Raw genomic sequence first — 69,764 nt, 5'->3', positions numbered from 1 at the left:
GGTGGGTTTCCATTGGTCATTTGCTCAGCCACTGAGAACAGGAACCGGTCTAGATGGCCTGTGGGGCTCAACCCGCTGCAGAGCTCTAGGCTGGGCTTCCATTTAGCAAACCCGGGTGCTGGGGAGAGAGATATTAAGGAATTCCCTGCCTTTCCCCTTTAAAGCCACCTTTAAAAACCACCTTCTCCAGTGGTGGTGAATGAAACAACTAGCTTCTGTTCCACTCTGAATCTTCTTCTCGGACAGCTTTCCAGAAATCACACACCCAGACCTGCACATACAAACACACAGACCTCAAGGAACTCCCATGCATCCTGGGGGCCCACCGCAATCTCGGCTGTTTATTTGCACAGCAAGAAGATAGACTCATGTCAAGGAATGCTAGGTTTGGCTCCGGCATTCACTTGCAGGCACACGCACTCTTGCCAGGAGAAACCAAGAGAGGCTCGTATAACCGTTTCTGTATTTATTTTTGGGACATAAACGAAGAAAAGCGGGGATGAGACGCAGCGTTTGCACATCTGGCCTGGAGACTTTGCTCTGATCAAAAGTGGCAATGAAGCGGAGGGCCTTTTCCCTTTTTTTCGAGCGTGTTGAGGGCCTGCCAAGGGTGAACCTGCCTTGTTCTCCATAAAACAGGTGCAGGGCTGGGGGGGGCACTCTCCCGCAGCTGCAGCCCCCTGGCAGGACCGCTTTCGGTCCAAGGCCAGAGAGGAAGCATTTTTGGATCAATTCAGGCCAGCCGTAATCTTAATCCTGCTGTTAAACGAGCCTGCCAAATAGACTGGGGGGCTGCTGTTGGGGGGGGGGTATTTGGGTGACAAAGAAGGGGCTGCCTCTGTCGTCCTGATCTGCAGACATAACTGTCCGGCTGCCCTGAGACCGTGCAGTGGGCAGGGACACCAGGAAGGTCATCCTGCAGGCAGGTTTTGCACCAAAGAGCCTGGGAGTCGAAGAACCGCCGTCCCCCGATAGCCAGGATGAGTGAGACAAAGCACTCTGCACCTGCTCATAGGAACTGCATTGTCCTCTTGGCTCTCTGTTCCAGAATTGAGGGGTTCAGGCCTCAAAGCCAGATGTTCCGGGGTGTCTAAGACTTCAAGGAGGAACAGTTTAGAGACACTGACAGACCCTGGTGTGCCAGCTGTGTTAAAAAGAGAGGCGGGGGGGTCTCCCCAGACCAGGGGCCCTGAGAAGAGTCGTGGGCTTTCTCCCTTGGCCTCCGTACCAGCCCATTCAGCTCCTTTGGGGGCAGGTGGGCAAGGGAAGGAAACGATTCAGATCAGCGCTGGGGGTCGCGGTTGGAGCCTCCCCAAGCCAAGGGTCCAGCCGGAACCAGGCTGCCCACCCGGCTCGGCACATCCTCCAAGCTGTCCAGACGGAGGCCGGTCCCCCCCGCCCAAGGGCTTTGCCACCTCTTGTCGGGCCAAAGCACGATGGCAGCTGCGCTTGAAAATGCCAGGGTGGGGCACCTCGCCTCCAGCTGGCTCGGCACAGCAGGATTCTGGCATCCGCTTCTTCAGCCAGCAGGCCGGCCCACCCAGCTCTGCCCTAGACCTCTGGCCCAAGGTCTTCGCGCCCCGTTGCCTGAGACTCAGCCTACAACCTGGGACGGCCCAAGGTTCCCAGGTGAGAACGAGGGCCGGGTTTTCTCTGCCCTTTAAAGGGGGTTGGCTCTTCCAGGCAAGCACATTCTCAGAGACTCACACATAACTCTCAGCATACCCACCATTTCCACCAGCCGCCTTTCCGGGTGGCAGAAGAGCTGAAGGTGCTAAAAACGGGGGCTTTGCCAAAAAAACAAGCAAACAAGGGAAGGGTCTCCCCTTCCCTCTAAAAGAGTCTTTCTCAACCTTGGCCACGTGAAGATGGGTGGACTTCAACTCCCAGAGTTCCCCAGCCAGCATACTAGCTGGGGAACTCTGGGAGTTGAAGTTCACCCATCTTCAAGTGGCCAAGGTTGAGAAAGACTGCGGTATTCCCCAATGAACTTCATTGTATCACTAGCCCATTCCCCATTGGCTAAGCAGGAAACAGGAGGCGTGGCTCAGCCGCAGCCAATCAGTGCTTGGGAGGTGTGCTCCGCATTGCCAGCGAGTTCTCTACAGGGGAGGCTTGCTTCGTTAGCCGCTCTTTCTCTCCAGCTCTTTCATGGGGAGGGCTAAGTAGGCGACATAGGGCCAGGCTTGGTCTGGGTGATGCAATGGACCAGAAGAAGCCAGTTTAAATGTCTGTAAGCCTGTCTGAGTGTAATTCCAGCCGGCTGCGAGTTCCTCAACTGAGTTAATTCACTTTTTTTAGCAAGCCACAGAGATGAGCTTGGGGAAGTGAGGCAAATGGTTACATACAAAAAAGCTTATTTGAAGCCGGGAGCATGGGAAAGAAGCTCAGATTGCCCAGTCCCTCATTGAGAGTATCAGGGGGTTGCCTCTATCAAAAGATTTGTGGAATCTCTTTCCTGACCTGGCCTACCTCGCAGGGCTGGTGGTTCCCACAATACACGACCCTGCCTCCCCAATAACCCAGTTAAATGCTTCACAAGAACATCGGGTGCCCGGGGAGCTTTCCTCCTAGTGCAAATATTCATTTATCGTGTATCTATCCGGAGCACGAGTGACATGCATTTGAACCCACAAGGTGCTAGAGCTGTTTTCCAAGCCAGCATTAGAAAAAGGCAGAGCCGAGAAGCTTCATTCTTCAGCTGACCCGGCGATCTCACCCACAGCCACCTGCTGTTAGGGGCACAGGTGCCATCCAACAGCATCAATCACTTCCGCATCACTTGCGTGACCCACTACTCAAAAGCAATCCAGTCTCTGCACTCCTGCACGCCCGTTCCCTCCTTTGCACGCTTCCTTTTCATCCTCACGATTCTCACTGGAATGAGCCAGCCGGCTTCCCCGCTCGGTAGGGTTGGAGCCAGGGGGTCTCCAGCCTGGCTGAGGCTCTGGACCCTCCCATCAGTCCGGGCCATGGCAGGGAGGAACAGAACAGGGTGGACTCTCCCCGCTTGCTCTCTGCAACCCCGAGAAACACCCCATCTTGCCCCTCCCGCAGGGTGCCCTGGGCGTGGGATCCGATCAATGAGTTTTGCTTCTGAAGGAGCCCAGATTAGAGGCCGGATCTCTGCCCTTTGTTTATGCTGGGTGGTGGCTTGCTGGGGGCTCAAATAATTTGGCACGGAAGCGCCTGTCCCGCTGCCAAGCTGGCGTCTCTTCTCAGAGACCGTTTGTGGAGGGTCTCTGAACTGCAGGGCCCAGGGCCATTCTCTTTCCCGGGTATATTTTTAGCCTGAGGAATAAACACGGGGAATGAGCTTTTAATGGCTACAAGGTCACCGAGTAAATCCACAGCGCAGGCCAGCGCAAGAGCAGCCAGCCTCGGAATGGCCACGGTGGCTGGCAACGATGGGACTTGTAGTCCAACAGATCAAGAAGAAATGATGCAACGCAGAGGCGGCCGTGGACAGCATCCAGCTTCGGTGCGACATGAGATGCACTCTCCTCTGCTGGAAGTGCGTGCACAGGCATGTACTTGACACATTTCCACAATGCTGCTTCTTTTTCGAAATCCAACTGGGTTCACGGGGTTTGAAGGAGAAAGGGCCCGGCCCTCTGTCCAGGATGCTGCAGCAATGCCCTGCCTTGTGGAACCGACGCTGAGCCAGGGGGTGGACTGCCGGACCTCAAGAGTGCCTCCGAACTCTACATCTAGAGAGGAGCACGCGGGGTACAGTCTGCGTGTCCATTCTTGGCCACTCCCCTTCCGCAGCCACCCAGTACACTGCTCCTTCTTTCCCTTTTTTGCGTAAATGTCCATTTCCTTTCGAGAAACCTGCACTTCCAAGCTACGCAGATTCAACAGATTCCCTCTTCCCACATTCCTCTTTAAAGTTAGTTGCAGGATGGAGTCGTTTGCTGTCCTTTTCCAAAATGCTGAGCTCATCTGTGGCTTTTTGCTCCCTTCTGTGGACTCGCTTGCACAAATAGCACACTACACCCCCGCCAGGCCCAGGCAGTCGTGAATCCAACCAGGTTCACAACCGCAGTCCCACATCTACGTCTCCAAGCAGCACATTTTATTAAGAGGCAGAAGCTTTTGTGAGTCTTCCGAATGTCAGGCATGGCTCTGCTCCCTGGGTTTGGTTCCTTTAAAGCAGGTGACTGGAGATTTGCAGTTGGCCGTGGTGCGAAATATTTGGCTTGCAGGCATGGAGGTTGACCATAAATGGAGAGTCGCAGTTTAGCGGCCCAGACCTTCGGATCCAGGGGGAGGGAATCCGTGGCCAGCTTTCCAGAGAGCTGTGCCAATCACCCTCTGTTTCCCAGCCCGGAGGGGAGAGCGCAAAGCTCCTCTTTACTTGCACACTGATCGAATGAGTGCATTCCACAGCAGAAAGATAAGACCCCTTGCTGGACAGTCCAAGGCCAGGGGCTGCCCGCTGCCCAGGCTGGGGGCAAAGGGGGTGATGGACCGCCAGTGGGCTCACAGCCCAACCAAAAAGGGATCTGCTCGGCCGAACTGGTCGGACTGGCTGGGGCCTTTTAAATGACCCTCTGCATGCACTTACACATAAGCTTGCTTTCTCTCTCCCTCTCTCTCTCTCTCACACACACACACCACACACAAGGGGTCTGGTAGCAGCTGTTCCGACACACACGTTTTATCAAAAGGCAGAAACTTTCATCAGTCCTTGGAATTATTACACGCACATCCAATACCTCCTAAACTTCTGCACTCAGTCCCTGGTCAAGCTTCATCTCAATAAAAAGAAATTGTGCCTAGATTTAGGATGTCTGTGTGTGTGTGTGTGTGTGTGTGTGATTTTCTTTACTAATGCACACATCCTCTGCTCACCTGACAACCTAACACACACAATGACTCTTTGATCCAAGTATACACACACACACGCCCCCCCCCTTTTCCTGCACGGCTTTCACCCAACACGCACCTGGGCTGTGGAACCGGAACGAGGCGGAAAGGGTGCACAGAATCTCCTGTCACTGGATCGGGACACCCCAGCCGCCCAGATACCACCACGCAGGTGGCAGCACCCAGAAGTTGGACGTATGGAAGGCCCCTGCCCCGTGTGAAGTGGTGGGCACACAATTAAAATAAAACCAAGCATATTTATTTGTGAGAACTTATGCCTACAGTACTTACAAGGAACATAAAATAGTAAGCTACCAACTCTGTGAATGAGGCTTACAGATTTTCTTCAAGCCAAGTTTGTGGATAAGGAAAGAGACGGTCCAATAAGCAAGAGGTCTCCCCAAAACAGAGAAAGCTCCCCTAAAGCCCCTGAATCAAAGCACTGGGCTGAAGAACTTTCCCCTTCAAATTGGGCTCATCCCCTTTTCTCTTTGCAGGAGAGGCACCAAGTATACCTGCGCATCTGTGTGCAAATACAAAGATATAATATTGATGTATTAAATGCCGAAAGACAAAGGAACTGACCCTCACAAAACACAAAGCAGAAATGGAGCCAAATCTTAGAATAAAATAAAATGCCATCGATACAGGCTTACGAACTTTCCATTTTCAAAGAAGGCCAAGATCTCACATAAAAATATAGTCAGTGTATTTACTACTGTAACCCAAATCACAATCACGAAAGTCAAGTAACGTCTCCCTGGAGTTCAGCTCAGCTGCTACACGGACACATCCTGTGAGTTCCTTGGCAACAGAGTCTTCTTCCTAGACATTTGGATAGCTTCCCTAAGGGATTTCTGGGTGGCGTTCCATCCAAGGGCAACCCAGCCTAACCCTGCCTGGCTTTGGGGGTTCGGCCAAGATTAGCCAGGTGCTGCCAGCTGCTCTGGATTAAAATGGCAATCAGAGGAAAGGAACCCATTGAAACAGCTGCCCCAGCAACGTTGGGGACTTTCAGCAGATATGCAGGCTGGAATCGTAGCAGGGAGATCTCGAATGGACTTGGAAGGCCCCACTCATGTCCCCTGAATGAACACCAGAGAGGTGGTGGGCCAAACCTCTCCCACGGCCCGCAGCCCTCTCAGAAGGCATGTGCCAATGAGGGGGCATTCAGAGCCGGTGCCTGTGATGCTTGGTCCGGGACGTGACTTCTCCAGAGAAACCCCTGAACCGTTCCGCCACTCTTTAGACTGCACAGATGATGGCCGTCTGTGAGCGGGGCGGGGTGGGTGTGGAGGGAGCTACCAGGAGTGTTTATTTTCTTGCAGTCGGGCAAATTTGGGCTGCAGAAACAGAAGCCAGACCCGGATGATGAAAGGGGTGGGAGAAGACAAGGGCAGAAGCCAGCTAATTGGCGGGTCTGGCCCTTCCACCCAGGCAGCTGGGCAGGGCGAGTAGAACATCAGGAACTGCCTCCACGGGAGGTCCTTGAGACACACCAGGGAAACCGAGGAAAAGCTTTCAGGGGGGATCAGCCCATTTGGGAGCTGATGGGGAGCCACAGTGCAGTGAGACTCACCCTCCTGCAAGGAGATCCAGCCTGACCCCCAGCCATGCCTGGCACGGGATGCTTCCTGCTGGTCTCCTGCATGGAGCACGGGGTGCCAGGCAGCCCCTCAAAGTTGCCTTGGCAGTGGCAGTCGGGGTCTCCGAGAGTCCCACACCGCACCTCTTCTTCTCTCATCTCCGAAGGGAGGGAAGAAGCATGCAAAGCAAAAGGAGCGTTTGGTTTCTTTGCTCTAAACTGCCCCAAACTCAGTCATTTTCCTTCAAGGGGACCCACCGGCGAGAAAGCCATTTGCTCAAATGCACGTTGAGGGCTCTTGACGGTCGGTGGCTACGAGAGAGCGCAGAAAGCGGCATTAGTCCTATCAGCACCGGAGAAAGGAAATTGCCCAGCCACAGAAATAAGAATGAAGAGTTTGTTTCGGCCCAGCCGTTAGCAGCTGCATTTCCCACGGAGCAGGCAATTGGCGGATTCTCTGCGGCTGCTTCTGCGGCTGCTCAGTGCCCTGGTGCGCCAGGAGCTGCACAAAGTCCTGTGAGCCTCTGTGCTGCAGAGGCTGGACTTCTCCAAGGGCAGGAGCGCCTTGGCCTGTTGCCACATCAGTTCGGCTTCTTTCGAGCAACATAAAGCACTTACAAAGCCACGTGCCGGATCAAAAGACACGGCCACACCTCGCTCGGCGTCCTGTTCCCCCACTCGGGTGCTTCTGAGAAGCCCACAAGCAAGACTGCGGGGCAAAGGAGCCTCTCAGGAGAGGTATTAAAGGTAGACTGCTCTGGAACATGAAGGTTCCAACTACATTCCATGCCCAGAACAACTCCAGCCTGCTGACTCAGTTCTTTCCCAACCCAGCAATTACAGCTGCCCCAGGCACAGAAATTATCCTGCACTTGCAGTTCTCAATCTGATGTGTGAAAATGTGATTCTAATCCTCCTTTCTCAAGAGGAAAGAATGTCAGACACGTCCTTCTCAATAAGTGTGGTCTTCCGGCCATTGCTTCATGATGAGCTGGCTGAGGAGGTGTGACACGGTCCCGCCTTGCCTCCTCTTTCTTCCCCTGCCCTTCTTCCTCCCTTTACCAACGTTCCTTTTCCTTTCAGAAACGAACAAGAAAGAAAGAGAAATGTTGATTGATTGATTGATTGATTGATTAGGTGCCATCAAGTTGCTTTTGACTCCTAGTGACCACACAGATAGATTTTCTTCAAGACGATCTCTCCCTAAGTGGGTCTTCCGTGTCTCCCAATGGCGCATCCTCACCTCGGTATGGCAGGTCCCCAGCTTAAGAGTAAGTTCCATCCCTAAGTCTGTCCTTAAGTCAAATCTGTATGTAAGTCGGAACAGTTATTTAGCATCAATCAGTCAAAAGTTTGTCTTAGGATATAGTATATATTTTACCTTTCTATGCATACAAAACACTTAAGAAACACTTCCAAATACAGTAAAACATCTCAAACATAATAATAGACAAAGTAATATTATACCCGAAACATTGTACTTAACTTTTTAATATAGTAGTGTTTATGGCAGTCTGTGCTTAAGTAGGAGTTGTCCGTAAACCAGGACATTCTTGACACAAGGACCTGCTGTTGCTGAGTCCATCCACCTTGCTGCTGGTTGTCCACTTCTTCTCTTTCCTAACAGAGATTTTTTTTTAATCCGTTCAACCTGGTCTGATTCTCGGAGACGGCCTGATTAAGTCCCTGCAGTTTTCTTGGCAAGGTTTTTTGGAAGTGGTTTGCCATTGCCTCCTTCCTGGGGCTGAGAGAAAGTGACTGGCCCAAGGTCTCCCAGCTGGCTTTGTGCCTAAGGCAGGACTTGAACTCATGGTCTCCTGGTTTCCAGCTGGTGCCTTCACCACAACTCCAGACTGGCTCTCAGTAGAGATTTACAAAGTATATAACACTGAACAAAATCTTTAAAGTAACATTAGGTTGGTGGTGGTGGTGAGAGGTCCCCTGTGCCAGCACCGAGTCATGTCTGACCCTTTTGGGGGGACGCCGCTTTTGCGACGTTTTCTTGGCAGACTGTAGAGCGGGGTGGTTTGCCACTGCCTTCCCCAGTCATCACCTTCCCCAACAAGCTGGGTGCTCATTTAACGTCCTCGGAAGGAGGGAAGGCCGAGTCGACCTGAGCTGGCTACCCGAGAGAGAATCCAGCTTCCGCTGGGACCGAACTCGGGTCGTGGGGAGAGTTTCGGTTGCAGTAATGCCGCCTACCACTCCACGCTACATGAGGCTCAACATTAGATTAGAATGGTATATAAATAGGCTGACCATACGTCCCATTTTGAACAGGACAATCCCGTTTTTTTTAACATTTCCAGACCGTCCCATCATTTTAACATAAATGTCCATTTTGTCCTGTTTTCTTAAAAACTTTACTTAAAAATTTGAAAGTTCCCACGAACCTGTCAGAAGGCAGTCTGACTTTGAGTGGAAGGAGGGGGAGCTCAACAGAAACAGCGGGAAAAAAGCCGCAGAGCTCAACCCAGTGGGAAACCTAAAAAGGAAAAAACAGGATCAGCTGATAGGCGGTGATCAAAGGGTGAGCCAATTGGCTCCTGCCTTGAAAGGGCGGGAAGAAAAGAACGTAAAAGCACGGCCAGAGGAGGAATGGCTTGTCGGGGACAACCGTTCACTAGACTCTCCAGCCCAGCCTTGCCTCTCGCAAACAGAGGAATCCAAAGATTCCCAGCCCAAGAAAACCGGAGAAGTTCCTGCCTGCCGATCCAGCCCATCGCCCAGCCATGCCCTGTTCTGCCATCCCTGTGTCCCGTTTTTGTCTCAAGGAAATATGGTCAGCCTATATATAAAGTTAATCTTATATTAAATTAGCACCTTAAAATCATTATTGAAATCAAATCAATAATCAATAATTAGCAAAGTTAGCCAGTAGGGTAAGAATAATCAATAAAAAATTAATTAGGCATTTCTGTCCAGTCTGAAAGAGTCTGTCCTTATTATAACAAGTCAAGCAAAATGTAATTTTTTAAAGCCCAGTGTTGAAAGAAACCTAAACTTTAGATGTGATCACTTCAGTCCATGTGCAAAATTATAGCCCATACATGGTTTTTAGGTTAAATTAAATTTAGTATCAGAGTTGTTTGTTAAAGTTATTTTTGACATTCGTGCATACTCTCACAGCCTAGACTGCCAATCTCCTAAAGAAGGAATTAGGTGTAATTTCCACTAAAAAGCATAAAGTATCTTAGCAGCTGTTTTTCTATACGGAGCCAAGTTCATATACTTCGTAGAAATATAAGGCATAGTAATGCTTAACAGAAAGGCAGCTGGCAAGAAAGAAAAGTCAATATGTAAAATGTGTTTCATTCTCTGATAAATCATCTTCCAGAATTGTTGAGCTTTAAGACATTGCCACCAGATATGACCAAATGACCAAATCCAGTCTGATTGTTCCATTTCCAACAGTTTTCTGGATATGAATTACCTTTCTTGACAATCGATGCAGATGGAATACATCAACAGACAAAATATCTTGTATAATCCTGCCTTCCGTTGCATCAGTCCATCGTTTCTCCAAGCCTTCAGGCCAGGAAATTGTGGATGTGATTTATGACTGGAAAGTGTTGTTTATCTTGGGCATCATGGGTTCTTGTTTTTAATTGCTGGGTTTTATTCTCTGTATGCCATCCAGAGTCACTGCTGTGAGAGGTGTGGCTATATATTTTAATATAAATAGATAGATAGATAGATAGATAGATAGATAGATAGATAGATAGATAGATAGATAAATTCTCTTGCTATTAGCCTCCCTTTCTTCCCACGCTTTCACGCCATCCCAAGAGGTGGGATGCAGATGGGATGCTCTGAGAGGGGTATTTAATAAATAATAAAAGAAAACTTTCAGGGGGACACTACTAAAAGACCGTTTCCACTCAGGGAATACCTGGAGAGTTATTGTCCCCAAACAACTACAACTGCCACCTGAGTCCTTAGCCAACCTTGGCTAATCTCAAAAAAGGTAAATAGAGTCAGGCTTGGTTAATCCTTGGATGGGACGCCACCAGGAAACCCCAAAAGCTGCAGGCTACACCGGGAAGCTGAAAAAACACCCTGGAAAAGGCAGTGGTCAACCGCATCTGTGTCACTGCTCAGAAACCTGTCTGGAGGCGTCCACAAAGTCAATCCCCACCAAGGGAGCTTATTCCCTAGCCCAACTGCAGCCACCCAGTTTTGAAGCACGCTCAGAGAAGAGCCCCTGAGAAGAAGCTGCTGCTGCTGCTGGAACGACCCACAGCTGCACCTTCAGTTTAGGCAGAGTGGTAATCAAGTCCCGCCCCCTTATACAAAATGCCCAGCTTCCCTTCAGAACAGATGCCCCAAGTACTTGAGGGTCAAGAAAGGAGACCAGCTTTCTAAGCTGCCAAGCTGCCAGCGCATTTTCCAGGCAAGGGGAGCAGCAGGTAGATGTTCTCTTCCAGTCCTAAAAGGAAGTGTTGGGAGGGACTCCTCTCTCCAACAACCCCTGCCCAGCACATGAGTGCACCATTGCCGCATCCCCAACAGGTGGCCCTCTGGCTTGTGTTTAAACACCTGCAGGGAAGGGGAGTCCCACAGCCCAAGAACAGCTGGTTCCCCTGAGGAACAGCTGTTACTCTTGGACATCTTTGCCTGAGCACGTCATCCTAGAGTGGAAGAGTTGGAGGGGACCTGGAGGTCATCTAGTCCAACCCCCAGCACCATGCAGGAATCCACTACTACAGAACCCAGGATCCTCAGATCCACTTGGATAAAAGGACTCTATTGACAGCCCCACCCTATAACCCGCCCTTTTTTCCCTGGCTTTCTCCCACGCTCTTTGGACTAGAAGTAGCCAGAATGTCTTAGCAGCTCACCAGCATTTCCTGCAGAAGCTTAGGGATACCAGCAACGCTTGGCATCATATGTGCAGTGCTGGGTGGGGGATTCTGGGGGTTGAAGGCCACGCATCTTAAAGCGGCTGAGTTTGAGAAACATTGGTTCACAGTAGTGCATTGTGCAACCCAGAAAACGGTCTAATTCAGGAACCTGGTTATCTGTGTTGTACAAACAGGCCCTTCGTGGTTAAGTCTGCTTCTTGACAATTTCCAGCCATCAGTTTTAGTCTTTCCTGCAGGGACAACAGAGAAAAACATTCTTCCTTCTTCCGCATGGCAGCCTTTTAAATATTTGCAGAACACACCATCTGTTAATGATCTTTCTGCCAGGCTAAATGGATCCAACTCACTCAACCTTTCCACAGGTCCAGATGGGAGGATTTCACTGCAATTTACTGGCCAGCTGAACACTAGTCTTCCTGAAGATGCTAATCTCCCAGGGCGTTCAATTTCACCAGATCTGGGGGAAAACATCTGCAGGCCAATGCATCTTTTGCCTTTCTGCCTGCAGGAACTTTGGAATGCAAAGAGCTGAGCCAGAGAAGTGGTTGTGGAGGTCCTGGGTTCCTAAAATATTGCTTGTTTCTCAGATTTATATACCACTTTTTCTCCGAGAGCCAAGGTGGTATGTCTATTCCCCCACCCCCCAAGCCTGTATGTATGGTAGCTGAGTGAGAGAGAGGGACCAGCCACGGGGCCACACAAGGAGTTTCTGTGTGGGGGGTGGACCTGAACCCAGGGTTTCCCCACAGTGCCAGGTCAGCCACTACCTCCATTCACAAACCCCTTGGTGACTGAATTAAACTCTCTTCTGGGTTTGCTGACCCAGACCCACTTGGCCCAACAGACCCTAGCCAAGGTCACCTTTAACCAAGCTCAAGCGTGTGGTATGAACACGGCCATGCTCTCTCAGTCCACCCTACCTCACAGGGTTGTTGTGGGGAAAATATGTATACATGTATACATCTGACAAAGGAAGAGGGATAAATAGAGAAGAAATGCAAGGAAAGAAGGGTCTGGAGAGCTAGTCAGACTCTCATCTCACAGAGACCTGAAGCCTTTTGGTACCTTTCAGCCTGGCCTACCTGACAAGGCTGTTGCACACGTCGAGCAGCAGCAGAGCAGGCTTCTATTTCTGCACATCCTTTGGTAAATGGAGTTTCTCCCTGTGCATTTCTCGCAGAAGGAAAAGCTACAGGGATTCTGGTCTGGTTCTGTCAGTAGCTTCCCCCCCCCCCCCGCCAAACCCCTTCTCAACTGCCCCTTCCACCACAGGCATCTGGTCCAAGCCTTAAGGACATCGCAGGCATGCTGAGGACATCCCGCGAATGGCACAGACGGCCACACGTGCGCCGCCCCGCCCAGCCTTCAACCCCTCCCCGGTGGCGGGTTCGGCCGGTCCCCTTCCTTTGGCTGAGGGGTCCCTGGTTGCGGGGTGGGGGCGGCGGTCGGGGCCGGGAAGGCCACCCACCCAGGGCGCTGGCTTGATGGGCCGCCCCCCCGCCGGCCGCCCCTCGCCCGGGGAGCCTCGAGGCCACGCGAGGGCAAGCCCAGCCGGGCCGAGGCAGCCCCCCCGCAGCTGCTCCCGGAAAGCGAGCCGGGCGCAGAGCTGCTGCGCGGGGGCCGTCAGCCGGAGCGGCTTTTGCCCGGCTGCCCAGAGGGGCTCGCTCGGCCGGGCGAGGCGCCGCGCCCAGAAGGCAGCCCGGCGCAGAATCCCCCCGGGGTGGCCCGGAGGGACTCCCAGGCGCTCTTCCGGGGGTCCGGCGTGGGGCAGGCGGAGGAAAGAGAGAAGGGGCGGAAAGACCCCGGAGCCGCCGCACTCAGGGCACGCCCTCGGCTTGTCATCCGATTGAAGGAAGCGTTTACGTCCCTTAATTTCCCCCGGCCCCCCGCTGGTCCGGAGCTTGTCACTTTTGGGGTGGGGGGTCTGGCTCTTGTGCCCGGGGCTGATTCTAAGGACCCCGGACCAGCTTCCAAGGAAGGGAGCCCCGCCTGCGGCTCCTGCCTTGCAACCGTCCTGGGTGCAACTGGTGAAAGGCTGGGCAGCTGGGAGGGGGCGATACGATACCACCCCACCCCACCTCCCCCTTCCGCCCAGCCGCAGCTTTGGGGTTTCCTTTGTGGGTCGATCTGCGTCCCCCAGCCTGCGCCCCATCAACACTCCATCCTCTCCTTAGGCCAGGGTTCCTCCACCCGGGCAACTTTGAGATGGGTGGACTTCGACTCCCAGAATTCCCGGCCAGCAGAGCTTCAAGTGGCCCAGGCTGAGCAAGATGCCTTAGGCGATGCCCTGAGTCCTTCCCAGCCTGATGCGCCACCTCTGGGGGCTCACAGATTTTGTAGGAGGGGACCTAGTCCACGGGGCCAAACTTCAAGAGCAGCTTTAATAAAAGTTCCAACTCGGAGGTTTTATTAAAAGGCAGAAGTTGCAGCACGTAAATTGGTGCTACCCGACGCCTCCTGATTTTTACCCCCGCCCCCACCGGCCCGTCTGGGCAGGCTAGTGATTGTGAGCGTTGAAGTCCACCATTTACCCGGCTCCAGAAAGCGTCTGCAGGCTTTAAAAGCCAGCGTGCAACGGGAAGCATGGATTCCCCTCCCTCGGGCTCCTTCTCCACCCGCCCCCCAAGCAACGGCTCCTTCCCAGGAGCCTCCCCACCCCAGGCAACAGCGCACTCGCGCTGCTGAGGGTTTGGCATCCTCTGCTTTCTTCTGCCCCCAGAGCCACACGTCCCCTTTAATAGATGGATTCCCCCCATCAAGAGCTTCCAATTTTCCCCTTCCCCAGTTGTGACACCTGCTGGGAGTTGGGGGGACCCCAGCTCTGTCCCCCACTCCTCCCCTGGCCAGAAGGGAGCCCGTGCAACCACCCTGGCCTTGGAGCTGGCGTTCTGCACCCCAAGAGAGCGCCCTCCCTGCTTTCTCCTGCTTCTCCATCAGGGCCCCACTGAGTTTCCTTTCACCCCTCCCAGCGCAGGCCAACCGGGCCCATCAGCATTTCCAGCCTTGGAGCCGCAAGGCCTATTTTGGGAACGCCAGCCGCACACCGCGCAGGCCAAGCACAAGGGGAGGACGGGCAAGGGTGCCCGTGACATACACAAGGTGGCGGCCTGATGGGTCCTGTCCGGAGAGCAGCGGAAAGAGGCGGGCCGCGGTTTCACCCAGGGTTACGTGGCTATCTCCCAAAGGCTGGCAGGAGGCGAGGCGGGGTGCTGCACATGGGCTCTGGAAGCTCACACCCTTCTATTAGTGCCACCCCAGCGATAACCCTGCACAGGCGGCAGCCTGGTTTATCTCACACCCCTGTACAAAAAGGAAGCCACACAAAAGCATTCATACCCACTCCAGGTGTCGGCTGGCCCATCTGCAGGGAAGAAGTTGAGACAGGTGGGTAGATGATGGGAACTGTAGTCCATCCCACCCACCAGGGGTGGCAGCGGCTGCATTCTAGCCCACCAGAGGTGCTAAATGGCTAACGGATGCTTTGTCTTCTCCAGGCTGGGAAACTAAGCAGGACTAGGTCTGGTTAAGGCTTGGAGAGGAGACCACCAGGAAATGTCAGGGTTGTTGGCTCCAGGAAGCAGGCAAGCAGAAGGCACTTCTGTTCTGCTGCCAAGAAAACTGCACAAAGTCACCAGCAGAGACAAGACTAACAGGAAGGTTGTCTTCTGATCGACCCCGCAGTTGCAACATTTTCGGCACATTCGCCTGGCCATGTGTTGTGCCTGGGGCTGCCTTTGAAGACAGTCCAGAAGCTTCAGTTCGTTCAGAACAGAGGCCGGTGCAACCACGCCGTGCCAGTCCTTCGCCACCGACACCGGCCGCCATGCCATTTCCGGACCCAACCCAGGTGGTGGCTTGTACGGCTTTGTCCTGCATGTACCTCCCCAGGCCTTGTGAGGCCCTCCCCCAGTTGGGCCTCTGCGAGGGGAGAATTTTTCCTGTGGGGGTGCCCCATTTATGGAAGTCCCTCCCCAGCGAGACTTGACTGGCAGCCGCACTAGCATCATTTTAGTGCCAGGCAAAGACTTTTCTATTTTTCCAGGCTTTTCAACTGGCTCTTAATTGCCTTTTAATTTATACTGTTTTACTCTTTGCAACTGCCCAGTTTATATGGTGTTTTTATTTTGCATTTTATTGTATATGTTTTTATTCAGACTGTCTTTTTTTTTAAAGGGCCTTTTATTGTAAATTGCCCAGAGAGCTTCGGCTACTGGGCAGTTTTAAACATATAATAAATAAAATAAAGCGAGGGAGGAATGCTGCCTTCTGGCGGTCTGTTCTGGTATGACCCTGCTGGAGATAATTCAGTTACCCAAGCCTTTTGGCTTCTCTTCCGCCTACCCTCCCCCCAAAAAATTGCTTTGGGTGCCTATCTGCTCCACTTGCCTTAGGTGGCCTGGCCCCTTCACAGGCACCCATGGCTCCTTCCTGGACCATTTTGAAAGCTTTCCTGTCGCTAAAAGTAAAATTGCCGACACAGTGCTGTTTGCCATAGGATCCGTTGCTCTGCAGCTGCATTTTTCTGAGCAACAAGGATAGCAGGGAGGGACAGTTGTCCCCAGTCCACACACAAAAGCACAGGGCCACCGACACTGACTCACACCAGGGCTTCAGGCAAAAATCTTTCCTGTCTCGACCTGGAGAGATTGCAGGGAGAACAATGCGCCCTCCAACATCTCCAGGCTGAGATGGGAAAGATTCTTGCCTGAAGCCCTGGTGTGAGTCAGTGTCAGCAGCCCCATGCTTGGTGACTTGGGGATCAGTGTCATAAAAGCCTTGCTAGGTTCCTGTATTAAATCAAGCTTTCCTGCAGATCCAGGGGGGACCAAAAACATCTCTGCTTTTGTATGCAAAAGGTGCAATCCACAGCAGTTCAGATGCAAGAAGGGAAGAATCCAACTCAGAGTTTTTCAGCCTTGGCAACTTTAAGATATATGGACTTTAGCTCTCAGAATTCCCCAGCCAGCCATGCTGGCTGGCGAATTCTGGAAGTTGAAGTCTGCACATCTTAAACTTGCCAAGGTTGGAAAACGTTGATCTAACTGAAAATCCACTCTTCTTTTTCTAACCATGAAGATTAGGATCTTACTTTTTAGAAGAAAGATCCTGACTCTAGAACAGGAAATCAGAAGGCATCCGGTAGCACCTTTTCTGACTCACGAATTTTATTTAAGGGCAGAAACTTTCATGAGAGGTAGCCCACAATTCTGGGTTCCTGTACACTAACCCAGTTCTCTTCTTCCAATGACTGGTCCACAGCATGCCTGCCCTGCATGTGAAGATCCAGGATTCCATGTCCGATGCAGCGTCCTTTGACTTTTCTGCTGCTGATCGTAGGACTCGTCCTTCATCCGGCCACTGGACAAAGAACACAAGTTGGGCCGGTCCAAAAGGGCAACATCCAACTATGCGGTGGGCAGTGGGGGAGGATGCCATGGCTGAACCAGCAGGGGTTCTCCCCAGACACAGTTTGTGTCAAGTGGTCAGAAGAGCAAAAAGATGGAGAGAAGATAATTTGCAGAGGCAGAAAAGCCACGAGCAGAAATGGGCCTTCAAGAATGTAAACTCCTAACAGTGAAGTGGGGAAAAAACCCGTTTGAAAGGGGTGGAAATGATGGCAGACCTTGAGGCCGATTGGAGGGGGGAGGAGCCCAGAGCAGCTCTAGGAAAGAGGGTAAAGGAAAGGGGCTCCTGGCTTGGGGGCCACGGTGGGCACAGGCAGCCCAAAGACTCAGCCACCGCCTCCGCTGGCCGGGCAGCAAGAGCAACAAAGGGTTACCTTTGTCCCGACTTGCCAGCATTAAGCCAGGGCTGCAGCGACAATGGGTCCTTTGTTGGCCATGACAAATGTGAATCCATTGATTTCAAAAGGAGTGGATCTGGATCCAGTCCTAAAAATATATTGTATGAGGCAAAGAGGGGTGGGGGGCAAAACATGAACAAAACGTTGAAGTATAACATAACCTCTTCCTCGCCTGCCAGGCAGCCGTGCCCATGTCAAGGGCACTGTGCCATTTCCCATCATTCCAGGAGCCTTTCACCATCCTGGAGCCACCGAGTGCGCCCAGGATGGATATTGTTTGAGGGGAGGCATTTCCCTTTTTCTACTGAAAGGGCTCGGAAAGCTAGACCATGAGTTTGAATTTTAGCCTTTTGAAAATTTAAAACGTTGATCCTTCCTTCCTTCCTTCCTTCCTTCCATTTTCTAGGCTGCCCAACTCCATCACAACTCTGGGCAGCATCGCCACCCCTTTCAAACTGGCCATTGTGTCCGTGGTTCTTTCCTCGTAATGTGCATCCCTATGCAACACTTTCTCTTTTTTTTTATCATTATCCTGACTAGGGTTAATATAGACCTTACCCAGATGCTTTGCATTTGAATGAACTGGTGACTGTACAATCAACAAACTGACCTCTGCTCCTCCCATTGTTGCCAAACCTGCTGCTCTCCTGGCCTGCCGGCCCTTCCCTCTCATTTCTGATTGCTGGCACAGATCTTATGGGCAACCCCGTTCCCCACTTCAGGGCATAAAGACATCCACCCCACTAGCAAAATGCAAGAGGGCAGGAGAGAACCTAGATCTTATGAGCTTTTTTGCGGCAGTCATTAAGCGAATCACCATGGGTGTTAAGCAAACCATGTAGTGGTTAAGCGAATCACCTGGTCCCCCATTGATTTTGCTTGCCAGAAGCCAGCCAGGAAGATCGAAAATGGCGATCACGGGATGTTGTGACAGTCATAAATGCGAACCGGTTGCCAAGCATCCAAATCGTGATCATGTGACCATGGGGGTGCTGTGGCGGTCGTAAGTGTGAGGACCGGTTGTAAGTCGGTTTCTTCAGCACCATCATAAGTCCAAACCATCACTAAATGAATGGTTGTTAAGCGAGGACTACCTGTACTTCTAACAAAGACCTGTACATCATACCAGAATATGTACTCAGTTTACTTTGTTTCTCCTCTCCTAACTTGGGCTCAAGCCATTTCAATTTACTTCTCAGCAAACCTGCAGGGGCCTGTGCTGTCAATCAGCTGAAGGAGACATCACCCAGCACTTGCTGGAGGACACCCGCATTGGCAGGGACAGCCAGCCAGCTGCTATTAAGAAACCCCTTGTTGCTTGACAAGACCCATGAATGTCTCTTTGTCTGAGCTCTGCAGGACCTGCCCTCTGGGCACCTAATCTAGCTGCTTAATGAATCTGCTGAAAATAGACGCTGCAGAAATAAAATCTCCTTCAAGCCGAGCTCGAATCCAGGTGACTTTGTGTCCTGTCCTTGCCGAAAGAGTCCAGAAGTGCTTTGCTTTTGCTTGGTTCCACGATGCGGTTTCCCAAATTCCTGTTGAGGCTACAGGCCTGGGACTTCCAAACCCAGCCGGGCTTTGTTTCCGAGTCCACACAAGGTCAGACAGCGACGGCCATTTCCTGAGCGAAAGCTCAGCTCTTGGCAGAGCTCTGGCCCGCAACTTGCTAATTGCACCGTTTTTCAAATTCAGCACAATAATTACTTTTGAACTCCTTGCTGAATGAGGTTTCTGGGACACTCAGGAACAAGATGTTTTTAAAATAAATTAGAGGAGTACACCGAGTAAAGGCGTCAGACTATTTTTCAACAGCAAAGCAAAAAGTAAATGAGGTAATTTTTACATGAACCAAACTGTGGAACCAGCATCTGTTCCATTCCATTTATCCTTTAAAGCAGAATTACCATGGCATTTGAAATCTAAACAGCAAATCAACTCCAGAAGACGCTGAGAGGGAGAGCCACATTTTAAATGCTTGCAGGTGTTCGGTAAGGCGATGGCTGTTGCGTGCAGCAGACAAGGGCGCTGAACACTGTGTCACCGAGGAAAGTCTGCAGCAGGACCCGGGGCAAGGACAAGAGGGGGAGCAGGTGGAGTCGCTCAGGGTAAACGTACCTGCACCCAGTGCAATTTAGGTTTGAACCCGAACACTCAAATGGCTGCAGTGTTGGGCAAAGTTTGGAAAGGTTTGCATTCCACTCCCTCCCCAGCCTTCGACAACATTACATGGGAAAAATAACTGCTGTTGCCATTGGGGGATTTCTTTAGCTAATTTGGCCGCGTTCTAAAGGTTGATTCAGGGCAACTAGCCCCAATTTTAAATTATTCATCCATGCTGACAGCAGTAAATGTGTGATAGCATAAAATAAAGAAGTTACAGAACAAGGCTTAAGGTCATCCCAGCGTTGACTCAATTAAAGGAAATATTTCAGGGACTAAACCCCAGTATGATGCCTCCTTTTCCCCAGAAGACTTCCAGCAGGATCCAGCCCCTCACCAGCCAATGTTGCTGAAGGTCGGAAGAATGGAGCACCCAAACTTGGGGGCGGTTTTTGCAATCTGTGCACCCCTGGTGCCTGGGAAATGGGAGAAGAGCCGTGTTAGTCTAGGCTGGCACAAAATCAGCAGGAGGCTGGTAGTGCCTTTTCCAACCCACAAATTTTATGAACAGGCAAAGCTGCCGCTCGCAAAAGCTTCTTCCTTTTAACGAAATGTTAATGAAATTTGTGAGTCGGAAAAGGAGCTACCAGATTCCTGGTGCCCTGGAAATGTTTTTCTCAGGGTTCTCAGCCAGTGGGGTTTGAAGCTTACGCTGGCTGGGCTCCTAGAAGTTGTCATCCCAACAGAGCTGCGGGGCTTTAAAGGTTAAAACCGGAACTTTAAATGATGCTGGAAACAAATAAATAGTTGAGGGAGCTGATTCTGGAGGAGGTGCAGATGACTGGAACCTTCCTCAGCCCGCACAAATCTGCTGACCCTCAGACATCTGAGACACAAAATTAGTTCGGGCACAGCGCACGGTAACATTGAGAGTTCAGGCCTATTGTACTGTTTAGCCATGAACTTACCTTCATTAATTAAGGGTTTTTAGGGGGGAGAGGAACTGGTTGTGGCAGGATTGGGTCCTCCCTTGACCCTCTCTCTCCACCCTGAGCTCTTCCAACATCACCTTTTTGCTTGCCATTAGAATCTCTGTCTACAGGAGGCTTAGAGGACGCTGCTCCAGCAAGCAGTGGGAATCACAGTGCTGCATCGAGCTAAGCAGCCAGATAGCCCTGTGTTTGCATTGGGGATAATCACGCTTTCTAGCCAGATGCCTCTTGAAGGTTGCCTCCTGTCTTATTGGTTCTTTTCCTAGCAGGGGAGCATCCTAGACATGGGGAGGGTTAAGTTCTGTTTTCATTCATTCATTCATTCATTCATTAAATTTATATCATTTTATTTCATTTATTCAGAGGACCAGTTGGCTATGAACCATTACAACTTTATTTAACAATAGCACTGTATGAACAGATCATAAAAGCGGTCTCTCTTTACAAACACCTTGGCTTAATTGAAGAATAATTATTTCAAAGGCTACCAGCTTCCTTTTTCTTTTTTCTACATCCAAAGCCTTTTTTTCTCTTTGTACAACTGTCCAGTGTCTCTCTCTCTCAACTCTCCACCTGTTCCCTTAGTTTTCTGCATGCATTCCTCAGAAGGAAGAGCCCTGTTAACTTCCACTAAACATAAGTAAAGGGTTCTACAGCATCTGATAAACTAGTATCTGACAGCCTCCTACAGTATCTGATAAACTGACATCCCAACCCAAAATGCACCTACCAGAGCCAGAAGTGACCCACTGTCATTTTCTGGTATGGCACAACAGCGCCTCCTACAGGACCTGATAAACTGAGTCCTTCTTGAGAGGCCTGACAAATGGAATTCAGCTTTTGTTTCCCCAAAACCTTTTTCCGTGCAATCCTATTGCACAAAGGTGCAAGTGATGAAACATTAAGGCTCCACCTTTACCATCAGTCCCACCAGGGTGATTAGGAAGACGGGTTTAGCTTCTAAAGGCTTTCTGACTTGTTGGCTAGACCCAAGACATCCTTTACCGGGTAAAGAAGTGGTCAGTTCCCTCCACATTCTTTCACTGATCCTCCGCATTCTATAAGGCTGAGGAAAATATTCCAGAAAAAGGGAAAAAGAACAAGGAGACCCTGCCTAACAATTTCCAAACTGCAGGCCCGGATGATCTTCTTCAGACTGTTGACTCCTGGATGGGGGGTGAAAATCATCCCAAAAGACGGCAAAGGCAAGACACATTCAGGGAACGATAGTAAGAAGAAGGAACAAGAGCAGAAAAGTGGCCCTGCCTAACCACATCCAAGCAGGAGGCCCAGGTGATCTTCAACCACAAAGAAACCTGAATCCGTGCTGACATCCAAGCTTTCATTCACGGAGGTAACTAGGAATGACTTTAGCCAGGCTGTCAGTGCTGATTGTATTTGAAGCCCTTTGTGTTTCCCTCTGTTTCCCTGCACCCATTACCCCCTTCCTCCAGAGTCTGGCTCAGGAAGAGCCATGGAGTCCTTGGTGCTCTCTGAGCCTTGTTGCTTTCTTGCAGACGTTTCATTGCCCCACCACCCAGCCCACCACAACCCAACCAATGGAAGCTATGAAAAGGATAACACGGCCGTACATCAGAAACATCTCAGAAACCACCAACAGACCGTTACAACCACATGGCATCACCGTAGCACATAAACCAGCTAAAACTCTGCAAAACATCCTTTAAGCAACCCAAACGACCCAGCAGCCCAAGAGGAAAAAACAGGAGTTATTTACAGTGCAAAGACCGTAACAGCCGCTATGTAGGACAGACAGGCAGAAGACCAGCAGAGGCATCCACGAACACCAATTAGCAATCAGAAGACACGATGAGAACTCCCTAATCTCACAGCACATGGACAGACCACACTTTCAACTGGGAAACGGCGGGCGTCCTAAACTAAGCCAAATCCAAAAACGCCAGAGAATTCCTGGAAGCCTGGCACTCAGACCAAGCAGCCATCAGCAGACACATAGAGGTAAACAACATTTACATACCATTCAAAAGCGACAGTAGAAAAGCCAAAAGACCAGGACACCGCCTTGCCAGCAATCAACACCCAGTTATGCAAAAATCAACACTAGGATTAACACCAGATGAACCATCAAACAGCACAAGACACCCTCATCAAGGAACTATCAACTCAGGCAATCAACCAAGCAGCAAACAGCCCAATCAAGGAACTCCCAGGGAGAGAACAACACCCCCACCAACACAAGCAGGGCAAGCCACGGTGTATAAACCGAGAGCAAGGCCCCCTCCCTCCTCGCACTGAAGACGTTGCCTAGCCTGGCAATGAAACGTCTGCAAGGAAACAACCAGGCTCAGAGAGCACCGAGGACTCCGCAGTTCATCCCTGAGCTGCAAATATTTGCTTCCATTGGTATCAGGAAGAGCCCTTCTCTTGCAACCTGAAGGGAGCAAGGAAGGCGACAGGCCAGGTCCGTTATCAAAGAGGCAAGGGGGAAACTGTGGCTGCGTCCAAAACCAGCAGAAGGGTTCCCAAAGCAGCTCAGGCAGACACCTCCCTAATTCACAGGAGTATGCGGGGGGGGGGGGAGTGGAGCACAGCCAGGCTTGCCGGAGCCAGCGACTGCAGCCCACCTTGATAAAGGAAGTTTCAGCGGATTTCGTGCTCCGCTCTCCCCGGAGGGAGGGGCTGACGCGACCCCTCCCGGGCTGCAGGAGCAGCCTCGCTAAGCCCCCCCATCTGGCGGGAAGACCCCCCCCAGCGCTCCCCCGAGACATCCAGGGAGGAGGGGGCGGGAACCCCCCGGCCAAGCGACCCTGGCCCCTTGGAAAGGGAGGGCTCCAACTCCCAGAATTCCCCAGCCAGCCACGGAGTTCTGGGAGCCGGACACCGCCCACCCTGAGGGGCCGCGGTTGAACGCCGCTGCTCCAGCGGGTCTGTCTTGGGAGCCCCCGCCGGTTCCGCTGATTCCCCTGCTCGCTCGGTTCCCGCTCTGCGAAAGCGACGACGCGGCTGACAGGACCCGGGCTGCCCTGCGGAGGGTCCCCCCGGCTCAGGCTCCGCCGCAGCACTGAAACGTGAGCCAAGGCTCTAGTCCTCATGCGCCCGAATACACGGCCGGCCGACCCGCCGCGCTGGGGCAGCGGAGTCTCTCGAGGTGGCCGATCCGGTTCCACGGCAGGCATCCCGGCCGAGCGGCCCGGCTGGCGGCAGCCCACCCTCGAGCGCCGCTGCCGGGCGGAGTCCCGCCCTCGTCGCTACGGAGCTCACTTCCGGCAGGCGCGGGCCGTCACTGGCTGAGGAGGACGTCAATCGCGCAGGGAGGGCGGGCGGCGGGGCTGAGGGGGCCGGGCGAAGAGCGGGATTTCTTTGCACGGGGAAATCCTGGCCTCTTCTTCTGTTGCTGATTACCTACGCTGTTAATTAAAAGGGTTCCTGGTAATAACGTAAGACGCCGGACTACAGTGATTCCCCGCGCGGGGGGAGGGGAGGCTCGGCTCGGAGGCGCCTTCCTTCCCGCCCTTGCCCCGCCCCCGGCCGCTGCTGCCCGTGGAGCACAGTGCCTAGAGCGGCAGTCCGACGTGTCTGTGAACATCCGGGCCGCCCTAGGCTCCTCTCTGTTTCTGTCAGGAGCAACAGAGCTTCCGGGCAGGCCGCTCTAGGAGGTTGGAGGGGAGGCCAACCATGGAGGCGGCCGGAGTGGCCCCCATCCGAGCCCAGTGAGTACGGGAGCCCCGGGGCTTGGGCCTACCGCTCCGGCCGGGCCGAGGCCCTTCCGGGCTCAGCCCTCCCCCTGCCCAGGCCCGTTCCCCCCTTCAGCCCCGGGACCCTCCAGCCCCCCCTTCCCCGCCCCACGCGAGTTCCCGGGGGTCGAGACCTGCAGGAGCAGGGCAGCTGCCGCCGGCCAGACCTCGGCGGGCCCTTCCCGGCGGTGGGCCTCCCGGCTGCGAATCCGTGCGGGAGGGGTGCCGCCGTGTGTGTCCCCCCCGCCACGGACCGCACGAATGAGCCGGGGAGGCCCGCCGGGGCTGACGGACCCCCGGAACCGCCTGAAACGCCGGACGGGGCGACGTGATAAACCAGACACCCCGGGAGCCGCTGGGTCCTCTTCCGGGGATCTTTCCTTGCCGGATTCCTCCCAATCTCCAAATGAAGTAGATCTCTTGAGGAAGAAACCTTGCTGGAAGTTTTGTTTGCCCCGTCACAGGAGACGCAGATACAAAATAAACGAGACTAGTTTTATCAAGCAGGGTAAAATGAAACACGCGAGCGACAAGCGAAAGACAGTAGTTCACACAATTATCTCAGCTGTGTGCTGGGCTTAATCTCACTTTAGGGCCCAGAGTCACAATCTGCCAGTGGAGGCCGTACAATATAAATTACTGTGACTAAATGTTTGTTTATTTAACACAGTTCAGAGGCTGCCTGACTTCAGACCACTGTGTAGCTTACACTCTAGAAAGCACAGTCGTGTAAAGGAAAGCCGATGACTCTACACTGTTTTGTTCCAAGTAACTGCCAACAGAAATGACTGACTTGCATGGTTTAGGTCACATGCAAACCTTAAAAAAAACCTTGAGAAATCCCTGCTCAGTTAATAGATTTGGGGGGGAAATGGGATATAATTCTAGAAAATATACTCACATTGTTTGGCAAAAGACGTTTCTGAAAATCCCAAGTTAACAAATGCAGCCTGACAATCGTAGTTGCCTCTAGACTGAAATGCCCTTCCTGTTTTGACCCCCTGAAGCAGCACCTGCAGGTGAGTTGGGATGAAATTTAACTTGAAGTCTTTCTCCTTTGAGATACCGCTCTACGAAAGAGGAATTTCACACCTATCTTGACAAGGAAGAAAAGCCGAGAAGTGACCCAGATGGGGCCGAGAACCATCTCAGCGCAGAGCTGGATGAGCCCCCTGCCAAGCTACAGAAGTTGGAAATTGAGGGGTGTGAAGAAGAGAAGCCCCCAGAAGCTGCCCGTGGAAGCACAAAAGAGCCTCAAGGACGGAAGAGGCTTCGAGGGCAGAACAAGAACCGTCCCTGCATGAAGCCAACTCACTACGATAAGGACCGCTTGTGTCCCTCGGTGGTTCAGGTAAACTGTGTGTGATAAAGGCATGGAGATGAATCCACTTGCCCAGGCTTGAAAGTGCATTTCTGCTACCAGGTTGGCCCTTGTGTTCCTTGGATGGCTTTAAGACAGACAAAGCAACTCTTCGTTTTAATAGCTGTGTACCACATTCTGTATCGTCACGGCATGTCTCTTGGTACTAGTTTCTGGGAGCAAAAATGGCAGAGGAACACTCTCATTGATGGCACCCCTTTGGGCAATAATGACAGCGGGCCAGATAAGACCGATCTAGACGGGCAACTCTGTTCCTAGCTCTCTGTTGCTGCCTCCCTCAGACACTTCCTGGAGAGGAGATGGCACAGAGAATGCGACGCAGGTGCTCTCCTGTTCCCTGCATGGCGTGAAGAAGCATCCGCAGATGGCTTGAGCCTTACCATTGCTCAGGAAGGCAGGGGTTAGTTGAATGCTAAGGAATGTGAGACGGCCATTTCTCTCTACGCAAGAGTTCCATCCAACACAACCAAGCTGAGGCTTTTCCCACCTCTGTTGTTACACCAGCTGCATTTGCTGGCACGGCTTTCTGAGGCTGGCAGTGCCCTCCTCACTTCTCCTTTCCCCCTAGCCCATGCTGGCTGGGGAATTCTGGGAGTTGAAGCCCACCCATCTTAAAGTGGCCAAGTTTGAAAAACCCTGCCCCAATCTATTTGAATTTCTCCATCTTTAGCTTGAGCCTAAATCGCAGGCAATGCCAGGAGGCAGGTGCACTTCAGTAAAAATATGGGAGGCAGAAATGGGAGCTGGCCCACTCCTGAGTGTCTGCTGTACTACGGTGGAGTGAAGGGTCACTGTGCACAACCAGCCTCCCTGTTGTCAAGCTGAAGTGGCACCGGGCTAGCGTAAGCAAAACCATCACGACTGAAGGCTCACTGAAACCTGCTTCACAATGATTTTGGTTTCCCCCGTCTTGGGCAACCAGGGGAGGAAATATCTGATTGTTCCAAAGGCTGGATGGTTGTAGCAAAATCTTGAAACAGAAGGCCCGATGTTAGAGAGATGGCTTGGTACTTTGGCGGGGGGAGGGGGCGTTGAGGAGGCCATTCCAGGCACGAGAGGTAGCAAAGAGAAGGGAGCTAAGTCACAAAGCTATCAGGGAACGAAGAGTGGAGGGAGGACAGGTGGACAGTCAGTGGGGCTGTAAAGGTGAGAAGGAGGTCGGGCGGTGGACGGGAAGCAGCACTTGCCGTGGAATCAAATTGAAGGTCATCCGTACGAAGAAAAAAAAATTTGGTTAGAAAACTAGTTTCTGCCCGTTTCCCCCGTCACAGCACTATCTTTCTCTTGCTAAAGGAACGTACGGAAAAATGCTTCTATGGCTCCAAGTGCCGTTTCCTGCACGACCTGAAGGAATACATGGCCACGAAGCCCCCCGACCTTGGGGAGCACTGCCTGCTCTTCGAGACATTTGGCAGGTGCACTTACGGGGCTACCTGCAGATTCGCTGGAGCTCACTTGGGAGAGGACTACAAGAATGTGGTGAATGCCGGCCTGCTGAAGCAGTGGGAAGGGAAGCTGGTGGTGAGGAACAGCCTCAGCAAAGACATCCAGCAGCAGCTGCGCAAGAAGAAAATGTCCTTCGCCAAATCCAGCGAGTACCTCCGTTCCCTGGGCAAGCCCCCCCATGCAAGAGGGCCTGGGAGCCAAGCTGCCGTGGCAGCTGCGGGGGTCTCGGGCTGTTCTGCCTCTGAAGAAACAGAGGATCCCGGAACTGCCAGGCTGGAGGCACCGCACAATTCCAGTGCATCCGAAAGAGACGATTCTGCTTTGGAAACCTTGGAGAGGCCAAGTCCCCCAGCAGGAGCCACTCTGAAGACAGCAGGTGCCGTGACGGATGAAGACACCGTGAGACTGAGGCCGTCTGAGAAACCAAAGGTAAGCTGTGAGTTAAGCTGAAAGCAGGAGAGTTGTCTCAGGTGTTCCTGAATTAAGCTTGAATTTGCACTGAGAGATGAAAGAAATGGACCAGCACGGAGCCAGACTCTCTCCAACTGTTACCCCTTCCTCTGGCTGGCATCTCCTTTCAGGCAGAGGAGAGACCTTCCTGAGGTATGCTGTCCAGGGGCTGCTGTCAGGAACCAGGCCAAGAACCACGCTGAGCCGCTGTTCCAACTCTAGTCCTTTATTGTTCTCGCCCTACAGACAGAATCTTGCCAGACTAAGGCTTTTCAACTAACCCGAGGGAAGTAACCCAGAAGGGCTTTAGGGCGGAGCTCCCTCAGACCTCTTAACCTTCCCAGCAACAGACTCCAGGCTGCGAAACCTCTTACCAGTCTGGGATGCGTTCTCCCCCTGGGAACCAGCGGCAGCACCAGAACCCTCCACGGTTGCTGACTTTTGTAGGGTCGAAAACACACACACCCCCGCCCAGTAACAAATGGCACAGTTCTTGCCTGCTAGGCTTTGTTGAGCAGGAACCAAACTCCCCATAAGGTGCCTGATCCTCACGTTCCTCTCTTCCCTTCCTGTGTTTCTCTTCCAGCTAGATCTCTGCGGCAAGCTCTATCTGGCCCCTCTGACAACGGTATGGAGACTTATTTATTTTATTTATTAAGCAAATCTGTATAGCTGCCCATCTCAACAAAAGCGACTCTGGGTGGCACGCAACAAAGAGATGTACTTCTAGTCAAAGCGTGCAGTTTACTAATGCAGCCAGGAAGCTCAGGATGTGAACTCAGGTTGACAAAGGGGTGTGGAAGCCAGATGAAAGGACTGAGGAGGAGAGAGAACAGCCAGGCCAGTGTTTCTCAGCCTTGGCAACTTTAAGACGTGTGGACTTCAACTCCCAAGAGTTCCCCAGCCAGCCAGCGTGTTCCTGTTCCTAAATTTTAGGACTTTTCCTTGGGCTTCTCGGGGGCAAGAGACCAGGTGTCTCCACTGTTGTGCAAATTCTTAGCATCATCAGGTATTCTTATTAATTCAAGAGTATGCTAAGAAGGTATCTAATAATTTAATCCTCCCTCCCTTCTAAGAACACCCAAACCCTGAAAGAGAAACAAACCACGTCTTAAAAGGGATAGTTCCTCCCCCCCACCATTTTTTTAAACTTTACACTTATTTCTGTTGTGTTTTAAAATTATGTCACCTTAGCAACAAGAGAGTCATTTCTTTGCTGGTCAAATAGACAGGCCAAACTACTGAGCAACTTGAATGAATTCATACTTAGATGTTTTGTCCCAACGAGCACAATGACCCTTTGAGTCTTTTAGAGCAAGGGCCCCCAACTCAAATTGTCTTGAGGGCTACATGAGGACTAGTGCCTTAGCTGCCCAGCCAAGACTTCATGCACCAATACAAAGTTCTGAAGTGAGTAAAATATGAAGCAAATGAGGAATAACGTAGTATGTCATTCAACACAAAGGTATTAAATAGAAAATTTTCCTGCAAAACAGCTACCATTTCCCTTTGGCCACTTGGGCTGGGTTGATGGCTGTGCAGGAACAGTCAGGGTTATTGATGGTGAAGCTGGGCATGTGGGGGATGGCAGTGCATGGACCATGAGGCTGCTGGCTCCGCGGAAGCATCCCTGGGAGCCGTGTGATAATGCAGAATTAGCACTGTGGCATTTCCTGATATGCCCTTCTCAGGTAGGGCAGACCAGGGCCTGCTTCTGCTGTCCCAGCTCCAGGCTCAGAAGTGCAATGGTCAAGCAGCCACTGGTGCCACCCTTCTCTCCCTAAAGCTATGGCAAGGTGCAGCTGCGGTGGTGTTGGGGTGCCAGCCCCAGCCATTACCTTAACTGCGATGGCTCCGAGCTATACCAAGCAAGGGGAGGGCTGCCTGCCGCCCCCAGGAAGTGGCATCAGAACATCTGCTGGTAGACAAGGAAGACCAAAATGGGACATGAGAAAGTTGCCAAAAGTGAAAGAAAAATGTCAGGGGTGGGGGCCGGACCGCTGCTCGCTCAGGAGCGGTCGCTCCTGCAAGCATCGTTTCTAAACGCGAGCCCAGCCTGGCTTGCTGAGAAGCGTGTGCCAGAAACTGCACAGGCAGTCTTAACCTCCTTCCTCCCTCTCGTGGGGATTTCAGTGTGGCAACCTTCCATTCCGGAGAATATGCAAAGGCTACGGGGCAGACGTCACCTGTGGAGAGATGGCAGTGTGCACCAACCTCCTTCAGGGACAGTCCTCGGAATGGGCCTTGCTGAAGCGGCACAACACTGAGGATCTCTTTGGTGTCCAGGTAGCTTCCTGGGCAGAATGGGAACAGGGCCTGGGGGCCTGAGAGCGCGTTGGGTCAGGTTGAGCTTGAACTGTGAAGCTCAACCTCCTTCCTGCAGCAAACATCTTATCCTGAAACCATACAAAGGGGGAGCAGCAAAAATGGTGGCCTCCCCTGGAGTGGGGCTCACTGGTGCCTTTCTGACTTTTGGCATCTCCTCCTCTTGCAGCTGGAAGGAGCATTTCCAGACACCATGACCAAATGTGCTGAGCTTCTGAACCGAACCATTGAGGTGGATTTTGTCGATATCAACGTAGGCTGCCCAATTGACCTCGTCTATAACAAGGTAACCAGCAGCTCCTGGCCGATGCGCAGCTTAATTGTATTGGGTAGATGGACAGGGAGAAAGGTTAGCCCCTGCTCCAGCTCAGAAAGAAGTCCAGGGAAAGAAGGCCCAGGGATACACATCAAAGAATATTAGTCTGTTTTCAAACATGTTTCTCCATCTCTGACCTGCTCAGAAAATAGGTAGAATGAAATCAATAAAGAGGAGCCACACAAAAATGAAGCATCTGTGGTCCCACGTACTGTATGTTGGGGTTGCCACAGTGGATAATCCTTTTAAGCCACAGGCACACTCTGTAGCTTGAAACCAGGCTCTGAGAAGTCTTATAAAATGGCTGCCATGGGAAAGGGCGCACCCATTTTCAAAATGGCTGCCCCACAGACATAGCCAGTCTGTGCAAACTGGTAGAGAAACTGGTAGGTTTTTCTCTACACCTCTTCCAGTCCCCCAGGACGCTCTCTGCCAGCCCAGCCTTCCCTTCTTGAGACGTGCCTCCGGTGCCTGACGTGGCTGGAGAGGTGTTCCTGGAGGCCAGTGTGATGCTGGGGGCTGGTGCTTTGCTTGGGATCCCGTGGGCTCTGGGCCCTTGGGAGCGAATTTCGTGCGGCAGGGTCTTTTATCCTGAGAGTCCAAGGCGCCATCTGCCATTTGTTGGTCACCGGAGACATTGGTTAAAAAGCTGCTAGAGCCACAGAGCGAGTGGCAGGATCAAGGCCGGATGGACTTGGCAATTTCAGGTTTGCAAATCCTTCTGCTCTGGGAAGGTCTCGGATGGATGTAAGCTGTTGGCAAACAACAAAGGGAGGCACCTGTTTCTCCAGGTAACAGTTAGAAGAATGAGCTGAGTTTTCAACTCCCAAGGTGCCAGTTTGTTGCTGACCCGCAACTTCCCTCTCGATGCCATGCTTGGCATGAGTTTTCCCAAGTCCTACTCGGAGCCTTCTCTTCACCAGCCTTACTCCTGGCTCCGCACAGGAACAGATGCAGCGATGCACCCCTAGAAGCCTCGTTGGCTCTCCTGGGGAGGGGGGCCCGCGGTGCTCTAAAGGTGCAAACTGCCTGCACCCTGTTTTTAAGCCCAAGGGGAAGCGCAATACGAGGACCAGTTTCGCGAGCTGAAATCAGAACCCTGGCTGCGTTTCCTGCTCCTGATGCGTATAATCCCTTTGCACATACTTCACCCTCTTCTCCTTTCCCTTGCCAGGGTGGTGGATGTGCTCTGATGACCCGCACCAATAAGTTTGAGCAGATAGTCCGAGGCATGAATTCCGTGAGTGAGTGGCCGCCTCCCAGCTGATTCCTACCCGTGTTGGATTTCACATTCTCTTCGCTTCCCAAGGCGTCTTTTTCCCTTTTGCTGGGCCACATTTTAGTGAATACGTACAGAACTTGTGAGAGAGTCAGTGGCGTGGCAGACCTAGCCGTCTCCCGTCTAGCCTCTGAGCTTCCCCAGAAGGCTTGACTAGCCGGGCTCTTTGGCTTGAACCAGCGCAACTCCTCCACATCTCCTCGTGATCCTGCTGTCTGTTTCGAGCGCAGGCAGTTGGTCCTTGGCTCCCTGCCTTGTTAAAAGTCCTCCGGTCGGAGGAGATGGGTGGTGACAAATTTGACAAATAAATCAATAACAGCAAATTCAGGAAAGCAAATTCTATCAAGCATGGAATTCCCAAACCAAGCGCCTGGCTCATTTCTCTCTCTCGTTCTCTGTCCCAGGTCTTGGACGTTCCCCTGACGGTGAAGATCAGGACGGGCGTGCAAGAGAAAACAAACCTGGCTCACAAAATAATCCCCAGCCTCCGGGAGTGGGGAGCCTCTTTGGTCACGGTACGGGAAGCTCTGCTTTTCCGGGTCCGGTTGGGAGGGAGGCCCGGTCACTTCGGCTGGCAGGCCCGAGCGTTGATTCTTCCTCGGCTGTTCCCGGTCAGGGGGAGGCGAAAGAGAAACGGAGCAGCTGCATTTGGGAAAACAAATTTTTTCCAAGTGTTTTCTGCACTTGGGAAAACACCCTCAGAGCAGGCCTCTTCCCGGGGTTTCTCCAGCACAAGATTCAGAGAGAGGGGGGAAGAGCTCCCTCCGGCGTTGCTGCTTTCGTTTAGAGTGGGAGCGGACCTGGGCGTGACCGTGCTTATTTCATAAACGCCAGCTGTGCCTGTTTTTGACCTCACTAGCTTCATGGCCGGTCGAGAGAGCAGAGGTACACAAAGGTGGCAGACTGGGAGTACGTAGCAGAGTGTGCCAAAGTTGCCAGCCCGATGCCTCTTTTCGGTAGGTGGCCTCTGTTCGGCTCTTCCCCATCGCTGTGCTGATTTCCATCTCTTGTGGCCTCTGAGCTTTTACGCGCCTTCAGCCATCACAGGCTGGCAAAACGTGCCCGGTTTTGAGCGTGGCTTTGGTTGCGCCTCCTGCATTTCTTTCCCTCCCCGTCAAGACCCCTTTTCCCCCTGCTTTTGTTCCCACCTCAGAACGTGCCTCTTCCAGAGGGGTGCCATAGTTCTGCCTGTCTGTTGCCTCTCCCTTGCCACTTCAGGGTCCATCAAGCAGAGCGTGGCACATTCTCAGTCCCAGGGTTTTCCCATTGCCAGAGGGTTAGATGGCTTTACGGAGGGATGAAGCCCAGTCCGAGTGGAAGTGACAGCAGAGGAGGGAAAACCTAGCAGCGATACTTGCATTGAATCCTCCTTTCTGTGCGACAAGACTCGGTGTATTCAAGCCCATCAGCGGTGAGCAATTAAGTTAGCTTGTACAAGTAGTCCCTGGAGTATGACCATTCATTTAGTGACCATTTGAAGTTAACATTGCTGCGTGCCTGTGGTCACATAATCAAAATTCAGGCGCTTGGCAACGGGCATGTGTTTCCAACAGTTGCAGTGTCCTGGGGTCGCACAATCACCATTTAAGACCTTCCCAGCCAGCTTCCAACAAGCAAAGTCAATGGGGGAAGCTGGATTCGCTTAATGACCAAGTGATTCACTTAATGGCTGTGGCGCAAAAGGTCATAAAATCAGCTGTGACTCACTTAATGGATGCCTCACTCAGTGACAGAAGTTCCAGTCCCAATTGTGGTGGTAAGTTGAGGACTATCTGTAGATGGATGAAAGAGTGACCGGAGGCCAAGTCCTTTCTTCCTTGCTGCTTGTTTGCCTATTACTGCTTGCTTTTGAGAGTCCGTTGGAGATTTTCCTTGTTGACTAGAATGAATGAATGCTCTTTGGGTTTGAGAGTTACAGTTTGCTTTTATGTCTGTTGATCGCTGGCAACCCATCCAGGGACTCTATAGGTCAGAGCCACCATCCTATGGGAGGCTGGCCAAGGCAGTAACACTCTGCCCTCTCTCTCATAAGTTGTGCGCAAGTATAGGTAGTCCTCATTTAACAACCATTTGTTTAGTGGCAGTTCAGACTTATGACTGTGCTGGGAAAAATGACTTACAACCAGTACTCATGCTTACAACCGTCACAACCAGTTCGCATTTATGACCATTGCAGCATCCTGTGGTCACAAGATCGCTATTTTCAACCTTCCCAGCCAGCTTCTGGCAAGCAAAATCAATGGGGAACCATGTGATTTGCTTAACGACCACATGGTTCACTTAACCCTGTGGTGATTCATTTAACGGCCACTGCAAAAAAGGTTGTAAAATCAGGTCAGATTCACTTAATGACTGCTTTGCTTAGCAACTGAAATTCCAGCTCCCAATTGTGGTTGTTAAGCAAGGACTACCTGTAGGTGCAGGCAAGGGGAAGGACTAGACTATTTTAGAGAGGGGAGGCGCCAACATTCAAGATTCAAAGTATGGCATGGGGACAGTGGCAGTCAGAAAAAGGAGAAGCAAGCAGTGAGCAACCTGTAGCAGGTAGGAGGACCAAAGATGTTTGTAGCACAGACTGAGTTTGTGAGCATCCCAGACACTGAGTCAAGGAAGCAGATCTGGGGGGCCACGGAGAACAAGATGCTCAGTGGCTACAGCTCTATCCCAAGAGGGGATGAAGCTGGGAGAAGGGGGCAGCAGAAGAAAAGGGTCCTCGCCTCCTCTCTGGCAGCTTTCCAATTAGGCTAACAGCCGGAGGCCAGGGCGGCACTGGATAAGGATGTGGAGCACCAGAGCTGATGGCTCCCCAAATCCCAGAAGGAACCGGCTGTGGGAGTCGAGAGGGGGAGGCGAGACAGAGTGCTGCTTTAGGGCGTGGAAGGGATCGTTCTGGTAGGATGGCTCAGGACCTCCATGTAAATGACAAGGAATAGACTACAGTGGGTGAATCAGGATTAATTCAAGCTAACCAGAAAATGCGTGGGCAAACAATAGAACAAACTGGCAGGCTAAGGATGTGAACTAACGGTAGGATGCTGAAGAGGCAGTCAACAGAATTGATTAGAGCTTTTGCCAGATAAAGAGGCAGGAAGAATCCAGAAGGAAAAATAACACTGAACGGATTCCGCGCTGCTCAGAGCGAGATCGGGGGGCAAGGGATCGAGGGCAGAGAACTCAGCGGTGCACGCTGCTTGGCGTTCACAGTGGCAGTTGCCCTTCTTCCTGAGGCTGTTTCCCCCACAGACCCCCCGACAGCCCGAGCCAGCACTGGCCTCTGTGACGGCAGGCCTCTGGGCAGAGTCCGCCTTGCATCCAGCCAGCTGCCTGCACTAAGAGATTGCAGGGGACGGGCGTGCATAAAGGGCAGGATTTTGTGCCGGCCTTCGTTTCAGTTCATTCTGTTTTCTTTTTTCCAAATCAAAGTATAACTTGGACTTGAGACAGACGAAGCCATCGCTGCTGATGACATTTAGAGGGGCAACTGGTCACGTTTCCCATTCTCTTTGTTTGTGGAAACGGAAGTGCCTTCACTTTTTTCCCTTCAACCTTCTGTGTATGTTTTTGCTTTTGGCACAGGAAACGGTGATATTTTTTCTTTCGAAGATGCTAACCGGGCCATGCAGAGTGGCGTTTCAGGGATCATGATTGCCCGGTAGGTAGCTTCTTTTTTCTTCTTCCATAACAAAAAAGGAGCTGTCATGAGTACTGACGGTGAGCAGGAGGGGGGGCCCATCCAGGGGGAAAAGCTCATGCGCGGTTTAGAGGCTTTGAACCTCCCTTCGAAGAAACCCAGAGCAGACCCGCCTTGAGTTTTGGGGTATATCTGTCTGGGTTTCCCATGGCCTTTCAGTTTGGCAGGATTTTCTGTCTAGTAGAGTAGAACAATAAATCACTAGAGACTCAAGCTACCATCTCAGCATGGTTCTTCACTCTAAGATAGGACAAAACCTGCCATTCCTAACGGAGCTGGAGAAAGATTCCCTTGTTTCCATCCAGAAGGTAACAGGTCCCTCTCTCCACTCCTAGGCATGCATCACATGGGGCTGGGAAAGACACTTGTCTGCAGCCCCTGAAGGAATGCTACTGGCCCACATGGAGTTTATTTATCAAATTTTATCACCTCCCATCCCGCCCCCCAAAGGAGTTCCTCTGAATAATGAATCTCTTCGTTCAAAATTGTAAGAACCAGAGTCTTTGTACAGCCCCCACCCACCACCCCCCGTTGGGAAGCCTGGCAAGTGGCTGCTGTTCTGCTGTGGTGGTACTGAGTTAATGAACCAAGGCTCGATTCCATAGAAAGGAGCTCCCTACCCTGGTTCTCCATCATACTTAAAACTTCGAGACGGCACATTTTCGAAGCACTCCACAACTTTTGTACATTGTCACAGCGGTTCTTCTCGGTCACAGGGGAGCGCTCATCAAACCTTGGATCTTCACCGAAATCAAAGAACAGCGGCACTGGGACATCTCTTCCACCGAGAGGCTCAACATCCTCAAGGACTACACAAACTACGGTCTGGAACACTGGGGCTCGGACACGCAGGGGGTGGAGAAAACCAGGAAGTTCTTGCTGGAGTGGCTGTCCTTTCTGTGCAGGTAGCAACTGTTCCCCTGTGGCTCCCTCTGAGTCCGTCATGTTCTGCCGCATGATCCTGGCAGGCCTGGAGAAGTTGTGCAGGACAGCCCTTCGCGTGAGAAAACTGGGGCATGACTGGAATTAGCTAGTAGGGATGTCAGCTTTCTAGGCGCTGGCTGGTGGGAACAGCAGCAAGAGAGCTGCTGACAGCGGACAGTGTAGCTCTCTGCCCAGAAATCCTGGGTTACGTAAGTTCATAGAGCTTTGTATTCTGTTTCTGCTAGATGGGGCATGCCATAGAATCTCTGTTCTGTTGCCGCTTCGATTGCTTTTTGAGATACGGACCTGTGCATTGTAAAAGCCTGTTTTGTCAAACTGGGGACCTCAGACCTTCTTTTTGATGACACATGAGATTTGCAGAGAGAGCAGACTAAACCACTGTGTCTGTGTTTACCATCACAGCGTCATTGTCGTCATGCATGACCAAACTAATCTGCGCTACGGCTGTTTCCTCTTCTCTTTTTTGGCCTCGCTCAGGTACATTCCCGTTGGCTTACTGGAGCGTCTGCCGCAGCGAATCAACGAAAGGCCCCCGTACTACGTGGGCCGAGACTACTTGGAGACCTTAATGGCGAGCCAAAATGTGGACGACTGGATTAAGATCAGGTAAAAGGGCTCGGCCGCGTCCCGCCTGGCAGGCCTTCGAAGCCCTGCACCCTCAACAGCCTGCCCTTCTCTCCTCTCCTCTTCTTTCTCCAGCGAGATGCTGCTGGGCCGCGTCCCTGCCGAGTTCTCCTTCCTGCCAAAACACAAGGCGAATTCTTACAAGTAGGGTCCCGGAGGCCAGAGGAAGCGCCGGCATACGTCTCCTGCTGCCTTTCTGTTGAATCATTAAAAAAAAATCCCGTTTTCCACTTGGCTGCTGGTTATGGTCATTGCTTCCCCCACTTTGCCCCTGGGTGCGTGCCTGTGTGTGTGTGCGTGTGTGTAGGTTCGCTCGCTGCCCTGCCCGCCCCCCCAAGCCCTGCTGCCATGCCTGGCCCGTTGCTGGGGAGCCCCCCGTCCCGTCAGCAGAGCCCAGAACCAGGGCCACCCCCGAGGTGCCCCTTTCCTGTTGCCCAGGAAATTCCCCGACGGGGGGGCGGGGAGCCCATCCCCCCAATGGGGGTCCCGCTCTCGGGCGAGCGGGCTTCGCCCCATCTCTGCCCGTCGGCGCGGCTTCTCCCTGCAGCCCAGGTTGGGCCCCCCTTGGAGGGTGCGAGCCTGCGACAAGCTCCTGGGCCGCCCACAGAGCCGCGACCGGAGGCACCTCGATGAGGACTAGCCGCTCTCCGCCGGCTCCCTCCCTCGTTCTCTCAGGGCTCCGCCGTCGCCGTGGCAACGCGCCCCCTCCCGCGCCCATTGGCCCGCCGGCGGCAGCCGTTATTCCCGCCCTCTCCGCCGCGCTCCTATTGGCGGGACGGAGAGGCGCCGGAGCGCGCGCTCCCATTGGCGGGGACGGCTGCCCGTCTCGAGGGGAGGGGGTTCCGGTTCCGGTGTGGAGGCGGCGGCGGCGGCAGCAGCGCTGGCGGCGAAGCGAAAGAGAGGCTCGGAGGGGGCCGGGCCCAGCGCGGCGCGGACACGCCAGGCCGACTCCCGCTCGGCAGGCACGCAGGCAGGCAGGCCGGCGCCGAGCCATGAGGAGGCGGCGGCGGGAGGAGCAGCAGCCGCAGCAGCCGCGCCCCGAGCCCTGAGGGGAGCCGAGCCAGGCCGAGTCCCCTAGGCCCGAGCCCGCGAGGAAGGCGGCGAGGGGAGCCGGCCGGCCCGGCCCAGCTCGGCCAAGCCATGGACAACCAGGTGAGGAGGAGGAGGAGGAGGGCCGCCGCTGCTGCTCTCGCTTTCTCGCCTCCCCCGCTCCCAGAAAAGGGCGGGGCCAGCCTTCATTGGGCGGCGGGCGGCCCCGCCCACCACCGTCGGGGCGGGGCTTGGCGGCAGCCTCGGCAGCAGGGCTGGCCACGCCCCCCAGGCCCTCCCGCGCGGTGCCCCCCGCCCGCCCGCGTGGAGCGGGGGCGGCGTTCGCGTCTGTCTGCGGGGGGCGATTTCTGGGATGCCCTCCCCGTTGGACCGGGGGGGGCCCTTCTGCCCCAGCCGTGAAGATGGTGAGCCGGGGGGAGGAGCCTGCCCTTGCCCACCTCAAGGGGCGTGGCCTCCTCAGGGCTGGGCGCTTGGCCCTTGGCAGGGCAAGGCTCGTGGGGGAGCAGGGGCAGTGGCTCCCCCTCCCCTTCGTCCCTCCCTGCATTGCTCTGCATAAGGGAAAACGGTTCAGCTGGCATTTGGAGCCCCCGCCCCCTGCTTGCCTCTGTAGGCCTGTGTGTGCAGACATAGGTATGCGTACGCCCATGCTCATCACGTGCACACTTTGTAACTGTGTGTAACTGTAGCGTGGGGATGTCTGATGTGTCAGGTAAGGCTTTCTGAAGGATGGTGGGAGGAAAGCGTGGTGTGGCCCGCGCTTGGCTCGATTTGCCCACCAGTCGTGGTAGGTGTTTGGGTGGTAAGACTTGTAGTTCAGCCACATAGGGAGGAGCACAGGTTTCCCACCCCTGGTGTCCTGTCAGGGTGCAGTTTGTATATGTAGTCTTAGCAGGTGGTGGAAGGACTGAAAAGCCCTTTTTTGTGGTGATAACAGGAGGTGTAACAAGTGCCCCTGCCATGTGATTCAGTTGTTAGTGCAAGGCATCAGTGAATGTTGCAGCTGCCAGCCCAGACTTGTGCCGCCGTTAGGCAGGAGTGATAGGGTCTGGCTTATTCACTGTACTCGGACATATCAAAGACTTTACTGCTTCTCTGTGTGTGTGTCTCTCTCTCGCTTTATACACAAACACAAACACACACACACACACACATGTATACACACACACAGACACACAGCATCCCTGCTCTCCGTTTTTTTTCTTTTCCTCCCTCTCTTGTTTGCATTTATAGCACAGTGCCAGGCACACAGTGACTTCTGGAGGTCTCTCTAGGAGAGTCTATCCTTTTCCTGAACTTGAAGAACAGTGACGTCTCTCTGTGATGCCTTGATTGCTACACAAAAGCTGGGGGTCTTCCTGCTGCTGCAATCTGAAGGTCCTTTGGAAACCAGCAGACCTCTCCTTGTCTCAAAATATAATAGACCCTTAATTTAACAGACTGATGTTGGGGCAGTGGGAGGCACAGATGTCTGTTGAAGCCAAATTGGCTTTTTGGACCTCATTTATCCATTTACAGGTAGTCCTCACTTAACAATGGAAATTGGGGCCAGCAACTCCGTGGCTAAGCGACGCAGTGGTAAAGCACGATGTCACATGACCACGCCAACTTACTATGGCAGTTACGGCAATCCCAGTTGCTGCTGTTAGGCAAATCCCATATAACTGCAGTGTCCTGCAGTCACAGGATCACCATTTGTGACCTCCTGCTGGCTTCCCCATTGCCTTTGCTTGTTGGAAGCCAGCAGCGAAGGTCACAAATGGTGATTGTGGGGTGCTGCGATGTCATAATTACAAGCCGGTTGCCAAGTGCCCAAATTGCGATCACATGACCGTGGAGATGCTGCGACTATGAGGACCCATGTAAGTCCTCCTTGTTCAGCGCTGTCGTAACTTTGAATGGTTGCTAAACGAGTGGTCATTCAACAAGGACTACCTGTACAGCAAGATTGGGAGCAGAGGACTCTAGTAGACATAAACTATATAAATAATTTAAATTTGTGGGACGTAGTAAAGTGTAAATAATAGCTTATAAACAGCATGGAGTTTATCCATCATAGTAAATCACAGATTAGCTTAACATATTGTAGCCCAAGACAAGTAATGTTGGTAATTGGGAGAGCTGAGCCTTCTGGTTAATGCAGAAGGGAAGCTGTTTAGGCATTTATTGGATTCATACTATTCCTTTCTACTTTTAAAAGCACTCAAGGCATCTGAACTGAAAAACAAGGGAAAAATTGTATTAACATTCAAACATTGAACATCCTTGGATACATGAGGTAGATGTTCATAAACGCTGGAGCACCTGGTCCAACTCTTTGCTGGAAATTCAAAGCTAGAACACAGGGTGTCTACGGGAAAGCAAAGAAGTCAAGACGGGGGCCACATAGTTAAATCCCCACAATGCACATGATGCAATCCCCACAATGCACACAGCTCCAGCAGTTGTACCACTTCTGTTCAAGTAACTCACCCTGCTAGATAGTTGATGCTCAGGCTGCTTTTTAGTTGGGTTAGTACCTACCTCCTGACAGCTGTTTGAGGATTGGCTTAACTCTAATTGATGCTCCAGTTAACTCCAGCTGCTGTCCATCAGGTATTACCCCATCAGAGGTCCTATTCAGGAGTAGGGATTATTCCTGAACAGACCGGCAGCTCCCAGAACCTGCAGCCAAGCTTTTCTGTCTATACGCCTTTAGGCATTTATTTTCTCAGGGCGTCAGTGGAGTTTTCAGGTCAAGAGTAGATTCAGCTGCTGGGGCCTGTAAGGCTGAAAAGGGCCATCCTTGTGCTCTCTGCCCTGGGTTAGTCCCTTCGTTCCAGCAGGCTCATGATAGATGGATCCCAGAAGTGACAGGAAGCATGTGGGTCCTGTCTGTTGCTGTTGAGCAGCTTTGTTGTGCCCTTGAACCTGCTTGAGCTGGGAAGACCTTTCTTCCCCTCAGTGCTAGAACAGGTAGATGCTAGAAGAATTCAAGACTCACCTTTGCCCCCAAACAGCAGTGGGGGCATCGCCATACATTTATAGGGTAAGTCCCAACCCACAGTTGGAAGAGCATGGCACATAAATATCTATCTGTAACCTGCATGGAGCTGTTTGCATTAAGCTGATCTGCACGTGGGGTGTGTGGGGGAGAGAAGTCAATGCGCAGTACAGTTTTATGTCTCAGCTAATTGTGAGCCGATCCAAGCAGGGCATAGTTCCTGAAAGATTAGGTTCTAGGTCAGCCTTTCCAAACTGATGTCCTCCAGATAAGCTGGTTCATGAATCCCGGAGTTCCCATCCGGTTGAGAAAAGCTGCTTTGAAAAAGTGGATGAAATCCCTTCTTGCGTGATTGTCTTTCCTGAACTGTAAACAACTGCTGGAACTTTTTTTTTTAGGAAGTGACAATTGTAGTTTGCCAGCTAGATCTGGTTTACTAAAAGCATACCTTTGCCTTGGTTTTTCTCCCTCCCTTCTTTTGCCCTCGCCTTTCCCACTGCACACCACCTTCCCCTTTCCTAGTGTACAGTCCAGGTGAAGTTGGAGCTTGGACACCGTGCCCAGCTACGCAAGAAGCCCACCACTGAGGGGTTCACCCACGACTGGATGGTGTTCGTACGGGGTCCGGAGCAATTTGAGATCCAGCACTTTGTGGAGAGGGTAGTCTTTCGACTCCATCAGAGCTTCCCTAAACCGAAACGTGGTGAGTCGGTGCGCTTGCCGTGCATGTTTGAGCCTGTGTGTATCTCGTTCCAACAGACAAGCTTACGGCTTCCTCTCTTGGCAGACGGGGGTTCTTGTAGGCTTCCTGGAAACCTGTGGTTGGCCAGGTTGGGAAGTACAGTTCGGTGTTAAATGGACCCAACTTTATGACCCAAATGGACCCCCAAAGATTTGAGCCAGAGTGTTCTGTCAAGGGGTCCGCAGACACGGACCTCTGTGGACAGAGGTGGACTGCTTGTGAGGCCTCCCTGGCTCTTCGTGGGAAGCAGCACGCTGTTGGATCTTACCATCCTATTTTGTGTCCCTGGGGCGTTTCTCTTTTTCTCCCACCCACCCCCACCAACAAAAGTCAGGAAATATAAAAGCCTAGGGTCTTGAAACTTTGAAATTTAATAGTACAGGTAGGCCTTGACTTACAATGGCAGTTGGACTGGAATATCTGTCGCTGCGGTCATAAAGCACGACCACATCACTTAGCGACAGCAATCCCTGAGGTCCCAGCTGCTGTTGTTAACCAAATCCCATGGTGATTAGGCGAGGCAACTTTCTGCCAGTTTCCCACAACCAAAGTCAGTGGGGAAGCTGGCAGGAAGTTGCAGGTCCCAGGTCGGCAGGCAGGTAAGTGGCCGCTGCTGATGTGGGGAGGGAGCGAGGGGGTACATGGGGCTGTCCGGGAGGATGTGAAGGAGTGTGCGAGCAGCGCGGGTTGGGAGGGCATGTGAGACGCGTGGGTCAGCGAGAGTGCGCAAGTGGCCAGCACGGCGTGAGGGGAGGGTGCATGAGTGGGGGAGACCTACCGCAGCAACTTGCAGCCTTCCCAGCCGGCTTCCCCACTGAGTTTCTGGGGAAGCCGGCAGGGGAGGTTGCAAAGGGCGATTGTGGGGCACTACAACCGGTTGTAAGTACAAACCGGTTCCCCAGCGCCCAGGTCGCGATCATGTGACTGCAGGGGTCAATATGAGGGCCAGTCATAACCACCATTTGTTTGGTGCCGTTGTAACTTCAAACAGTCACTGAGCAAATGGTCGTAGGTTGGGGACTGCCTGTAAGCTATTCCTGCACGTGATTGAAGTTTAGTAGCTCCCACGTCCTGGGAGGAATGTGCCTGGGCTGAGAAGCTGGTGTTTCAGCTGCCTGGGTGGGAAGAGCAGTGGGGCACAGCTTACATTGGCAGGCCTTTATTGTGAAGGCTTGCCTCAGCCATCAGCTGTCCCTCCATGCAGTTGTCACCACTGTAGAGCGTGAGCTTTAGATATCGTAACAGGCATTCACTTGGTGCTTCCAGATACAGGGCCTTCTTCTAATCCTGACAAAGAAAGATGTTACAAGTAGTTCATGGGGGTAGGAGAACATCTTGCTTTGGTCACGTAGTTTTGACTTCTGTCTCTTCTGTTTGCCTGGTTTACAAATGCTGCTGTGGAGGTGTACTAATGCTACTTTTCCCCCCTTCAGTTTGCAAAGAACCCCCTTATAAAGTGGAGGAGTCTGGCTATGCTGGCTTCATTATGCCCATTGAGGTCTACTTCAAAAATAAGGTATAATTTTATTCTCTGCATCTCCTGTTTTCTCCCTGCCTTTCATTTCCTTAAGGTGGGATTTGCTCTGGCCAGCCCCCGGAACTTCTTCTCCCAAATCCAAATCAGGACATGGATGAACAGAGAACTTGCTCTCTCCCTAAGACGGTCACGAGTCTCCATGTACTTTTAGGCATTCCAACACTGATCTTCCTCCTGAGCAAACGTTTCTGGAAACTTACAGGGTCCTTTGTGCTTTCTCACCCCAAATTAATTACCATGCCTTTCAAGTCTTGGAAAAGAGTTGAGCCCTTCAGACAGAACTTCATGTCCAAAATGCATTTGGCAAACTAAGCACTGTAAGAAACTCCTGTGGCATTTTGAAGACCATTCCTGCCACCGCCCGTGGCACGGTGACAGCCTAGCTAAGTTGTTACCAGGTGTGCTCTTGTGCACACATGTCTGCTCTCCCGCAAATCAGCCTGAGCACAGCAATGCAGGGCTTTCGGCATGGTCTGGCCAAGACTTGGTTGATGTCTGAATGTTCCTATGATGTAGGTGGGCCCTGCTTTGAGCAGAGGAGTGGGTGTCTGTCTATTCTTCACAAGGCCTCCTCAACAGCAGCCCTTGGATTGCCCGACAACCTTCACAGAAGGATTTGCCAACTACGTTGTTGTGTGGAGTGGCGTCTGGTTGGAGTGTGGACTGAATTTCTCTGTTACGCTCTAATTTTGCAGTTTTAGTAATGTGAACACAGGGACTCAATTTGCTATCAAATTGCAGAGTAGGGACTCGCATAATAGCTGCAAGACCCCCTCTTGAGACTTTTGCCTCTGCTTTCAGGAGGAACCGAAGAAAGTTTGCTTTACCTATGACCTTTTCCTAAACCTGGAAGGAAACCCCCCGGTCAACCATTTGCGATGTGAGAAGCTCACCTTTAATAACCCTACCAAGGAATTCCGTCACAAACTCATCAAAGCTGGAGGGGTGAGTGGTTAAGAGGTGCCGTCTTTGTCGAGACTGGAAGAAAGAAAAACATTTTGGGGTTCTTTCCTATTTTCCATCACTGGGAAAACGTGCTCTCCGTCTTCAAAGGAGGGTCTTTTTTCCTTGGCATGTGCCCTTGGAGATACATTTGACCCTCGCTCTGTCGTTTTTCTACAGCAGATTAAATTACTGCTCCTCCAGACAGCTTAAAGAAATCATGAACCTTTTAAATGTGAACTTCTGAATTTAACTCAGTCTAAGTAGATTAGCTGTTTTGTAATTGCTGTTTTTATGGTGTTTGATACTTCTGTTTGGTTTTACTTTTCATAAAGTACATACACTGTCCTGGCTTAGTCTGGGTGATAAAAAAGCAATATATAAATCAGTAAATCAATAAGCATACTCAGAAATTAATGAAACAGTGGTATTGTGGTGCACTGTTGTTTACTTTTATTCTGATTATTTCAGGCTTATGCTTAAGAAGAACATTAGCAAAGGTGTGGAAAAACAGATAGTTCCCTTTGTTCTTTATAACAGTACTAGAGCTGAGACTCACACTGTGAAACGGATGAGCAGCAGATTAAGAGTGAGCACCCGAAACTCCTCCAGAGTGCACAGAAAGTAAATCTGATTCTCCCCTAGCCCACTGGTGGCTACTTCGACTGTCCAGGGTTCCCCACTCATACTCTGGATCTTGCTTTATGCAAAGCAGACCTGCAGCTTCCAACATTGGTGATCAGTTGGTTTCTTCCCAGGTGATGGTAATGCCAGAAGGTGCCGAAACTGTGTCTAGGCCAAGTCCTGACTACCCTATGCTTCCTACAATCCCCCTCTCTGCCTTCTCTGATCCAAAGAAGTCCAAACCATCTCATGGATCAAAGGTGAGTCACTTTGGAAAAGTTTGGGAAATGGAGAGTGGGTTGCCAATTGACTGTTTATCATACTATCTAGAAACTTAATCCTAGGAGGGATTTTGATCTGGCCTAGCACCCCTGACTTTTTTTGCTGCTTCTCTGCTGATGTTCAGGAGGGGAACAAAGACGGCAGCAAAGCCTCCAAGCCGCACAAGGTCACCCGAGAGCATCGGGAGAGGCCCAGGAAAGATTCTGAGAGCAAAAACTCCTCTCGGGACCCGGAAAGGGAGGCCGGCAAGCCTGCGAAGGACCCCTCCAAGAAGCACGCTGAGAACAAAGTGCCCAAGGAGGAGAAGCCGGTCCCCAAGGCTGCTTTCAAGGAGCCCAAGCTGGCCCTGAAGGAGCACAAGCTGGAGAATGCCTCTCCCAAGGGTGGACCCCCCCCACCCGAGGGGAAGCCCTTGGCCAAGCGGCCCTTGGCGGTGGAGTCGCCGAAACCCAGTGCCAAAAAGCTGAAGAAGAACAGCTCAAAAGGAGCCAAGACCGTCCCCGCCAACCCCCACCGGGCATCCTCGTACACCGAGAAGAAGCCGGCGAAGGAGAAGCCCGGCACCAAAGCCGAGAAGGCCAAACCGGAGAACGACACCAAGGCGGTCAAGAAGCCTGTGGAGGTGGCCGTGGCCGAGGAGTCCAACTCGGAGGATGAAGCCTCGCTCAAGTCGGAGGTGAGGGCCTGCCCTTGCTTGCGCACGCTCTCCCCTGCTGAGCTGGGGGGTGGGCGTGGTGTCGTGGCTGTCTTGAGTGGCATCCTCCAAGGGGGGACTGTTCAAGGCAACCTTGGTCTGCCCCTTCCTGTGAATGCCCCCCCCCCCCGGGCAGATCTAAGGAGCTCCTGGGATGTGCCAGCCAGTTCAGAACAGGACAGGCAACCTGCTGCAAGCCCCCCTCTTAGAAACCCCGTGCATGCACACACGCACACGCACTTTCCTCCCCTGAAAAGCTGGAGTCCGCCTTAAGAGGCAGCCGAGTAACTCTTCACTCACATCATTCATTAAAAGGAAGAATCACCTTCATGGCACCCTCTGTCAGAGCTGTTCTTCGGCCATGGTCATTCAATTCCCATCCTCATAAAAACTCTGGAATCCCTCGGGCGGAGGCTGTGTACCAGCCCAGGCCGGCCCAGTGAGGTCTTGGCTTTGCGGGGATCAGAACCCCAGAAGCAGATTGGGGGCCGATATTTTTGCTGCTGCCCCGCTAATCACCCCTTTCTTCTCTAGATCCTGCCCTTCCTAGGATTTAACTCCTTAAAATGTCCATCCTCTTTTCTAGCAGCGGGGTGGAAAGTAGGAACACCCAGCTGTGGGCCAGTTTCGGTCCTGCCTCAGTTGGGGGGGGGTGCATTTGCTCACTCCACTCCACTTTTAAGCAAAGTATACGTTCATAAATAAACCAAAGATAAAAGGAGGGTAAAGTGAGGGAAGGGAAGGGAAAGCACAGAAGAGCAGGGGTGCTGGGCCAGCCCCGGGGTGTGGCTTTCTCTCCTGCTTTCCATGGAGGCTTCTCCTTTCGTGCTAATACTGAGACCGACAGCAGAGACCTGAGTCCCCGAGGGCAGTCGGTGAACAAAACTTCCAGCTCTGTGGAATATCCTTCTGTCCTGTGAAGCCTGACTAATGAAGAAGGGGAACCCCAGCGTCCATCAGCCCCGGCTGGCCTGGTTGCTGGTAGTGGGGAGTAGCGTCCAGAACGTCTGGAAGTAACCGCGGAGGGAGACTTGCCTTGAATCCGTCCTCTCAGTCGCGTCCGCGATCGTCTCCGTCGGCTGACGTTCTTCTCTCTCTCCTCCTCCCCTCTCTGGGGGCGCAAAGTCTGCCGTGTCCAGTCCTTCCGGCTCTGACTCCGACTCCGACTCCAGCTCCGACTCCGATTTTGAGCCATCTCAGAACCACAGCCAAGGTGCGTCGCTCGCAGCAGCCCCCCCCCCCCCCCGCCAAGGCTAGGTGTGGATTGAGCCTCAGTCTCAGACGCTTGTTAATCAGATCGGCCTTCCCTGCCCCGGCCCGCTATCTCTGAACGCCGAAAGGGCCGTGGTTCAGTCGCCGAAATGCACCCCGCCCCCACCCCGCAGCCACCCTCTCGGGTGGGCGGGCAGTGCTGCCGCTGTCCTGCCGCTGAGACCCTGGTCCTCCTGGTGGCCCTCCGGGCTTCAGCCTCTCAGCAGGCCGCCTGGGGGCAACTCGCCACAGGGGCCGCGGATCGTCTCCTTCACCGGAGGCCGTGAGCTGCTTGGCACCAGCTGGGGAGGGATCTGGGCAGGAGGAAGGTGTGACGCTCCGTCTCCCCCAGCCTGTTTTCAAACTCCCCCGTGCTTTTTTTTTTTTAACTGGTGCCCCCTGAGAAAGTGTGGGGTTTGGCTAGGTGCAGAGGCGATTCCTGCTGGCCCTTTTGATTCCCAGTGGAGCCGATGGTCAAGGCGTTCTCAGCCGGCTGCTCTCGGGTGCAACTGCTTGTTGCCCTGCGCAGATTTGTGAGCTGCTTCTCAAGTCTAATTCTTCATCACCAGCCAGCCTGCATAATAAAACATCACTTGGCAATAGCAGCCAGGTGGACTCAGATGGGAAAAAAGGGATAGACAAGTAGCTTTGGCCCAGGTTCCCATTTTGCCGGCAAAAGAGTCCTGCGTTTAATCCCTGGCATCTCTAGAGATTGCTGGGGAAGAGGTTCCTGCCAGAAACCCTGCCGGGCAGATGTCCAGGTCAGGTCTTTTATCTTGCCCCCACTTAGCCACATTTACTGGTCCCCCAGATATCTGGCTGGGCGCAGCAGGAGTTTGGCAAAATCTCCCCACTTCTACCCCAGCGGGCCCATCCAACAGTAGTTGCTCATGGACTCTGTGGATCTTTTCTGGGGAGAAGATTTCTGCCATTTTGGACCAGCAGCGGCAGCAATAATCAACCCTAAGCCTCTGGCCCGTGGTAGGTGGTGGTGCTGGCTGATCTTCATAAATCTTCCCCAGTTTGAATTCAGTTATACCAAAAAGTCGATGCTTCTTAATGCCTTCTGTGATTTCCTACAACAGCTCTAAGTTGCACGCCAGCCTTGCCCCCATACCGCGAGGTACGGGGATGATTTTTTCCTACGCATCCCTTAAATACATTGATGTGCCTTTTAAGATGCATCTTGATATGGCGGTGAATTGAAAACAATACAAAAAAGAACGTGAGCGAAGATCTGTAATAGTAGCATCCAGTTCACATTTAAACTAAGTCGCTCTCTTACTTATCGTGGCATCTCATAAAATTCTCTGTCTCCAGCTCATTCAACTGACGGGCCTGTAGGGAGCCGGCTCAGGGGCCTGGAATCCTGGGAGCTGGTGCCGCTCCTGGTTGATTGCACCAGGCCACCTCGCCAGGAGAAGCGAGTGCGCCGAGGCATTCAGGTCACCTGCACCCGAGCCTTTAGAACGGCCGAACTCCAGCCGCCTCGTGCCACGGTTTCTCGTAGCCCTGAACTTGCGTCCCTTGCCCGGTCCCCCTTTTGATGGCTTGGCTTTCCGCCTCCAGGGCCGCTACGCTCCATGGTGGAGGACCTGCAGTCGGAGGAGTCGGACGATGATGACAGTTCTTCTGGAGAGGAGGTGGCGGTCAAGTCTACCCCCATCAGCAGAGAGGCCAGGTGAGAGCAGCAGAGCAGCAGCAGCCCCCCACTGGGGTCTTCTTGGTTGCCCCCATCTTTGTGGTCAGAAAGAGGAGCGAAGTGAGGGACGAGGAGCCTTGTGATTCGGTGCACGGACCCCTTCTGTAAAGCATAACCTCTGCCTGCCTTCCTTTCCCCCTTCGTGTGGGGCTGTATCTCCCCCCGAGCTGCCTGGTTTCCCCCTAATTCTCGGCACTTGCTTCTCCAGACTCAGCCACAGCGACAGCGACACCGACAACAGCGCAGACTCTTGCCTGCCGAGTCGAGAGACTCCTCCCCGGCAGAAACCGCCCTCCTCTAACAACAAGGTCAGCACCCTTCCTGGGCGCTTTAGGAAGCCGGCAGCCTCCGGCCCGTGAACCAGCTTAGCTGTCACCCGTGCCCTCTGCTCGGTCCTCCGGGGCAGCCATAGCGAGGAAGCCAGGAGCACCCCGTGGCCCAGATAGGGAACCGGGCTTTGTTGGAACTGGAGCGCGTGAAAAACAGCCTGGATCGGAAGACCCAGCACGGCTTTTACAAGCTGAATTACCTTAATTTGGGGGAGGGGAGGGGTCCATTCTGCTCCTCCTCTCAGCTGGGTCAGAGGAAAAGCCCTCCAGCACGAAGATTGGGGTGCCTTCCCCAGCTGGGCCCCCCCAAATGGGTCAGCTTGGCAGTCCCCACGGGGGTGTCAAGGCAGGGACGGCTGTGCTGAAACAGAGGAGCCGAAGGACTGGCTGGGGAGGAATTCAGGGAGTGGTCAGTGGGGGTCTGGGCCTCTTCCAGGACAGCACTCTGCCTTGGTTCAGCGCCAGGAATGTTCCGTGCCACTTTTTGGGGGGGGGGCAAGTGATGGTGGGTGCTCATTCCTGACTGGCTTTTTCATTCCCCAATTCAAGGAGAGCAGAACAGCAGGAACGTGCTCACTTTCAGGGCTAGGGAGGGGTATTTGGTGCCCGGCAGTTGGGAAACAGGCTGCTTTTCCTCCACTGGCATTTTCCTGTCCTTTTTCCACCCTCTTTCTGGCTTCCCTTCCAAACCCTTTCAGGTGTCTGGGAGAAAGAGTCCGGAGTCCTGCAGTAAACCAGAAAAGATCTTAAAGAAAGGGACCTACGACAAGGTATTTCTGTCAGACGGGGGCTTTTGAGCGGTTGGGGTAGCCAGAAGGAGGCGGAGTCCTTTGCGGCTCCAGCTGTCTTGGATGGCGCTCTGGAAAAGTCAGGTCCTCCACCCTGGGTGAAGATGGAAGTCTGTTTGGCCCAGCAGCCCCTCCCTGGAGCCTTTCCTGAGTTCACACAACGCTGGGCACAATGCTGATTGGCTGATAGCCTTCCGGTTCGGTGATCGTTCCAGTCAGTCCCCAGAGCAGGGTGTTGAACGGATGCTATAGGGAGATAAGAAAAAGAAATACAGTTAAATCTTTTGTTTTTGGTGCTTTCAAGTCACTCTTGACTCCTGGCAACTGTCTGGACAAGTCCCTGCAGTTTTCTTGGCAACATTTATCAGAAGTGGCTTGCCCTTGCTTTCTCCTTCCTCGGACCGAGAGAGAGTGACGGGCCCAAGGTCACCCAGCTGGCTTTGTGCCTAAGGCGGGACTAGAACTCACAGTCTCCTGGTTTCTAGCCTGGTGCCTTCACCACTACACCAAAGTGCCCCATGGCCCTCCACTCAGTACTTCCCTGCAGGCTGAAGTAGAGCCTTATCAAGCCCTTGTTGGGGCTGGTCCTTCAGCCAACTGTGAGGCCCTCTAACGTTGGTTTCATCAGCCCCATTTTATCATTTTATGAGGGAGAGTATCATAAGAGGCTTTGCTGAAGGCTTTGTTTAGGCCCAGACACATTATGTTTATGGCACGCCCATGAACTATTAAGAAGGAAACACAGGTAGTCTTGGACTTATGACCACAATAGGGATCGAAAAATTCATTGTTAAATGAGGCATCGTGTGGCCACACCCAATTTTACAACCTTTTTTGCCACAGTCATTAAGTGAATCACACAGTTCCCCATTGACTTTGCTCGTTGGAAGCCAGCCGGGAAGATCGCAAACAGCGATCTTGCAACCCCGGGACGCTGCAGCTGTCACAAATACATGTGCCCAAGCGCCCAAATTCTGATCAAGTGAACTTTGAACGGTCACTAAACAAATGGTCATAAATCATTCTGGGCAGCATATTTGGTTTGGGGCTTCTGGCCCTGTCTCCTTTTGCTGTAGTATAACCCCCCCCTCCCCGGCTGTGGTTGGCAAGGCCCCTTCCGTCTTTCTGAGATGTGGCGCTCTCTTCCCAGGGCTCTTCCATGTGGGTAGCACAGGCCCCAAATTTTCCTTGGTGGCAGCACCTACATAGCTGGCAGTTCACTTCCCGGATCTGTCTCTCTCTCTCCAGCTCGGGATGATTTTTCCCATGGAGTGCACGCATTCCAAAGGATGAATTATTTTTTTCCCAAACTCAGCCCTGATTCTGCTGCTGTCACCATTCACCAGAGCATAACCTGCTGCCATCTCCAATCTATGAATTCCAGAACAGCCAGTTCATTTTTTCTGACATAGCGTTTTAACTCCTCCATCATTTTCTTTCTTTCATTAACAAAATGAAAGAGCTAAAAAGTTGAGTCTTTGTTTCCCTTACGTTGCAAGCCACGATCTTCCATGTGCCGTGAGCCTCACAATTTAGATTCCGCCCATCCACCTGCCTTCAGTCCATTGAGGCCTTTTGCAAGATCAGCAAAGAGTCGGCCAGGGGATCAGCTGTGCCACAGGCTGCATTTCCTGCAGTGGGTGAGGGCAGCCCTGGTCAGGTTTGGCACATCTTCGGAATGCCCAGCCTGTCTCCAGTTTTACCCACAGCTGATGCCCTTCTCTGCCAGCTGAGATCTCCAGGCCAGACACTGCTTTGCAAGGCGGCATCCCTTTGCCCTTGTTCCACCAGCTGGGAGGCTTGTGCAGTGTCTTGTCCTCCTGGCAGCTGCTCAGGACAATTGTTGTTTATTCGTTCAGTCGCTTCCGACTCTTAGTGACTTCATGGACCAGCCCACGCCAGAGCTTCCTGTTGGTCTTCAACACCCCCAGCTCCCCCAGGGACGAGTCCGTCACCTCTAGAATATCATCCGTCCACCTTGCCCTTGGTCGGCCCCTCTTCCTTTTGCCCTCCACTCTCCCTAGCATCAGCATCTTCTCCAGGGTGTCCTGTCTTCTCATTATGTGGCCAAAGTATTTCAGTTTTGCCTTTAATATCACTCCCTCCAGTGAGCAGTCTGGCTTTATTTCCTGGAGGATGGACTGGTTTGATCTTCTGGCAGTCCAAGGCACTCTCAGAATTTTCCTCCAACACCACAGCTCCAAAGCATCGATCTTCCTTCTCTCAGCCGTCCTCATGGTCCAGCTCTCACAGCCATATGTTACTACGGGGAACACCATTGCTTTAACTATGCGGACCTTTGTTGTCAGTGTGATGTCTCTGCTCTTAACTATTTTATTGAGATTGGTCATTGCTCTTCTCCCAAGGATTAAGCGTCTTCTGATTTCCTGACTGCAGTCAGCATCTGCAGTAATCTTCGCACCTAGAAATACAAAGTCTTTCACTGCCTCTGTGTTTTCTCCCTCTATTTGCCAGTTATCAATCAAGCTGGTTGCCATAATCTTGGTTTTTTTGAGGTTGAGCTGCAAGCCAGCTTTTGCACTTTCTTCTTTCACCTTCATCATAAGGCTCCTCAGTTCCTCTTCGCTTTCTGCCATCAAAGTGGTATCATCTGCATATCTGAGATTGTTAATGTTTCTTCCAGCGATTTTAACTCCACCCTTGGATTCCTCAAGCCCAGCATGTCGCATGATGTGTTCTGCATACAAGTTGAATAAGTAGGGGGAGAGTATACAGCCCTGCCGTACTCCTGTTCTTACTGTTGCTACTTGGTCGTTATACAGATTCTTCAGGAGGCAGACAAGATGACTTGGTATCCCCATACCGCTAAGAACTTGCCACAATTTGTTATGGTCCACACAGTCAAAGGCTTGAGAATAGTCAAGAAAACAGAAATAGATGTTTTTCTGAAACTCCCTGGCTTTTTCCATGATCCAGCGGATATTGGCAATTTGTCCCTAGTTCCTCTGCCTTTTCTAAACCCAGCTTGTACATCTGGCAATTCTCGCTCCATGAATTGCTGAAGTCTACCTTGCAGGATCTTGATCATTACCTTACTGGCATGTGAAATGAGTGCCACTGTTCGATAGTTTGAAACTTCTTTAGTGTTTCCCCTCTTTGGTATGGGGATATAAGTTGATTTTTTCCAATCGGATAGCCATTCTTGTTTTTTCCAAATTTGCTGGCATATAGCATGCATTACCTTGACAGCATCATCTTGCAAGATTTTGAAAAGTTCAGCTGGGATGCCGTCATCCCCTGCTTCCTTGTTATTAGCAATGCTTCTTAAGGCCCATTCAACCTCACTCTTCACGATGTCTGGCTCTAGCTCCCTGACCACACCGTCAAAGCTATCCCCGATATTGCTATCCTTCCTATACAGGTCTTCTGTATATTCTTGCCACCTTTTCTTGATCTCTTCTTCTTCTGTTAGGTCCTTGCCATCTTTGTTTTTGATCATACCCATTTTGGCCTGGAATTTACCTCCGATGTTTCTAATTTTCTGGAAGAGGTCTCTTGTCCTTCTTATTCTATTGTCTTCTTCCACTTCCGCGCATTGCTTGTTTAAAAATAATTCCTTATCTCTTCTGGCTAACCTCTGGAATTTTGCCTTTAATTGGGCATATCTCCCCCTATCACTGTTGCCTTTTGCTTTCCTTCTTTCTTGGGCTACTTCTAGTGTCTCAGCAGACAGCCATTTTGCCTTCTTGGTTCTCTCTTTCTTTGGGATGTATTTTGTTGCCGCCTCCTGAACAATGTTGCGGACTTCTGTCCATAGTTCTTCTGGGACCCTATCTACTAAGTCAAGTCCCTTAAATCTATTCTTCACCTCCTTAGGAATATTAGTGAGCTCATATCTAGCTGATCTGTGGGTCTTCCCTAATCTCTTTAGTCTGATCCTAAATTGTGCAAGAAGTTCGTGATCGGAACTACAGTCAGCTCCGGGTCTTGTTTTTACCGACTGTATAGATGTCCGCCACTTTTGGCTGCAAAGGATGTAGTCAATCTGATTTCGGTGTTGTCCATCTGGTGAAGTCCATGTATAAAGCTGTCTCTTAGATTGTTGGAAGAGAGTGTTTGTTATGCAGAGTGAGTTGTCTTGGCAAAATTCTATCAGCCTATGTCCTACTTCGTTTGGTTCTCCCAGGCCATGCTTACCTGTAATTCCAGGTGTCATTTGACTGCCCACCTTAGCATTCCAGTCTCCTGTGATGAAAATAACATCTCTTTTAGGCGTGTCGTCCAGTAGGTGCTGCAGATCCTCATAGAACTGCTCTACTTCAGCTTCTTCAGCATCTGTGGTTGGGGCGTATATTTGGATCACTGTGATGTTAGATGGCTTGCCCTGAATTTGAATTGAGATCATTCTATCGTTTTTTGGATTGTATCCAAGCACTGCTTTAGCCACTTTACTATTAATTATGAAGGCTACTCCATTTCTTCTGTGGTCCTCTTGTCCACAGTAGTAGATCTGGTGGTCATTTGATGTGAAGTGGCCCATTTCAGTTCACTGAGGCCCAAAATGTCTATCTTTAATCTTGACATCTCACCAATAACCACATCCAACTTGCCCTGGCTCATAGATCTTACATTCCAGGTTCCAATGGTGTGTTGATCCTTAGAACATCGGATTTGCCGTTCACCACCAGCACCATCGGCCGCTAGCCGTCCTTTCGGCTTTGAGCTAGCTGCGTCATCACGTCTGGGGCTAGTTGAACTCATCCTCTGTTCCTCCCCAGTAGCATTTTGACCATCTTCCAACCCGGGAGTCTCATCTTCCGATGGTATATCGACATATCTCTGGTTGTACTGATCCATTGAGTTTTCACCGCAAGAATACTGGGGTGGGTTGCCACTACCTTCCCCAGGGATCGCATTTAGTCTGACCTCTCTGTCATGACCTTCCCGTCTTGGGTGGCCCTTCATGGTTTAGCTCATGGCGTCATTGAGGTGCTCAAGCCCCAGCACCACAGCAAGGTAACTGCGTATATAAATTGAATAAACAAGTAAATAAGGTAACGATCCTTTGCTGGAGGCTCGGGACAATAGACATGGAGAATTCCAACTTAGCCACGGCCTGGACGCTGGTCTTTCTTCACCATGTCCATCGGCCGAGTCAGAAGAAAGTGGAATTCTCTGTGGCCTGCCTGGATTAGCAGCAGCCCTTTCCTGCTCCTTGGTGCATCTTGGGAAGAGCCCTGGCCAGTCCCTGGAGGGTCCCAAGCAGGCTCCATCCCAGTGACAAATCTGCCCACCAGAGTCTGTCTGTCAGAGCTCCCTGTTGCATCCATGCCTGGCCTCCATTACCACAAATGCCACTGAACTGGGGCAGGCGCAGAGTCCCTGACCTGTGTTTCCCCCCCAAAGGCCTACACAGACGAGCTGGTGGAGCTTCACCGGCGGCTGATGGCTTTGCGAGAACGGAACGTGCTGCAGCAGGTGAGAGGTGCCGCTGGGTGGCTTTGCCCGGTGAGGGAGGGAAGGACGGTTTCTCAGCTCCCCGAGTCAGACAGTCTTGCAGTGACACAGTCCTGTCAGTTGGAGGGAAAAAGATACATTTTCAGAAGCGCCTCCTATTGCCTTGCGCAGTTGTTGCATCCAGCAGTAACCTGTGTAAACTCAAGTTCCCAAAAGCAGCATTAAATTGCTGCACAATTTGAAATACCTGGTTTCTCCTTTACAGGTAACCATATAAATCTCCTAAGATCTTACCTGAGAGAAGATTATCTTAAAAATGCCAGTGAAGGAGAATGCCACAAAGAGCAGGAAAGGGCTCCCTCATCAGGCAGAGCATGAACTCCTGTGATATCTTGCGGCCTAATTACCGGGTGCTGCCATCCTTATGCGTTGGGAGGCAAAACACGGGCAAGACACATTTGAAGGCACCGTATTTAGAATCCTCGAGTGGGAAGTCCACCCTTAAGGTCATCCAATCCAGCCCCCTGCGCGCTGCAGGATCCTCTGACACATGACCAGCCTGGCCTCTGCAGCCCCCAGAATCCCCTGTGCCCTGGCCCAGCAGACCTAGGGAATTCCAGGAAACTTAGAGGCGGGCAAAGGAGAGCTCCTGGCCTGCCGGTCAGGGTAGACGTAGGAAGCAGGTTGAGAATCTGTCTCCCAGTGCAATTCAGGGTGTTAGGGGCACGTTCCAGAGTAAAGTGGACGCAAAAGAGCAGCAGCTTTCTAAATTCAAAGTTGGTTCAGGCGGAGATCCAGAGGTGAGAGGAAAGGAGCTAGCTGCCTGCTGGTCTAAATTTCGGCATGTCTTCTGAGGGCCTCACAGCGTGTAGATTTGGATCTAACTTTAATGCTGTCCTCCTGGTCTAGATTGTAAACCTCATTGAAGAGACAGGACATTTCAACGTCACCAACACCACCTTTGATTTTGACCTGTTCTCCTTGGATGAAACCACCGTCCGCAAGCTGCAGAGCTACCTGGAGGCTGTGGCTACGTGACCTTTGGCCCGCAAGCTTCTCTCTTGGAACCGGCATCCCCGTCTCTTTGGGATTAGGAAAGGAACCCGTGAATTTTGGCCGCTGCCTTATTCTCTTGTTTCACCTGAAGCACTGCCTTAGGGATCAGCCACGCTCTAGGAACACGCCGCTGCCGCCACCGACTCCGTTTCTCCTTTCGGGCTTCAGCTGAGCGCTCGTCTCTGGCCATCCTCCCGCCTCGTCCCGAAGCTTGCCTGGGACCAGCCGGAGCGAGAGCAGGGTTGGTCCTGGTGCACAAACTGCGCTCGTCTTCGTTTCCTACTCCCAGGCCTTCCACGTAGGGCGAGAGAGCCCATGGGTGTTTCAAGGAATGCGCTCGGGAGGCGTCCTCTTGAGCCTGGGATAAACGCAGCGCTTATTTCCGTTGGACCTGCGGCCACTTGCCTGCGGTCTCCGAGGCTTCTCCCCACGCCACCCGCCCCCCCCAGCCGCCTCGGGCAACGATCAGGCCCCCTTGGGCTTGCCACAGTCTAACCGTGTCGGAGGCCAAAGACCTCTGCCCTGCCGGCTGCCGTGGGTCCAGGGGACTTGGCTTGGTGCTGGGCTTGCAGCCTTCTGGATGCAGGTGCCATGCTCTCGGACGGGCAGGCTGGAATGCCAGGGAGCTCTGGAGGGGTTTCCAGACTAGCGCTGCTGAAGACGCCGCCTGCGCCCTGGCCCTCCAGGCTTTAGACGCTGCGCGGGATCCTGTCTCTTGGAAGAAAGCCTTCCTCTTTCCCCTTCTCGGTCTGCTTTGACTGTAAGGACTACATTATTGTATGCTGTCTATTTTATATATATACATATATATATATATTATATATATATATGTACGGTGTGGAAAGACCTAAGTGGGTCTTAAGGTCTGAGAGGGTTAGGGAGGGCACGTTAAGGCTTTTTAAGATTTAAAAAGGAAAAAGGTGGGCAAGGAGTGGTGAAGTTGGGCTTGTGCTATTCTTTTGTTCGTTTGTCCAAAATGTCTCTTGGCAATTTTTAGCATTTAGAAGCAGAGAAGCCAAAGGCCGTCGATGTCTTTGTGCCGAGCTCTGGAATGGACCCATCTGTGCCGCGTTGGTTTTTTGTTTTTTGTTTTTTCAATTTGCCATCAGTGTTCAAGTAACCTTTTGCCAAAATTGCCATCCTGTGTTTGTTCAAAGAAACATTTTCTCCTTTGGCCTCCACACTAGCAATTTGGAGGGGAAGAGGAGATAAATCATGGAAACGTTTTTTTCTTTCTTCTTATGGAGTACCTGCGAATTCCCAAGGGTTTGCAAACAGACTTTGATATTCTTGGACAACTAATTGGAATATTTGTAAATATTCCTTGCTTGGCTAGTCTCGACATACGAAGTGTTTCAGGCAGGGGGAAGACCCTAAATAATGAATATATACAGGAGTTCTCTCCCTCCCCCTTTTAACGTTTAGAGATGCTACGTGTATACAAAAAAAATTTGTGTGATTCTGTATATGCCTACTAAAAAGGAAGCCCCCCTGAGTGTAGGGGGGGTCTTCTGTCAGGAACGCGGGTGCAGGATCTCCACCCCCACCTTCTGCCAAGCATTACGTGGTTGTGCATCAGGGCAGACAAAAGGTGTTTTGCTTGGAGCTCTCTAAAGATTCCTAAAGTTTCTGCACGGGAATCGTCCTTTCCACATGGCTGTTTCCTTTAACAGGAAGTCGTCCCTGGTTCTGGATCCTTCCCTTTTCAATTGATTACCTAAAACACAAAAGGACTGACGTGGCAATAAGCTGATCTGAGTTAGGTCATGTTGACCCCAATCCGTTTGAAGTTACCCTTTTATTCTGTCCCTCTGTGTACCGATGATTGTTTGCGATGTACGGAACGTCACGTGCGAGTGCTGCTCTGACCCCTTGCAAGACCTTAGCCGAGGCACAGAGTTCTCCGGTGGAGGATTCCAAGCCTTGCCCATGGAGAGGGGCCGGGGGAGGCTGGGCAGTGCCAAGCGGGGAAGAAGCCAGGTCGCGCCGGACTTTCCTGCCCCTGCAGAGGCACAGCCCCGTTTCTCAGCGGCATGCCACGGGGCTGCCACTCTCTGCTCTGCGCTGCGTCAAGCTTGGCGAGCAACACTACAGCTGGGGTGGCCTCCCAGTGCTGTCTGCTTCCAGCCTGGGGTGCCCAGTGTTCAGCAGCAAGCAAATCCCCTGTAATGACAGCACTGCTGGTCGAGGCCTCCCAGAGCAAGGGCTGACATTTTCCAACCTCCCCCAGCTTCAGAGCTACCTTTTGTCACCATCCCTCCATGGCGGAGTTGCCTCGGCACTTAAAGCTGCTTTAAGGGAAAAGGACTTTCCATGTGCTTCCAGATGGCCGTGGCCCTGGCACTTGGCTGCGTTCTCGGGGAGGCAAAAAGGACTTGGGGTGGGGTGCGGCAAGGGTGTTCTTTGATTAAGGCTCTGACCTCCCTGCCACAATACTCTTGTTGAGGGGAGGGCGGGGTCTCCCCTGCTATAATGAAGCCTTTGGAGACGTGGCTTCGGCTTTTGAGAGAGATCCCCGCGTCCCATCTCCCCAAAGATGGTGCCTCAGGGCAGCATTGGTGTGGGGGGCGTCATTCGGGTCACCAGACCCCTTCCTGATACTTAGATTCCCCACCCCAGCTCGTTAGCCCAAAGCCTGCGATGCTTTGTGACCGATCCACAGCCCAAGCGCTGGTTGGCCAACCTTGGGCCTGCTGGGGACCGGGACTTCTCCTCCCTTCCATGGTAGGTTCTCCCTTAGGCTCTGCTGTGTCTGTGGGTGTGATGTGATTGTCGTGTGTCTTCTCTCGAGCAAGGGAGACTGCGTTGGGCCTCCTCCTCCTCCTCGTACAAGCTTCTCCCATCCGATGCCTCAGATTACAGCGCTCGTAATTCCATTTCAGGGGGCTGAAGCCCTTGCTGGTGGGGAGCTAAGGGAGCTGCGTTGTCCACCGAAGCTGAAGGCATCAGGTTGGAGAAGGTTGGCTTAGCCTCTGGAAACTCGCTCTGGAGAGCTGGAAAGGTATGAATGGAATGGGGCTGCCATTTCCAAACAGTGTGCCCTGCCCCCCTCGAGCGTTCTTGCTGGCAAGTCTGTGGCCTGACTTTCCCCTTGAACTTTCGCAGGCTGGTGGGGAAATGCCGAAACGGATGGTACTTGAGCTGGGCAGATTTTCCTGTAAACTTGAACTGTATCCCGAGTTGTCCAGTCTTCTGGATTTTACGTTATTGTGACATTTTGGAAAATCCTAAAGTTTCTGGCAGGGAGGCAGCTTTCAAGTGGAAATTCCAGCGCTGTTTTTTTTCCCTGGATCCTGTTTTGCTTTGCTTGGCTTTGGAAGGAAATTTGTGGGGTATGGAAGTGTACGTGGTCCTGCCTCTTTTTACATGGAATAATACAACTTGATGCAAGTATAAGGTATTGCAGATACTAATTCCAGACCTTGCTAAGCGTTATGGGTGGGGTAGTAGCTTCCTGAGGCCAAGGCAAGCCTCTGGCTAGGCCGTTCCCCATTGGTTCTGGCCAGTGAGCTTTGCCTGCAGGCCGCCAGGTGGAGCAGCACTATGAATTCTGGGAACCGTGAAGCCATCTGGGTGCGTCTGAGAATTTGATACGAGGTGTGCGGGAAGCGCCATTCAAAAGCACATGGCGTTTACGGGCTGCTCGTGATAATCAGGTGCTACCCTGACACTCTCTCGAAGGACCGGTGGACTTTGCGCTTTGGGTCAGCTGACCTTGGCAGTCGGTCTCTAAACGTGGCTCGCCAAAACATCCCCCTTTGCCGGTTGGTGAAATAAATAACTGGCAGAACAGATTATTTCCACGGAACAACCGGGCTAGGAAAAAAAAGGCGTATTTGCAGCAGAATAGCTCATAAACAAACATCCCTACGATGCAGTTTATAATTTTGCCCATTTGCTAAAAGAAAGCATTTCACAAGTAGGTGGGTTCTGGGTTTTTTCCCTCAATTTCTCGCCTTCCCCCCACTCCGGTTTTGGCAGCCGGGAGGATTTGTAGACTGGGTTTTTCTGCAGGTGCCCCCCCCTATCTCCAGTGGCAGTCAGAAATGTTGATGGCTGCCCTTTGCACTAAAAGTGAATGCTCCCCCAGTTGGGAGCAGCTTCAGCCTGGAAGGGCTGCAGGCCCAATCCTGCTCCCTGGACCCTTCCCTCTGGGAAGCAGCTCTTGCGGGGTTTCGGACTCGGAGGCCATCGCCCAAAGGAAGGGACTAGTCTTGCAAGCCCGCTACGTTCACCGCAGAATTTGACCCACTGACTCTCTCCCCAAACTTGATGTCCTCCCCAGTCCGTTCCCACTTTGAAACCTTTCGCAGCACCCACGTATTTTAGCGGAGCAGGATGTTACTGGTGGAATTAATTAATCAATTAATTAATTAATCCTCCCAAACGGGGTTTTAAAATTCTGGTAAAGTGTGCCATCTCAGAGATTTCTTCACTTGCGTCCGTTCTTTGGTATTTTGAAGTCAAAGTATCTTGGAGAGATACTCGGGGGGAAAAAAGCCCTTTTCGGAGAGAGTGAGGAGGCGTCTCCTCCTCCAGCCTGTGCAAGTGGTAGGGGGCGCCCGGTGAGATCCGCGTCCACCGTGGCTGGTGCCTTCCTGCAGGGAGGGACCTGCCTGTCCCCTTGCCCCTGCCCAGCCGCATCCCAATGGCAGCTAAGATAAACGGGTTGCACCCTTCTCTTTCCCCTTCTTGCTGCCAAGGACGTCCAGCCCTGACTGTCTGACCTGAGATGCTCCCAGCGCACGTTGACGGGGGGGGGGGTGAATGCTCTGGGCCTTGAGAACAAAGGGAGTTTGCACCCTTGAAGAACAAGTACTTAATTCTCTCTCTGGCAAGTATTTTACGGCCGCATTCTGTCAGGGGAAGGTATTAAACACCTGGTGTGTCGACCGGGCGTGTCTCACGATTCCTCATGGGTGTCAGAAACAGCCGCGTCCTGCGAGTCCCAAACAAGCATTGGAAGGTGTGGGGGCGGGGGGGAAATGTTTGTAATAAGTTATGGGGTTGTTTTTTTGTCCTGACTTTTAAGCTTTTTGTTACATTTGTGAAATTTATGGAGGAGTTTTATAGGAAAAAGAGAACCTGAAATAAAGTTGAAAGTCACAATGAGGAGGGGCATAGTTTTTCTCTTACAGGCCCTCGACTCCCCCCACCCCGTGTCTGTACGTTTTTGCTTCACAGACCGCCCCGCTTGCCTCTGAACGGTAGGCACTCTTTGGGCCTGGCCCAGTCCATTCCCTCCTGCCCCCCTGCAGCCTGAACGAGGCCGGAGCCCCAAGGGCGAGGCCTCGCAAGCCCAGGTGAGCCTCACTTCCCACGCCCGGAACGGCACGGCAGGGAAGGGAGGTCTCCGCCAGAGCAGGGCAGCAAGGGGGAGTGGAGCCCTTCCTGCCCTCTGGCTTCCTGGGCTCGTCCAGCGCCAGGGCCTTGGCGAAGGCTGGCTCCACGCGGCTGGTCCTCTAAGGGGGAAGAGGGTTCTGCAGGACAGGCCCGGCCTCAGCCCACTACAGAGGCCACTCAGAGCCACATTTAGTTGCTCTTCCAGGGGCCCTGGAACGACATGCTGCCTAAATGGGGTCGTGGATGGCAGGATCCACCCAGCTCCTCTTGGCCGCTTCAGGCCGAGAGCACCCCCTCCCTCCCTCCCTCCCTGGCCATGCCAGGTCCCTGTTCTGGGGCCCTCCTGCTGGCAGCAGGGGAAAGTCCGGTGCCGTTCCAACTTGGGTGCTGTTGGGATGGCGTGGAGAAATGGGAGGCTGCCCCTCATCATAGGGCTCCCTCTGTGCCTGTCGAATGGGGGTCGGGGGCGCTACCTTCAAACATGGTTTCACCACTCTTCTGGAAATTCTTCAGGCCCCCTTCCTCACTCAGCACACATGAGAGCAGAAGAGGAGAGGGAGCCATATTGCAGAAAGAGATGCCGAAGGGAAGAGAATCCCCGCTGTTAGGTTGGCGTCAGAAGTAAGGCCGGCGAAAGCGTGCCACCTCCAGCCTCCAATGCGTCGCATAGGGAGGAAGTGCTGCTGCATCCGGCGAGCAAACAGTGCTCCGCGGAGTGAGCTGAGCGGACAACCACAGAGGCTTTGGCACCCCTGAGAGCAAATGCAGAGACACTGGTGAGGTTTCAAAGCCTAAGGAAGCCATCTCCTATTTCCAAGAACAAGGAGAAATGGCACCAAATGACAGCAGCTGGAGGAGAAGTGAGGCGCTTATTCACCCGACTAAAAGCCAACAGAGCAAAGGAAGCCAACTTTTTCACCAACATTGTCTTGTGGTGGAGATGCTGAAGGAAGTATTAATCACCCCTGTCTGGCCCAGGAGCCCTTGTTCTCTCTGCCCCGGTGGAAACTACTGAGGAACCTCCATGGCACCTAACAAGATCTCCAGAAGTTCTCCATCAAGCCTGATCCTATGCCCAGGTCCAGACTGGTTATCGCATGAGGCCTGGAAATTGAAGAAGCATCTCCTGAGCTTCAGCCTTCCAAGTGGAGGCCATCTTGGCACCCAGGTGCCCCCGAGATCTTCCCAGTGACCTGGCAGGCCTTTGAATGGAGGTACCAAGGAGACAGCCCAGGGGTTTCTACGAGGGCTGGCAGTAAACATCTTGGAGAGCCAGGCTGTGGCTTTAGCTGCTGTCCATCCTCCTGGATGGCTGGGACCTCACGGCCTGGTTGCAGTGAGGATGCCTGGTGGTTCTGATCTGGCAGGGTTGCCGGGCTCTGGGTTCCATCGATCAACAATGGCCATCTGTAGTGACCCTGGAAACGCACCCTCTCTGTCGCAGCGCCTGCCTCTGGAAGGAGGTTCCCCCATGATCTGAACAGCCCCCACTCAGCTGGTGTTTCAAGAGGGCCCTAAGACCGGTCTCTGTAGGCCTTGGGCACAAGGGAGCAAAGGCCCTTTCAAGTGGGTGGGTCTGTTTCTTTTTCCTTTCTGGTTCTTGTCTTCTTTTACTCCTTTATTTTTGTCTTACTATTTTTTTCTTGTAACCCCGCAGAGTCACTGAGAGCTGGGCAGCATATAAATTTAATAATACCTCAAGCACGTGCAAGGGGAGCAAAGAGGTAATGTAGGAGGAGGGTTGTGTTGGTCAACAGTAGCAAATGCAGACAAGTCTGGGAGCACCTTTTCAAACTACCATAACACGTTTTATTAAGGGGGGAAGTTTTCACGTATTGGACTTACCACGAAGAATCTCTTTGCTCGCCAAAGATCGAGCCAAAAGTGCCACTCAGCAGGAAGGGGCAGAATCCAAGCCTGAAAGAAGACCAAGGGTCAACCCACAACACGTTGATCAAGTTGGGCAACCATATAAATCCTTTAACTAAATAGATGTATTTAAAGGATTGATACGGTCGCCCAACTCAAACAATGTGACTGTTGGCAGCTCACAACCAGAAACAGCCAAGATAATCAACAAACTACCATAATAATAGGTGACCTGGCTCACATTTATGCCCTTTCCTGATGGGAATTACTCATTAACCAAAATTAATAAAGTCGAATTTAATTTAACTCATCTTGGCCCCGACTCCTAGGAAAACAGCCAAGTTTTTAAGGCTTTTGTAAACTATCATGTGGCTCCTGTAAATACTGTTTTTTCTACTGACATGTTTCTCTGTTTGTTCTCTTGCTATGGTGGCCAGTCCCTGTGTATTTACAGGAAAACCAGTTGATAAATAAAACTGCTTCGCTACATGCATGGGGAGGGGAGGAGCCCAAGTCTGACCAGAAGAGATGAATTAAGCCCTTTCCAGTCGGCTCCTTCTGGGCCCAAAATGGTGTTTCCTGCGGCTGTTCTCACCTTTATTATTATTATTATTAAAAACTTTATTCAATTTCAACATACATAGTTACAATACAATATAAAAAATATAGAAAAGCAAGAAAAGATGGCTAAAGAAGAAAGAAGAGACTAGAAAAGAAATGAAAGATCATTTCCCATTTCTCCCACGCAGGTATAATATTGATCTTGTCGACAGATTTGCCATTTAAACAATGGCTGATATTTCGAAGTTTATCTGGCTGTTCTCTTGAATTTCCCCGTATTTACCTTCCATTATTAACACCTGGAGGAGAATATTGAGGAAGGGAGGAATCCTCCCCCTGCATTTTCTTTTTTAATTATTATTGAAGGAGTTTTTTTTACAAAGTAAAAACAATACAAATTTAAGGAAAAGAGAAAAGTGATAGGTAAATGAAAGAGAAGGGAATGGGACGGAAGGAAGGAAGGAAAGGGCTTCTGATCTTTCCAGCAGCTATAAATGCATTTATATTTTATCCCCTCTGTTATTTTATCCTCTCTCGCTAAGCTTATCTCCCCCTGTATTTTCCACACCATGCATGATTTTATATGCTTTTATAATCCTTCCCCTCCTCGCCCCCTTGGCTATTCGTTCCTAAACTACAAAGCTCGAGATGCTGCTGCCTTTTCCTTGGGGTGGGGGGAGAAGGGAATGCTCCATCTATTAATTATACTCCCCTGCCTCTTTCCCGTCACTCCTCTTTCTGGGGTGTCCTGCTCAGAACTATATCCATTATTCCAAATGCCATCCCTGCCCACCCACCAGGAGAGATTTGCAGCTACAACAAAGCTGCGTTCAGCCAGCAACCCTGATCCTGGTTCCTGAGCTGACCCAGTCTGTAGTTTCACACAAGACATTGGACCATCCATTAACCAAGTTAGCTGGGCTTGGAAAAAAAGAAACCTAGCCATTTAACACTCATCAAGCTAAGCAGATTGTGCGAAAGTAGCTGTGAAGTGGGAGCTAGCCACATAAACCCACAATTAGCACGTTCCTGAATGTTCAAAACCCACCTTTTTATGACTCGGTCCACACAGTGCCCGAAGCTGTAACAGGCACCTTGATTTCGGTGTGGCATCTTAGGTAAACCCAGCAGCTGCAGTTTATTAAACAAATTATGGTCAAGTAAATTTGGTTTAGTCCAGGATGGAAACCCGATCACTTTCTCTGCTTTGGCAACTTTCCGCTTCCCTAACCCATCAGGGCTTCCCTCTTGGGTGCATGTGGGGAAACGTGACTTATTTATTTATTGTTTATATTTCAAATTTAGTCACCTCCCATCTCAAAGAGCTACTCTGGGTGGTTTACAATAAAACAGGAATAAAGACATTCCAGAGAGAGAAAGCTGTAGGTGTGGCACCACGCAGGTGGGAATCAAGCAGGCTGGAGAGAGTGCTGGGCTTCAGCCCTCCTCGCTGTGGGGCCAAATCCGTGTGTCTTCTGCAGGATGGATAGGGGACATTCTCACACGTGGCCTTGCCCCCCACCCCAGCATGCGGTGAGAAAAGGCCCATCCTAATGGAAAAGTGGGACGGCATTTTGTAAGACAAACACAAATCGCAGCGATGAGGACTCCAGCCATGTGTCCTGGTGGCTATCACAAGATTCCCGGTGGCTGAGCAAAAGAAAATAAAGCCACTGGGAGCTTGGTGTGTTTTGCTGTTCCTCTGAAGAGTAAATAGCTGATTACAATAACCAAGAATTACAGTAACCAAAGAATCTTGTTCTGGTTACTTCAAACGATAGAATTGTTAACAAGTTGCATAATGGGGAGTAGCTAAAAATAGTTATTTCCTGTTGTAGCTTTAAATAGGAACAGGTGTATAAATACAATCACTTTTGCGGGGGGGGGGTTTCCCCCCCAGGGAGATAACCATAAAAGGCTTGATGAATAAGAGAGAGAATGGGGGGTTTGAGAGAGGAAGGGTTGAGGCTGTATTTTAACACCAGCTGGAAATTCTCCTGTGCAGCTGTGAAATGTGCAAGCCTCCAGCAACCGCTGTTTAGGCACCCTTGCGTAGGCAGGCGTGGGGTAACCTGAGCCCCCAAACTCTGGAGGGGGGGCATTGCTGGAGCCCAGTCTGAGGCACAAGGGAGCCCACAGCTGAAAAGAGCTCCAGGTTTGAGGCAAGACCCACACACAGCCAGTGCAAAAACAGCTCAGCCACGCTCTAACTCTGCACATTAGATAACTAGTTCCTATGGTTAGCTGGTACGCTGGCTTATGCTAAAACAGGGTTTGTGGTTCGGTGTGTTATGCGAAGCTGGAAAACTGGACTGAGCAAACCACGATTCTCTCCAGGAGACCACCGCTTTGACGTGCTGGGAAGGCTGAGCAGATTCAGTGATGCTGAGTTCCTGGAGGGTCTTTGCATGAAGGTTGAAGCTAAGGAAAATCCACGGTGGGGACGGAGGGCTCTGCAGGCATGAGAGAAGCCACCCCCCCCCCCCAAGAGAAGGAGTTCCAGCATCAAACATTCTACAGTGCAGATGGCATCCCTTCCATTCTGGGGAAGAACATCAGACCTCCTCACGTGGAGCACGGCAGACGACAGGGCCTGGCCAAGACTAGAAGGAAGCTGGGCACTGGAAGAGATTTACAAGGAGGTGGAAATGGAACACAAGAGGTGTGGACCGAGGACAACCAGAAACTGCCAAAGAAGAAAGGATGTGTATCAAATAGGGTGTTTTAGGAATGAGCATGCTGGCTGCGGAATTCTGGGTGTCGAAGTCCACACATCTTCAAGCTGCCAAGGTTGAGAAACGCTGGACTAGACGATCCCCAGAGACCCTCCAGGATACAGACCTAATACTGTCCTAACAGCCAGGAACCACACTGAGACAAGGAATAGGTCTCTAGTGTTTATTACTGCTACATTAGACAGAAAATCCTAACAAACTGAAGAAGCGTGGGAAAAACCCAGACAGATAAACCCCAAAGGTTAAGGTGGGTCCGTTCTGTGTCTCTTCGAATGGCTGCTCAACTCCTCAGTACTACGCATGCGTTTTCCCCCCTGGATAGGGGCCCCCTCCTGCTCACCCTCAGTGCTCATGACAAATACGGAGGGAGACCTGGAGAGCACAGGGAGGACGTGGTGGCTACAAGCAGAAATGGGGAGAACTTAGAATTGCAGGAATGTCGATTGGGTGAATCAGTAATGCAGGAAGAAGTTTAATAGGGGTTGGCGAACAGCTGCTTCAGCATAAACACAACTGCTGCACCCAGATGTTACTGGATGGACTGCTGACCAGGCAGGCTACAGTCCACCAAGTCAAGACCTTTCCAGGTGCAGATGGTGGAATGGCACTTAAGTATTTGGTGTCAAATATGTGTGTTAATCTTAGGAAAAAAAATTTAAAAGTTGATGTGCCAGGAAGTTCTGATCTGGAGAACATTCTGTCAGCATGTAAGACTGCTATAAATAACAGACTCGGTTGCTCAATTGACGTGAAAGAGAATTTGAGGAACCATGGAAAGAATTAGAGTGAAAACTACAGCAGAAAAAAATCTATTTACCAAATTTTATCACCACCCATCTCCCCCCAGAGGAGAGACTCTGGGCGGTTTACAACAAAAACAAAGTTTAAAATCAATGCCATTATAAATACAATAAATATAAATATAAATAAACAATAAAAATATAAAATGTGATAAAATCTCAGACCATGAGTATAAAGGGCCATTCTAGGGCGCTAGCCATCCCCAAGAATGACTATTCCCCTTCCTGCTCCAGGCATGCTGGCAGAACCAGGTTTTTAGTTTTTTACAGAAGTCCAGGAGTGAGGGGGCCTGTCTCACCTCTGGGAGAAGAATGTTCCAGAGGGCGGGAGCTACAGTATATCCCCAAATTTCCCAGTGAAAATGATCCAAGTGGCTTTTTGAACAAGCTGTTGGTCAAGAAAATCAAACAAGAAAAATGGAAAATGCAAACATTGAAGACAAGACTGTTCAAATGGCTGAATGCAAACAATATCAAGCAAGGAAAAGGAGAGATCTCATAATGAAGAACCAATAGAGGAAAATAGCAAGAAAAAGGGAATGAGAGATGTTTTTAGGACAATCAGATAAATCACAGGAAAATTTGCAGCTATGGGAGGAATTCTCAAGAGCAGACATGGACGAGGCAAATGAGAGTAAAAGATGGGAAGATTTACAAATCAGATTATAGAATAACAAAAATTTATCCAGACAAAACATACTTAGGAACTGACTCCACTACAAAGTGAGGTATGGCTGGCTACTGAGCAGGAAAGTACCTGGCACACATTCAATATCCCCTGAATTGACTAAAACTGCAGGAGAAGAGGCAGTTAGAGTGCTAACGGCGGTAGCTCAACAAATATAGAACGTGAATGTGTAGCCCAGGGCTTGGAAAAGGTGGGTGTATGTATCCATACCCAAGAAAGGAAATGCAGCAAAATATGCAGGTCACTACACTCCTATGCTAATGTCTTGGAGAAGCAAAGCATTGGTTAAGGTCTTCCAAAGCAGAACAGAGCTGTATGTCTCGTCAGTGACCACAGAGATCAGAATCCATAAGAGCAAGGCCTTTCCAGGGCAAAGCTGCAAAAGCCGGGATTGAGAAACAGCACCGCAGAGAAGGCCAACACCTCAAAATCTCAGATCTGGAGATTAGAAGTATGGTAGATAGGCCTATCAATCACTTCTGGAAGAAATAAGACCTACCTGGTCTGCAAGCAGAACCTCAAATATTTTGAGCTTGTGATGGGAACAGCTGATGAAAATCAGCTGTATCTGGCAAGGTTGAGGGACTCAAATGGATGGGGTCAAAGAACCTATAGGACGCTCTTTAGAAGATTTAAAAACTTAAATTGTTCTTTAAGCCAGGTCCAGATGATGAGGCTTTACCCCTCCAGTCACTCTGATGGTCAGTTTGGGTTTCAGGTGCATTGAGTGGACTCAAAAAATATCAGCTATTTCAGAAACCACAGAAAAATTGATGCTGGATACACACCCTGTCTGAGCATGGCTAGGTTCTCGTGGCATCGTCTGGAGGACCTCAAAAGCGGTAAGAATAAATATGTAGTCAGAAGTTCTGGCTCTATTCACAGGGCGCACAAAGTCCGGGCAACTGCCTGGTTTGCACAGGAGACAGTCTGGTTTCTTGGGCGCACTGAATCACAAACCAGGTGTAGTGTGAGGGAATTGCCTGGAGGATATCGTGTGAGTTAGTGACTGTGTATGCATCTGTCAGCCTTGCGGGGTAAACCAAAAAGGAATCACGACCAGAGGAGCTAATTCTACTTTATTGTAAGGCTACATTAACAGAATCTTGCAAGTCTGAAAGTACAATTCTCCCACCATCCCCTTTACAGCCTTAGAAACTGGGGAGGGTCCCTTTTGAGCCTCTTTCTCCTCCCATTATGCAGCTGCGGGCTCAGCTGTCTCTTATCGGACATTTCCCTTGGCAGCGTCTCTGCCCCATCTCTCAGGGTCTTTCTCCCATACCGTTACAGCATTGTACACGGTAGACGTCCCCTCTTGATTCTCCTGGAATGGTGAGCCAACTTCTGTCTTACTCCTTAGCTGCCCCAACTCTTTTGGCAACATTCTCAATCTTGTAGCTGCTGCTGTGTCAGCCTTCCCAGGCAGGCCAGAGAGGAAACACGACCAGAGGAGCTAATTCTACTCTGTTGTAAGGCTACATTGACAGAATCTTGCAAGCTGGAAAGTACATCTCTCCTGCTGTCTCCTCTACAGCCTGAGAAGTTAGGGTGGGTCCCTCCTGAGCCTCTTGCTCCACCCATTTTGCGGCTGCAGGCTCTGCCCTCTCTTATCTGACCGTTCTCTAGGCAGCATCTCTTCACCTGTCTCCCAAGGTCTTTCCCACATACCATTACTGCATCCTGTAGGATTAAAGGTTCACTTACAAGTTGAGTTTTAACTTAAATTCCATCAATGGGAGGCAGAGGCGCCCGATTCTGGGCCACCCACATCACATCCATGGACTACCTGTCTCACTGCAACCCAGACTCACTGCAGTGACCTGAGGCTGTGGGCCCCTGATGCTGCAAGTATAGGGACCGTTTTAATAAATCTTGGTTAACTGCAAGCGGCCCCGGTGTCTTTCCTAACTTTCACCTTTTTTGATACCTGACATGCAGCTGCACCAGCTGACAACTGGAAGCAACTGCTGACATCACTAG

At 51.6% G+C, this 69,764-nt stretch overlaps 2 protein-coding genes across 2 annotated transcripts; both read left to right on the top strand.

Moving 5' to 3' along the window:
* Positions 1-23,834: 23,834 nt before the first annotated feature.
* Positions 23,835-36,619, top strand: DUS3L (dihydrouridine synthase 3 like). The gene is made up of 13 exons (XM_063290989.1): positions 23,835-23,912; positions 24,999-25,287; positions 26,611-27,192; positions 27,800-27,841; positions 29,347-29,499; positions 29,708-29,824; positions 31,029-31,094; positions 31,538-31,648; positions 31,993-32,089; positions 34,710-34,785; positions 35,541-35,729; positions 36,247-36,375; positions 36,469-36,619. Exons 1-13 carry the CDS (start codon positions 23,878-23,880, stop codon positions 36,539-36,541), a joined length of 1,959 nt encoding a protein of 652 aa, XP_063147059.1. The 5' UTR covers positions 23,835-23,877; the 3' UTR covers positions 36,542-36,619.
* Positions 36,620-37,266: 647 nt separating this feature from the next.
* MLLT1 (MLLT1 super elongation complex subunit) lies at positions 37,267-60,900 on the top strand. The gene is made up of 12 exons (XM_063290992.1): positions 37,267-37,545; positions 40,946-41,126; positions 42,599-42,681; positions 43,504-43,647; positions 44,403-44,528; positions 44,675-45,226; positions 46,370-46,457; positions 48,065-48,176; positions 48,406-48,505; positions 49,225-49,296; positions 54,682-54,753; positions 55,642-60,900. The coding sequence occupies exons 1-12, from the start codon at positions 37,534-37,536 to the stop codon at positions 55,768-55,770; spliced, it is 1,671 nt and encodes a 556-aa protein (XP_063147062.1). The 5' UTR covers positions 37,267-37,533; the 3' UTR covers positions 55,771-60,900.
* The last annotated feature ends 8,864 nt before the right edge of the window (positions 60,901-69,764 follow it).

The sequence above is a fragment of the Candoia aspera genome, chromosome 1 (assembly GCF_035149785.1).
Source record: "Candoia aspera isolate rCanAsp1 chromosome 1, rCanAsp1.hap2, whole genome shotgun sequence".
Classification (NCBI taxonomy): Eukaryota; Metazoa; Chordata; class Lepidosauria; order Squamata; family Boidae; genus Candoia; species Candoia aspera.
This window is presented reverse-complemented; position numbering and strand designations above follow the sequence as displayed.

Excerpts from the sequence above, each read along its gene's own strand:
- DUS3L (XM_063290989.1), top strand. The coding sequence starts at position 23,878 with ATGGAGGCGGCCGGAGTGGCCCCCATCCGAGCCCA. Across the intron at positions 27,193-27,799 it reads GGCCGTCTGAGAAACCAAAG|CTAGATCTCTGCGGCAAGCT; the intron begins GTAAGCTGTGAG and ends TTTCTCTTCCAG. Across the intron at positions 31,649-31,992 it reads GGGGAGCCTCTTTGGTCACG|CTTCATGGCCGGTCGAGAGA; the intron begins GTACGGGAAGCT and ends TGACCTCACTAG.
- MLLT1 (XM_063290992.1), top strand. Across the intron at positions 41,127-42,598 it reads CTTCCCTAAACCGAAACGTG|TTTGCAAAGAACCCCCTTAT; the intron begins GTGAGTCGGTGC and ends TCCCCCCTTCAG. Across the intron at positions 49,297-54,681 it reads AGAAAGGGACCTACGACAAG|GCCTACACAGACGAGCTGGT; the intron begins GTATTTCTGTCA and ends TCCCCCCCAAAG.